At 35.5% G+C, this 72,089-nt stretch overlaps 2 protein-coding genes across 8 annotated transcripts; one reads left to right on the top strand and one right to left on the bottom strand.

The window, feature by feature from the left end:
• Positions 1-21,426: 21,426 nt before the first annotated feature.
• LOC125679357 (centrosome-associated protein CEP250-like) lies at positions 21,427-37,795 on the bottom strand. 6 transcript variants are annotated; one of them, XM_048918521.2, is made up of 10 exons: positions 37,694-37,795; positions 30,629-30,757; positions 28,991-29,122; positions 28,730-28,839; positions 26,401-26,670; positions 26,130-26,192; positions 25,899-26,039; positions 25,125-25,370; positions 23,339-23,551; positions 21,427-22,549 (listed from the first exon to the last, which is right to left on the bottom strand). In XM_048918521.2, exons 1-10 carry the CDS (start codon positions 37,757-37,759, stop codon positions 22,276-22,278), a joined length of 1,644 nt encoding a protein of 547 aa, XP_048774478.1. In that variant the 5' UTR covers positions 37,760-37,795; the 3' UTR covers positions 21,427-22,275. The 6 variants fall into 6 exon arrangements, with proteins under 6 accessions (XP_048774478.1, XP_048774480.1, XP_048774479.1 ...); XM_048918523.2 differs by lacking the exon at positions 37,694-37,795 and adding an exon at positions 35,812-35,913; XM_048918522.2 differs by lacking the exon at positions 37,694-37,795 and adding an exon at positions 32,626-32,902.
• Positions 37,796-46,049: 8,254 nt separating this feature from the next.
• Positions 46,050-69,194, top strand: LOC125679356 (uncharacterized). Of its 2 annotated transcripts, XM_048918519.2 has the most exons (20): positions 46,050-47,279; positions 47,763-47,902; positions 48,115-48,240; positions 52,134-52,360; positions 53,099-53,374; positions 55,325-55,387; positions 56,371-56,436; positions 61,113-61,187; positions 61,566-61,781; positions 62,286-62,495; positions 62,993-63,202; positions 63,377-63,646; positions 63,992-64,174; positions 64,785-65,045; positions 65,146-65,274; positions 65,360-65,593; positions 66,743-66,944; positions 67,331-67,429; positions 67,633-67,734; positions 68,760-69,194. In XM_048918519.2, exons 2-20 carry the CDS (start codon positions 47,774-47,776, stop codon positions 69,039-69,041), a joined length of 3,360 nt encoding a protein of 1,119 aa, XP_048774476.2. In that variant the 5' UTR covers positions 46,050-47,279; positions 47,763-47,773; the 3' UTR covers positions 69,042-69,194. The 2 variants fall into 2 exon arrangements, with proteins under 2 accessions (XP_048774476.2, XP_048774477.2); XM_048918520.2 differs by lacking the exon at positions 62,993-63,202 and having other exon boundaries at positions 46,214-47,279.
• Positions 69,195-72,089: the final 2,895 nt, after the last annotated feature.

Raw genomic sequence — 72,089 nt, 5'->3', positions numbered from 1 at the left:
TATTATACGGACCACAATATTAGTCTTTGTTACACGGGCCACAATATTAGTCTTTGTTACACGGGCCACAATATTAGTCTTTGTTACACGGACCACAATATTAGTCTTTGTTACACGGACCACAATATTAGTCTTTATTATACGGACCACAATATTAGTCTTTGTTACACGGGCCACAATATTAGTCTTTGTTACACGGACCACAATATTAGTCTTTGTTACACGGACCACAATATTAGTCTTTGTTACACGGACCACAATATTAGTCTTTATTATACGGACCGCAATATTAGTCTTTGTTACACGGGCCACATTATTAGTCTTTGTTACACGGACCACAATATTAGTCTTTATTACACGGACCACAATATTAGTCTTTATTATACGGACCACAATATTAGTCTTTATTATACGGACCACAATATTAGTCTTTGTTACACGGGCCACAATATTAGTCTTTGTTACACGGACCACAATATTAGTCTTTGTTACACGGACCACAATATTAGTCTTTGTTACACGGGCCACAATATTAGTCTTTGTTACACGGACCACAATATTAATCTTTATTATACGGACCACAATATTAGTCTTTATTATACGGACCACAATATTAGTCTTTGTTACACGGGCCACAATATTAGTCTTTGTTACACGGACCACAATATTAGTCTTTGTTACACGGACCACAATATTAGTCTTTATTATACGGACCACAATATTAGTCTTTGTTACACGGGCCACAATATTAGTCTTTGTTACACGGGCCACAATATTAGTCTTTGTTACACGGACCACAATATTAGTCTTTGTTACACGGACCACAATATTAGTCTTTGTTACACGGGCCACAATATTAGTCTTTGTTACACGGACCACAATATTAATCTTTGTTACACGGACCACAATATTAGTCTTTGTTACACGGACCACAATATTAGTCTTTGTTACACGGACCACAATATTAGTCTTTGTTACACGGGCCACAATATTAATCTTTGTTACACGGACCACAATATTAATCTTTGTTACACGGACCACAATATTAGTCTTTGTTACACGGGCCACAATATTAGTCTTTGTTACACGGGCCACAATATTAGTCTTTGTTACACGGACCACAATATTAATCTTTGTTACACGGACCACAATATTAGTCTTTGTTACACGGACACCAATATTAGTCTTTGTTACACGGACCACAATATTAGTCTTTGTTACACGGACCACAATATTAGTCTTTGTTGCACGGACCACAATATTAGTCTTTGTTGCACGGACCACAATATTAGTCTTTGTTACACGGACCACAATATTAGTATTTGTTACAAGGACCACGGATCGATAGCGCAGTTGTTAGGCCGTTCACTTCGCAACAGGTATTTCGAAATGTCTGACGTTTTCCTGGCTTTTTTATGATTTTGATATTTACCGTGCCGGGAAAAAAAAATAACCAAACAACCAAAGAAAACCCCAATAAACCAAAACAAAAAACCAACCAACAACAAAAAAATACCCCCCCCCCCAAAAAAAAACCCAGCAAACAAAAAACCAACAGGCAAATAAAACAAATGCAACAAACAAGCGGCCCCTAAATGTTACAAGGTGATCGTCCTCAGTCTTTTTTATTTCCCTGCGTGTTGGACAGAAAGATATGTGCGCAACTTTGGCAATGAAATTGCACGTTTGCGAATGTTTTTACAGGTAAGTACGAATGCGCATATTCAAGATCGTGTAAATAACGTTCACAGAAGACCTGATAGAATTTTAACTGAAACGAAGCTGCATCGCTGTCATTTTAGATTATTTTTAAACAATTTGACTGCTGTCATCTGACGATAAAAATATGTACGCTTTTAACCGAAGTTTCAGAAAACATATAAGCATTTCTTCATCTCGAATTCTTGAGTTAAAATACTGTTTTTTAGAAAACACCTTTAACGATCATGAATGTTTGGTATCAATTAATATAATGCCATAAATTAGAATGCGAGTGGAAAGATAATTGAGATGACCATATCAACAAGTTTGAGGAGATTTTGGGTGACATTTACGAGGGCTGTTCGATATGTAATGTGTATTGTACCACAGCGCGATAACGCTTTGCACGATTTCGTGGATGACGATACTCTTGAATAGCTCTATTTGATACCTTTCCAACAGTATAAACACAAGCCTTCAGCTCCACATAGCTTTAAACTTATAGTAATTTCTTGTAAAAATGGTTGGGAAACGAGTTGATGGTATTGACGAAATTAGAGCTTATATAAAAATTCGCACAAAATTCGGTCATTCGGTAATGCAGATTTTTACTTAATTAATTGGGGGAAGTTTATGGGTCTGATAAGATATCTTATGAGACAGTTCGTAGGTGGATAAAAAAAATTCTGACTGCCACAGAGTCCGTCAAAGATGTAGTAAAATCTGGCCGACCTGTGAATGCAACAGGCAAGGCAAATGTCTTAAAAGTCAGGGAAATAATTGAAAGTGATGGCAGACACACGATTCGTGATATTTGCCAAAGCTATTAGCATATCGCTATCGCGGGTGCATTTCATTTTGAAGCGTAGTTTGAAAGTACGAAATATCTCTGCCAGATGTATACCACATATATTGACAGATGACCAAAAACGAGTACGAGTACAAACCGCTAAGCAATTCAAATGTTTCCCAAATTCAATCAAAGACAATTTGCGAATATTGTTACTGGTGACGAAACATGGGTTCACTATTTTGAATCAGTAAGAAAAATTGGAAATAAAATATGGCTAACTAAACACGGTAGAAGGCCTGTAGTTGCCAAAAGAACCATAAGCACAAAGAAGGTTTTTTTCATTGCATATTCTTCTCATGTATAGCCGTACAAATTCCGGTGCCGAATGGTAAAAGTGTTACAGGTCGGTATTACCGAGATGTTATACTAGCAAATCTCAAGAAATATTATCATAAATAACGCCCTGTGTCAGGATTTAGGCATGTTCGTCTACTTCATGATAATGCTCCATCACATACATCTGTGTTTGTGAAGCAATTTTTTAAGTCGGAGGTTACCGTCTTGCCCCACACACCATACTCTCCAGATCTAGCCCCATGCGACTTTTTCCTTTTTCAAAACTTCAAAAGTTCTTATCTGGTCGTCGTTACAAGTCCCGACAAGTCCTTGTCTCAGCCATCAGTCAGTGCCTCAGAGGTCTACCTAAATCAGCGTACCGTGACGCATTTCAGAAATGATTCAGCGATTGAAATTATGTATTTCAAACCGCGAAGAATACTTTGAAGGCATGTAATGTTCATTTCACTATTTGAGTTGAATGCTTTTGAGATATCGTACAATACACATTACATATCGAACAGCTCGCATAGTGAATCAGCAAGCTGAATTGTACTTGGAAATCATGTGTTACAGGAAAGGACTTCCAGCGGGAACGAAATATGAATTTGTTTGAGACTGTATAAAAACATTCAAGGAATAATTGTCTAGGTTGTATCATTATATGGTTAGATAAACTATGTACATATGTTTGTATAATTTGCAGAGCCTGTAACAGGTACACTGGGATCCAATCCTCCAATATTTTGTATCCTTCATAATGTATATAACCTTGACATCTATTCCCTATATCTTTTTAACTTTGGAGAGATATAATTGGTAATATCAAGTTGAAAGGTCGTTACATAGATAATGAATAAGGTAAATACATGTATAACTAAAATTATGAATGAGAAGCCATTTTCCATTTAGACAGTTGACGTGAAATAGAAAAGTTTTCGCGACACTTGCATGAAGCTTGACCTTGAACTGAGGTAGCAGTGGACAGTTTCGCAATTGTCTTAAAAATGGATATACTCCATATTTGAAGTTATATTGTATGTATGAAAATGCACAAAATATACTTTTATAATACATTTCAAGTGTAGCTGAGTGATTAATAAAAAATATTGATATGCAACATGTACAGGTGTCACCATGATTCCTAGCATATATATATATATATATATATATATATATATATATATATATATACATGTAGGTGCAAATACGAAACTAAGACATGTGTCGGTTGCTAAGGTAATTCAGGTGAAACCCTACATGGTCTATCAAAGGTTATGTAACTGAGAGAGAATTAAGGTGGATGGACCCAGATGAAAGGTAAGTTTTTTTTAAGGGCAGACAGCGTTCTTGATTTCAAGTGCACAGTGTCTAAATTCCCTTACACGGTACCCTGATGGGGTTTGGGTTGTGTGGATTTGGGTCAAATGAGAGAAAACCAAAGCGAGAAAGGGGCACCTGCTCAGAGCATGTTTTATCACCAGCGTGTATGGATTACATGTAATTCAAGGTCATTAACTACACCTCTATGAAATACAAATATTGACATAAAAGGGAAATGTGATTTTTCATTAGTCTGTCATAATCTGACTTTGGTGTTTACCCCTTACCCACACGTTTCAGAACAAAAACAAAATAACTGTCCTCTGCTACCTGACCAGATGACCACACAGAAGTGAATTCAGCACACTCTGTGGAACTGTAACGTCTGTTTTAAAGTGTCAATGTTTGCTAGCAACTTATGGTTTACCAAAATTTATCTTTAAGTCAACATTGACATCACTCAATGCGCGTCACACTCATTTTTTTTAAAAATAGTTGAGATGCTATATTAAGAGTTGGTCGTATCATAGTGTTCTGTCAAGAATCACAGCCGTTATTGTTAAACACCGAACATCTGACAAATGCGTTCGTCTTGTACATGTATGAGTATCTTGCCACGAGCATACATCCATCAATTCATGGCCTTGACAACGAGAAATTTCAGATTTATTTCAGATATTGGAATCGTGACGGGTAATTTTCTTTTGAATCAATACAATGCTTATTGTATAGCAAACCAAAAAAATTAAACATCACATTTGATTAAGAAAAAAACCACACTTGCTCCTACTTACTGCGTTCAAGAAATCTTCCTTAATTTCACAATTTCACATCCTCCTTTTCCTCTTTATTTAATTTGACACATGACTGTATATAACTGCTCCCCAATATTCCACACTAATTACAAAGATTTCTCACCAGTGATAAGCCACGCTGTGTAACTTTGTTCCGCACAATATCAGATTTTTGAGATTTGTTAAATCTATATTATCACTAGATCGCTGTCAGCAGGACATCTCTCGTTAAATTACTAAGATAGGCAAAGGCAGAAAATGACATCTAATTTATAGAATCCTATTTAATATTTTCCATTACGTTTCCATTTCCCCAGGATTGATACACAGGAGTATGGAGGCCGTGGATCCAAACTAAGATTGCCTCGGGTCTTTTAGTATTAATTTTTGGACTGGGGGAGGGGCTATGTTAAATATGTCTTTATGATACATATCACCATTTTAGAAATAACATCACTTATTAAATGAGTGAAATCAATTTAGACATTTAACTGATATCAATTAAACGTTTGAATATCAGTTGAACATTTAAAATTATTCAGACTTAACTGGATTGAATAAATAATATATGGTTTGTTCACGTGATATTATTCAATACCTTAAACAATAAGAACAAGAGACCTTATTGACGCAAGCGTCAAATTCGGCCGCAACTACTTGTTAAATGGAAAGGCAATCCTAGCGACATTTTTGCTTTTATGAATAAAGTATTACTTACTAATATCGTAAATGACAGTCTTGAACAACAAAAATTCTTGCTTGACAATTAAATCAATATTAATCTATCATATATTTTAAATTACCCGCCGCTAAGAGAGTTTAATTTATGACGTCACACCGTCATGAACAGTTAAGTTTGGAGCCGTATAGATTTGAGCCTGTTCTTTCACAAGAAGTTAAGAAAAGAAGACGTTCAGTCGAGTCGCAGACCAGGCAGACGGTACACATTTCTTCATACAAATGTATCGAAACTCATCTTGTCATTACACAAATGATGGATCTACAGTTTACATAGTATTTTCTTTTCAAATGACTTGGTTGGGGCAGGAATTCGCATTACTGTAATTAACTGTTTGACAGGAAGGCATCAACCTATTTACAATGTATTTGTAAAATCTACCACAGGCATATCTTTCATGATCTTAGAATCTCATCAAAACCGGAATAGACGGTGTGACGTCAAAATTATTGATTTTTGTGGTCTTGAATATAAAAGAATTTCACATCATGGTAGCCACTATAGATAGCGGGAAGTTAAATGTTTAACGTTTTCAAATTAGTACTGAAGCTTATCTAGGCCGTATATCAACAGAATAATATGACACATCTTCATCATATAATTAATCCTATCATTTATCATGTAGACATTTTATGGGTTGCCTTTCCCTTTAACAATCAAAACTATGTCAAGTGAAACTTAAAATAACGAACATGATCAATTTCAAAAATACCATAAGGTATACGAAATTAAGAGTAGGGCAAGCACGAACTCCTGGAAATATAAGAGGTGGGATCAGGTTCCTGGGAGTAAGCATACCCTGTTAAATACCAAAACTATGTAAAGCAAAACATTTAGAAACCATCATGTTTTATATTGAAGCTTATTTTCCCATTGTTTTTAAATTAAAAAAAAAGTAAGTATGAATATGGGGGGGAATGAATAGAATATAACACACAGCAAATTAAAGAGAAACTAAATACTACAAACTCTGATTACTTAATATAAAACCAAAAAGCTGAGTTCTCTTGCAGTGCGAAAATAAATAGAACGAGTTATTGTTGTTGTTATTAATCAAAATCGTGATTAAATATATGTTGCTACTATAATATGATTTAAAATAACAAAGAGGGCTTTGTATATATATATATATATATATATATATATATATATATATATATATATATATATATATACATATATATATACTGTATATATATATATATATATATATATATATATATATAATAATTTTATATTGTAGGCCCGCAGTAAATCACTGACATCTTTCTAAAACCATAACATACAATCGCCCGCCTCCTGGTGGCCGATGATAAGTTATATACCGGTAGCCGAAAGGATTTAAGTTTTATTACGTAACCCTTTCACGCCCAGTGACACCAAAGGGATTAAAGTGGTGGTGTTTTGTCAATAATTACATGGGATATAATGAAACAAATGCTTTAATTTCAATTGTAATTTTTTTCATCACTTTTGAAAACTCGAAAATTCCCAGTAGTTAAGCATCCTCTTACGATACCGACAAACGATAAAACCGCGCGCTATTCACTAATTATGTATAGTATGTGACTAAGCATACTGTTGATGACAGAGTAGGAATTGTAGCTTTCAACACGTATATACCAGTTACGTTATTTGTGTAGGAGGTCGTACGTACCAGGTACATTATTATGTAGGAGGTCGTACGTACCAGGTACATTATTATGTAGGAGGTCGTACGTACCGGGTACATTATTATGTAGGAGATCGTACGTACCAGGTACATTATTATGTAGGAGGTCGTACGTACCGGGTACATTATTGTGTAAGAGATCGTACGTACCAGGTACATTATTATGTAGGAGATCGTACGTACCAGGTACATTATTATGTAGGAGGTCGTACGTACCAGGTACATTATTATGTAGGAGGTCGTACGTACCGGGTACATTATTATGTAGGAGGTCGTACGTACCAGGTACATTATTATGTAGGAGGTCGTACGTACCAGGTACATTATTATGTAGGAGATCGTACGTACCAGGTACATTATTATGTAGGAGGTCGTACGTACCAGGTACATTATTATGTAGGAGGTCGTACGTACCAGGTACATTATTATGTAGGAGGTCGTACGTACCAGGTACATTATTATGTAGGAGGTCGTACGTACCGGGTACATTATTATGTAGGAGATCGTACGTACCAGGTACATTATTATGTAGGAGGTCGTACGTACCGGGTACATTATTGTGTAAGAGATCGTACGTACCAGGTACATTATTATGTAGGAGATCGTACGTACCAGGTACATTATTATGTAGGAGGTCGTACGTACCAGGTACATTATTATGTAGGAGGTCGTACGTACCGGGTACATTATTATGTAGGAGGTCGTACGTACCAGGTACATTATTATGTAGGAGGTCGTACGTACCAGGTACATTATTATGTAGGAGATCGTACGTACCAGGTACATTATTATGTAGGAGGTCGTACGTACCAGGTACATTATTATGTAGGAGGTCGTACGTACCAGGTACATTATTATGTAGGAGGTCGTACGTACCAGGTACATTATTATGTAGGAGGTCGTACGTACGAAATAAAAAGTCGTAAGTTTGAGATACTTTTATAAAGCCTTACGTTGTATCTCGTACGTATTAGATAATTAAATATTAAATTGTTATTAATATTATTATCATCATTTTGATATTATTACTATTTTATTATAATTTGGTTTCAATTTAAAGTGTATTTCCGTATGTTGTATAACGAATCAGGGTCACGAAATGTATAAGAATCTTAATACCTATCACATACAAACTAAAATGTATGATCTACATCAGAATCAACTATTTCGCATTTAGTGCATTTCTTCCATATTTCAAACCTCAAATCATTGTTCCGGTTGTCAAATTTCAAATCAAAGTTACAGAATGGTCACGCATTTTATCTTTTAAAACCAAATGTATTTATTCAGTCCAAAATCATAGTAATTTTCCCCCTTTCTTCAGAACCAAACGCATTGTATATACTGACATGAAATCGCAAAGAATGGCAATTTTGCAGGAAGAGAGCATTTATGATAAAATTTCCATCAGCATTAACGAGGTTTTCAACTCCTAAAGAAGTGAAAATGTTCCTGAAGCACTAAATCAATGTAGCAAAAAACACTCTTCATGGTTTCCCTACAAGCAATTAAAGCGTCTTATCGACCCAGCGTCCCTGTCCTTAAAAGCAATGCAAGACTTTCTTCTTTATTAAGAATACTTAGTTAATGTACGGATTTTTCTCTCAGTGATTATGAAATAAATTATTTAAAGTTCTCGCCGCAAACTATTTTCGGGAAGCTTAGAAACGCTATGAAAGAAGAAGGATGCTTTTAAGGGTTGAAGGTATTTTAATGAACCAGTGCGAGAGATATATGGAATGAGAGAACTATTAATCAGATGAGGATTAACATCCGTACGTTCTTAATCTTATTTGTATATCGACCTCAAGAGAAATATGTAAAGGTGAGGTTTACAAAATGTATATCAAAAATGGCAGGGGGTTTTTTCCGCTGACTTTGTTAGAAATGAATATTTTTTCTTAATCATTAATTAGAATTATATCTATTCTTATTCAGTGTGTTTTTGTCTGGGTTAGAATCAAACTTCATAATAAGAGAAGACAATTGTATTAAAGATGAGCATTCTTACAACTCCGTGGGGATCCGGGTTAAAATAGGTACTTGCGGTAGGAGGCGACTAAATGGGGCGGTCCTTCAGATGAGACCGCAAAAACCGAGGTCCCTGTCACAGCAGGAGTACACGATAAAGACCCCTCCCTGCTCAAAGGACGTAAGTGTAGAGCACAGGCCTAAATTTTGCAGCCCTTCACCGGCAATGGTGACGTCTCCATATGAGTGAAATATTCTCGAGAGGGACATTAAACAATATTTAATCAATCAATCAATCAACAATATGATATCATTTTAATTTGCTCGATGAAAAATACATGAGGATCATACCATGTTAAAAAATCTTCTCAAGTTGAAATTTATATAACAATTTCCTGACATAGTGTAAATTCAAGTTTGTCCAAAACCTTAGCCTTCGGGGAGGGGGGGGGGGGGTAGGGGGCCACAATAGGGAATCAAAGTTTACATGGGAATATATATCAATAGAAATGAATCTTATAATTCTTTTTGATGGCGGTATCATAGGGAAAATTGGACGTATGCAAGCATCCTCGGGCAATGTAGATTTGGGGGGGGGGGGGGGGGTAGCGTGGGGCCACAATAAGGGGATCGAAGTCTTATATGGGACTTTATGGCGAAACATCTTAAAAAATCGTCCCAACAACAGCAGGACCACGATTAGACATATCTATATGCAAGCATCTTCAGGTAGTGCAAATTCAAATTTGTTCAATTCAATGGCCAGGGGGTAGAGTGGGGCCAAAATAGATCAAAATTTTATATGGGAATTACAGGAAATTATTTAAAACAAATTCTTTTCAAGAGCAGGGCCACTTTAAATCTTATCAATATGCGAGCATTCCTTAAAAACATTATAACACCCCCCCCCCCCTTGTTTTATGTCCAGTCTGTCTGTCCGAAACTATAACCTTGCTTATAACTTTTGAATGGTGCGTGATAGAGCTGTCATATTTCATGTGTGCATTTCTTGTGACAACACCATTCATTTGGTACCAAATTCTTTAACCTTGTGACCTTGGCGTTGGAGTTTGACCTACTTAAGAAAACCTTACCTAGGTAATATCTTTAAAACTATTCAAGATATAGCTTTCATATTTGTATATCATGGATTCCTTATAGCAAGAAATTTCATTTCATGTCGTGATGTTTGACATTGTGATCTTGAAGTTTGACCCAAATTTAAAAAAACCCGAAAACCTTAACCCTGATCATGATTTTTGAATGGCAAGTGATAATATTTTCATATTTCATGTATGCATTCCTTGTGATAAGACCTTTCTTTTGATACAAAGACGTCTCCATATGAGTGAAAAATTCTCGAGTGGGACGTTAAACAAGATAAAATCAATCAATATTCATGATACCAAAGTTTTTGACTTTTAAGAAAACCTAGCATAGGCAATATCTCCTGAACTGTTTAAGATAGGGCTTTAACATTTTGTACATAGATACCTTACATTTCATACCATGATGTTTTACATTGTGACCTAGTATCATAGTTATGCCGTGACTCTTTGGGACTAGGTTGAGGCCACAATATTGGGGTTAAAATATTTATGGGAATAAAACCAGGTATTTGATAGTTCTTGTTTCATTTCATTCATAGAATATATACCGTATTATTGATATCTTTAATATCAAAATCTAACATAAAGAGTTGACCATATGTACATTTAAAAGAACTACGTTAAAAATATTGGACATCACTCAAACATGGATTCATATTTTTGCTGACACATGAATTAAAAAATCCCAAGTTTGATTTTCTTACAAGCCATATTTTGTAGTGAATGGATTCATCAAAGATAAAGCTAAGTCTCTCAGATGTCTTGATTATCAAATTCTTCGAATAGAGAGTTATTTTTTTCAGCTACAAGAAACATAAAGCAGTAATTTTTTGATCTTGTTTAAATAAGATATTGTTTGAATAATGTTTAACTGCACTTCATGACAGTTGTGGAGAATGCATCCTTGAATAATATGTAATGAAGATATTTTTGTCTGTCGTGCAGAGAGAACTGTAATAGACTGTCAAGAAATCAGTAGTAAGAAGGTCATTATTTTCTTCCTCTTGTGCCATTCCATTGGCTTCAATGATTCTCTTTTTACAGATACGTTTACCAATGTCTTCAGTACACGGGCACTGTACCGCACACGTGACCTTTCAACAGAACATCAAAGCCAGTACTAATGAAAATGCAAATTGATCACAAAACATGAATATAAAGTAAATATTCATTTCTCCATACCACTGTAAGCCATATGTACTACCTCTATAATAGGCTTTCCCGATTATGCACATTACATCATGCTTCCATTATTCCTTCAACCAGTTTATTCGGTTAATGTGTGTGTCAGTAAAAACAAACACCAATGCATTGAAAATCTAAAATGTTTGAATGTATTAAGCGCAAAAAGTTCATTTCGATAGATTCACAAACTCCTCTGTAAAATCAAAATCAAACAATTCGAGGTGGCTTTTTCCACTGCAAGAGTCTGTAGATCACACAAAGAATTTCCATCCGAATGAGAGTGAATGAAATTCGTTGTAGACCATTGTGACATTGCAATCAGGGTAAAAAAAAAAAGCGTCGAGGACTGATGGAGAACTCCTGGCTATGAAACATGGGAGATGGGATCCAGCTGACAAAGCTAGTAACATCATTGTCTTTGTAAGGCTCATTATTACAACTGTATTTTAAATGAACTTGGCATTAATTCCACTTTTGGTAATCGTACTTATACTCCAACTGCTCTTTCGAAAAATAAAATTCTTCAAAACCATGCTTCAGTTTTAGACACATTTAATATCTCAGTCGATGGGTCGAATGAATATGAGTTACCGTACCTATTCTGGATTCCTAAACTACATAAATACATTGCTGGATCCAGTAAGTGCTTTAACAAGCCCCTATCTTTGCTCTTCACGAAAATATTAACAGCTGTGAAAGAGAAACTCCAAACTTACTGTGCGACTACATATGCCTGAAGTGGTGTTAATCAAATGTGAATTCTAAAAAATTCTAAAGAACTTTTGGTAAACTTGAAATCCCAAAACTTTTCCCAAATAGATATCATCAAAACCTATGACTTTTCAACACTATATACGACCATTCCTCACGATAAATTAAAGACTAGTCTTTTTGACATCATAGACAGTTACTTCTTCAACAAAAATTAAAAAAAAATGAAATATTCATATCAAGTGATCAGTCATCCAAAAACTTACTTTGTGAAACACCACTCTGATTCCACGTACAAGTACTCTGAAGTTGAAATAAAAAATATCCTAGAATTCCTCATTGACAATGTCTTCGTGGTCTTTGGTGATCAGGTCTTCCAACCGTCTGTTGGAATTCCCATGGGCACGAATTGTGCTCCATTGTTAGCTGACCTGTATCTATATTCATTTTTTTTTTTTTTAAATTTCTACATGAGAAGAAAAAATATCTTGCTATGGCCTTCAATTCGAGATTTAGATATATCGACGACGTTTTGTCTATGAACAATAATAATAATTGGGAGAGGGCCTACATAGGCTATGCCTGTTGCCCAATCCTGTTGAGTTTCTCAATGAAATATGTTTAAATTAAATTAACAATAATAACTTTCATTCATATGTAGATTCGATATATCCCCGTGAGCTCGAAATAATAGACACCACAGAGTCGTCCACTTCTGCTTCATACTTAGATATTTTATTGAAAGTAAACATTAACGGCAAACTGACAACTCAACTGTATGACAAACGGGATGATTTCAGCTTCTCCATCGTCAACTTCCCATATTTATGTAGCAATATTCCATTATCACATGCATATGGTGTATATATCTCTCAACTGATTCTATACGCAAGAGCTTGTTCTGCGTATAGTCAGTTTTTAAATCAAGGCAACCTTCTGACAAGCAAGTTGATGGTACAGTGTACAGGGGTTTCAACAGTCTCGATTGAAGTCAGTATTTCGCAAATTCTATGGTCGTTATAGCGATCTAGTTCGTCAAGACAACCTATCATTGGGTCAAATGCTGTCTGGCGTGTTTCATACCAATTGTTAGGTCGTTCTTGGCACACTGATTTTGACTACGGATAATTCCGTTTACCTGATCAGGATATAGGTCTCACGGCAGATGTGACCGATCAACAGGGGATGCTTACTCCTTCTAGGCACCTGATCCCACCTCTGGTGTGTCCAGGGGTCCGTGTTTGCCCAACTATCTATTTTGTATTGCTTATAGGAGTTATGAGATTGATCACTGTTTGTTGTCTTCACCTTTCATCCTATTGGCTGAAAAATGTACAAGTTCTATCACAGTCAAAATGAATAGCGGTCGTTGGGAAATAAACAAAATAATAAATTCATTATTTAATTCCGTCTGTTTATATGATGACAATATACCATGATTTTCAATTTTGAAAATAAAAAGTAATTACAAAATGTCTTTCAGTTAATTCAATATCAACAGACCTAGCACTATATATTCATAGTTAACTTCATTGTTATTTCGGATTTCAAACATTTCGGTTGAGCATCACTGAAGAGACATTATTTGTCGAAATGCGCATCTGGTGCATCAAAATTGGTACCGTATAAGTTTTACATTCACCAATGTCTACAGCTTGAAAATGTAGAAGTATAAGCATTCAGATCACTCAATGCCTACAAATAATGCAGATAAAGGACATGTTTATCCATATCAATTCAGCTAACTCATTAAGACATTTTATGAAACGTTATAACAGATACATGACAGTTGTTATGTCAAACCTGTATCCAGAGTACTTTTAACGAATATCAGAAATGTTTCACTGCACATGCCTTTTTCTGGGGGCATACAAAAAAATTTCATTTTAAATCAATGTTTTTAAATCACTCGCATGCGTGTTCAAATGAGGAATGCGTTATTTTTGGTTTAGGCTTAATTTTGTCCATCATAGACGCAAAGAATTCACATGTATTCATTGTCACACATTCAATTTGTGCCAAAACCAGTACTATCAAACCACCAGTTTCCCGCCATTTCTCCTAATGTGGCGTCAAAAATGGAGAAAGATTTGGTTTAGTTTCCTTTTTACCGTAGTCAGCATGCATAATGCAATGCTTTACCAAAACTAAACCAGTGAATTTTTAATTTTGTTCAATAATATTTAACTGCACTTCGCGAAATGTGTGGGGAATGTCTCCTTGAGTGATATATAATGGAGGTCTGTATGCCTGTCGTGCAGAGAGAACTGTAATGGACTGCCAAGAAATCAGTAGTAAAAGGGTCAATACTTTCTTCCTCCTGTGCCATTCCATTGGCTTTAATGATTCTATTTTACATATACGTTTACCAATGCCTTCAGTGCACGTGCACTGTATCGCACACGTGACCTTTCAACAGAACACCAAAGCCAGTACTAATGAAAATGCAAGTTGGATCACAAAATAAGAATATAAAGAGTAAATATTAATTTAACCGTATCACTGAAAGTCATGGGTACTATCTCTATGAAAGACTTTGCCGATTATGCAAATTACATCATGCTTCTATTATTCCTTCACCCCGTTTATTCGTTTAGTGTGTGACAGTAAAAAACAATGCATTGAAAATCTAAAATGTTTGAATGTATTAAGTGCAAAAAGTTCATTTCGATAGATTAAAAAACTCCTATGTAGATTCGAAATCGAACAATGAACAGTGCTATTCAAGGTGGCCTTTTCCACTGCAAGATGTTTTTGGTGAAGTATGTGGATCACACAAAGAATTTCCATCCGAATAAGAGTGAATAAAATTAGTTGTAGACCATTGTGACATTGCAATCAGGGTACAAAAAGCGTCGAGGACTGATGGAGAACTCCTGGTTATGAAACATGGGAGATGGGATCCTATTGGCTGATAAATGTACAGAAGACTGAATTTATCTGATGGCTACACGAACAGGAGAGATATCCTGTTGGCTGATACAGGTACAAGTTCTATCACAGTCAAAATGAATAGCGGTAGTTGGGAAATAAAGAAAATATTGGATTCATTATTTAATTCCGTCTGTTTACATGATGACAGTACATCATGATTTTGAATTTTGAAAACAAAAAGTAATTACAAAATGTTTTTCAGTTAATTCAATATCAACAGACCTAGCACAATATATTTTTCGAGATCTACAGCTTGAATGTGTAGAAGTATAAACATCCCAGATCACTCAATGCCTACAAATAATGCAGATAATGAACATGTTTATTCATATCCATTCAGCTAAATCATTAAGACATTTTATGAAACATGACAGTTGTTATGTCAAACCTGTATCCAGAGTACTTGTAACGAATATCAGAAATGTTTCACTGCACGTGCCTTTATCTGGGGGATACAGAAATTTTCATTTTATCTCAATACTTAATCACTCATATGTGTGTTCAGATGATGTATGTGTTATAAATGGTTTAAGCATTATTTCGTCCATCATAACCGCGAAGAATTCACATGTATTCATTGTCAAACATTCAGTTTGATACTTTGTGCCAAAACCAGTAATATCAAACCACCAGTTTCCTGCCATTTCTCCTAATGTGACGTCAGAAATTAAGAAGAGTTTGATCTACTTTTTAGGTTTACCATAATCAGCATGCATCATGAAATGAAAAGAATACGATTTCTACCAATATTATAGTAAATATGAAAGATACGTTTGTACACATTGTGGTTCTTGCGAAATCATCCACCAAGATTTGCACTCTTTTTATCAAAATATCACAACCTTCAGTAATTCTGAAAATATTACTTTTAGGTTGATACAACTTAGGATACCCTAAAATCTTCTGAACATTACAGATATAAGAAGGTTCACACCCGTCATCAAAATGAAGTAAACATAATTATTATACTTTCATGTAAAATACTCGAATCTGATTGGTCGAGAAGCATTTGGAAAAAACTTAATGTCACCCTCTGGGAACATAAAACACTCGTTCCAGGGTGATAATATCTAGCAACGGGTAACATTAATTGACAACTGGTGATATTATAAAAATTATCACATGCCTCAAATTTATATGCGTACGGTTCGCGGTAGATTGTTAGACAACGTCGTTCGAACGTTTGTAATAAACGCGAATACATGCATTAATACACAAAACATCTCATGACAGTGATTGATCAGATGTCAACAAACGTACGAAGTCTTTCTGCTTTGTTGTTTATATAACATTCAGTATAATAAAACAAATATTGCATATAGTGGAATAGTGGAGAGTACATTGAATATTTTCACCCCTCGAGATTTATTTACAATCTCGGCTACACCTCGGTTGACAATGGTTTCTTCGGGGTGATGATTTTTAATGTTACCATCAACTACATGCAATATTTATATAAAACCATTTTAGGTGGTCAAAGTAGACCTATAAGCAATATATGATAATCCTCTCTCTATTTTATACTGTCAACTATTTTGTATGTACAGGTGTTTGCGTCCACATGGGTGTGATGTTCAGACAGCTGATGTTAAAATGACAAATACGTCACTAAAATTGAGTAAACACTTCGGGATAGTGTTGCTCTGTTGTCAATCAATGTCATCCTTGACTTCTGTATAACATCATCATGTCTTCTTCACTTAACAGTTATATCCACAATGCTTTTCTTTTAAATCTGAATCTAATTTTGAAAGTGTTACTTTCAATTTAATAATCTCAACTCATAGTTGGTTCAATAAAAACCACGTGTCAGTGAATTTTGTTATACACATTAACACCTTCTCGTATGTTTTTTTTTTGGGGGGGGGGTTGTGGTTGTTTTTTGTTGTTGTCTTTTTGGTGACTATCAAATGCTGTTTCCATAAGCAACACTGACTATGAATGTGTAATCAGATGATGATAATTTTGTACTTTGCATTTGCACAACATGTGTAAAGATCGATCAATGAAGTTAAACACAAGAAAATGATTGTTTCACAAGACATGATTGATAGTAAAATTGTAAGAAATGTCGAATATATCTACAAAAACAAGAGGTCCGTGGACAACAAAGCTCATCTGAGTCAACCTGATCTAGGTGTACTTTATCAGAAGATCTTGACTTAACCCAACTTGAATCCACATAACGTAGGAATGTCCTACATGTAGATTCCTCTATAATGTATCATGTAAATGTCTACCCCCGATTTTAGCCGCACTTTAACACCATAGTCCAAATTTTTTTTTTAAAAATTCATGTAACACTTTTAATCCGAATTGTGGCGTAAACCTACCCCATGGGCATTGGTTTGAAAAAATATTGAATTTGCACTACTTGAGGATGCTTGTATATTGGTATAACTAATCTTGGTCCTGCTTCTTTTGAGAATAAGATTGTTTACAGACAAATTCTAACGGAAAGCTTTGATTTTGAGGCACTATCCTTACCTATCCTTCCCCGAGGCCAGGATATGAATAAACTTGACTCTGCACTACCTGAGGATGTTTACATACTAATATCACTAACCATGGTCCTGTTTCTCTTGAGGAGAAGATTGGAAAAGTTTTTTTGCTATATATTCCCATGTAAAACTTCCAATATAAACCCTATTGTGGCCCAACCTTACCCTTGTGGGCATTGAGTGTAAACAAAAATGAATCTGCACTACCCGAGGGTGCCCTATACTAACACACTATTCATGGCTCACTTGTTTATAAGAAAACGATATTAAAAGAGTTTTTTTAAAATCATATATCCCCATGTAAAACTCATCCAACCTCTGTTGACTGCACTTCCCCAGGATGCTTGCTTTTTAACATAACTTATTAAGTCTTGATGTTCTTGACAAGAAAGATTTACAACGATTTTTCCCCAATATATCCCCATGTAAATTTGATCCGCTATTGTGGTCCCACCTACTACTGAGGACCATGGCAGAAAAATATTTTTAATTCACTTTCTTTAAGGAAGCTTTCCCATAAAGTTTGTCTTTTTGGGTTCAGTGGTTCTTCAGAATATTTTAAAAAGATACCACCATATCTTCAGTATTTCTTCATTATCTTCCCTTTAAAACTTCCTTTCAAATATTTTGAATTTCCTTTACCCAAGGATGCTTTATGACAAATTGTTCCAGTGTTTTTTGCAGAAGTATTCAATTGTTAAAAATTAGAGACGGACGGATCGACTGGCAGACGGACGGACAGGCGTGGGAAAACGGGTGATCATAGACGCTCTCTTGAGCATAAGCAGAGCTAAATGAGTAATCATGGGCTTTTTCTGTGAATAGAAAAAAGTTTTTCCTATATACCTGGTATTCCAGTAGAAAATTTTGTTTCCCTACCATGACCATACTCTGCCCCTGCAGCCATGATTTGAGCAAAATTGAATCTACATTACCTGAGGATGCTTGCATATCAGTATGACTGACTAAGGACATACTGTTCTTAAGAAGAGTTTAAAAGAATCTATCTTATATATCTCAATTCAAAACTTTGATCCTCTAATGTAAACCCACCTTATTCCCGGAGGCCATGATTTGAACAATTTTGAATCTTCTTTCTCCAAGGAAGCTTTCCCACAAGTTAAAAAGTTTGGGTTTACAAGATTCCATCATATTTTTACTATTTCCCGATTATTTTCCCTTTGAAAAGGGTGCGAACCTTCCGTTTAAGAATTTGAATCACATTTACCCGAGGATGTTTTATGGCAAGCTTGGTTGAAATTGGTCCAGTGATTCTGGAGAAGAAGTAAAATATGTGTAAAGTTTACGGACAGACGAATGGACAATGTACGACAGGTGATCAGAAATACTCACTTGAACTTATAGATTAGGTGAGCTAAAAATACTGCAATACTTACATTATTTCGTTGAGTTCATTGGAAGGAATGAAGATTGGATTTCGAAAGGTGCTGGCTGATAGAAGAAAAAAATGATTAATTCTCTAACATATCAGCTAAAAGCTGTGATACCACAATGTCTTTAATAAATCGATCTGGTAACAGACTGTGCCTGTAGTTTAGTGTCAGATAAAGTAGAAGTGACGCACTATTTTTGAATTTCCATTTGATTTTAACTTAATAATCTTTTGTATTTTCAAAAGCTGTGCCTTTGCTTCTGAAGGGAAGATGACATTGATTTGATATATTCATCATTTCTAAGACCATGTTGCTTGGTATGCAGCCCAGTGTAATTATGACCACTGTTCCAGCAGTGTCGTCAGTATTGCAGTATTTGGACAGCACTATTTTAGTATATGGTCAGTATATAGTAACATTAGAATGATACTAACACCTGTGTGCGGGTGTGGTACCTGATATAGAATGTGAAATCCAGATGCACTCTGCCACTACTGCCAGTTCGACAGTGGGATGTGCCAGTGTTTGTTTTACATCCCTTTGAGAATATTATCGCTCATATTGAGACTTCACCAGTTGTAAGTTTAGGCATATCCTTAGCGCTCAGGACCGTAGCAGTGAGGGTTCAATACTTCAACGTTTGTCGTAACGCGGGATGTTCGTTTTTAGGGTCATATACAAAAGACCCGTGATTCTCACATCTGAATGCCGAGCGTTTGGCAAAGCAGCATTTATTACCTATATTTACCCCCTCCTTCAAAGACGAGGGCATATTGCTTTGCACCTGTCGGTCCATCGGTAGACGACATGTTGTCCGCTCAATATCTTGAGAACCATTCATTTGATCGTAATGATATTTCATGTGTGGGTTGGTTATGAGTCGAAGAGGACTGATTTTCAGGTTAGATCGTCAAGGGTTACTCCACTCTGGACATAGGAAGATAATGTCCGCTCAATATTTTGATAACCCTTTGCTTGACAGACATCATACATGGTACACTGGTACATCCCTTTGGAGTAGATGACTCCGGTTGATTTATAAGTCACATGGTCAAAGGTCAAGGGTTCAACTGAACATATGAATATACTGTTCCCTCAATATACTGAGGACCCTCTGCTTGACAGATATCAAACTTGGTACATCTAAAGAAGTAGATGACCCCTATCAATTTTGAGGTGACATGGTTGAAGGTCACGGGTAAAACTGGACACCGGACTAAAACTGGACACAGGAATATTTTGCCTGCTCAATATTTTGACAACTCTTTGCTTGACAGATATTAAACTTGGTACACTGGAACATCTTAAAGAGTAGGTGATCCCTATTGATTCAGGGGTCATGTGGTCAAAATTCAAGGGTCAAACTGGATATAGGAAGATAACGTCAGCTTAAAATCTTAAAAGAATCCTTTGCTTGACAGACATCAAACTTGGTACACTGATACATTATAAGGAGTAGATGACCCCTATTGATTTTTAGGTCAAAGGTCAAGGGTCAATCTAATCTGGTCAAATGAGGATATAGTCCGCTAAATATCTTAAGAACCCTTTCCTTGACAGACATCAAACTTGGTACACTGGTACATCCTAAAGAGGTGACCCCTATTGATTTTAAGGTCAATGACCAAGGTCAAACTGGACATAGTAATATATTGTCTCCTATATTTTAAGAATCATTTGCTTGATTTACACCAAACTTGGTACATTGGTACATCCTAAGGAGTAGATGACCCTATTGATGTTTAGATCACATGGTCAAAGACAACGGGTCAATCTACTCTGGACATAAGAAGATATTATCTGCTCAATATCTTGAATTATTTTGGTACTATCAACCAAATGATACATGTGTATAACCCTTCTCAATTTTGCACCACAGGGGCATACATGTTTTACAAACATTTCTTGTTAGGTATTAGGTTTGAGCGGGGCTCGAACTCACAACCTCCCAAGCTCTACCACTGAGCTACCATATAATAACGAGAATGTGAGGGTATGGATCGTAAGATGACACGATAGTACGATGATGTTTCAATAATGAGATGACGAGGATATTTCATCATCGTACAGAACCAACTAATAGGTTTCCTGAAATATCGATGAAAAGGTAAAGATAACGAACAATGATTTATCTCGTAAATAACACAACAAATACAAAACTGAGAAGGGCAAACACGGACCCCTGGAAACACCAGAGGTGGAATCGGGTGCCTAGGAGAAGTTTCTCCTCATTAAAGACAGATTGTGACATAAATGTCTGAAATAGTTTTCATAATTTTTATTGAATTGTCCTCAGCATATTCCAATGCCAAGCGTTAAAAAGAATGACAAATTAACAATATCATTAACAACAAAATAAAGTGCTTTAAGAATATTTACACATTTCTCTTTGAACGTACATTTTGTACATAATGCATCATTTGCAAACATTTACAAGCAGATAATTAGGACTATCCTTGTCAAACACAAGCCAGCTCTGTGACCTTTGTCGGAGAAAACGAATCAGTTTGGTATGTAACCAAATAACAGTGGTAGAGAATCGGATAAAAAAAAATAACAATTTCTTATACACACAGTAAATCAATGAAATGACGCTACGAGTTCATGGGATTTCTATTCACTCTAGTAATGATTGTCAACTTACCAACATTCACTTCCAAGTAATCTGTTTTATATTGCATTAGGTGTTTTGTAATTTACATATGACACTTGATGAATATAATGAGAATAGCTCACCAAAGGTAAATATTAACGGTCGCTAAATCAGCATTACAGTGGTGAAATTAAGGAAGCGTTTCAACACAAACATTCAAAGTACACCAACCTTAGTCTGTGCATGAAATAATGAGAACTAAAGTGCACCAATATGTTTTCATGATTATAAAAAATATTCATAATAATGATAACGAAAGTAAAATACTGACGTTTCAAAATTATCATCGTACTGGAACAAAATGTTTCTATTATACTGTTTATTCCAGATGAACTACGCAGTGATGAAATGGGAGATACGCTCTAACAAATGTCAGAATTATTGCATTGAAAAACTGAGAATAGGTCACTCAACTTTCACATTCCCACAGATTGATCATGTATCACTGGAGTACCAGAATTACATTTCTGAGGGTTCGTTCTGCCGTTTGAGGGCGGTATAAGCCTTTTCCACCCGACTGAGCTTTTGTAAGAGTTGATTAATCTCGTTCGTTCTCTCGCGTTGGGTTTTCGGGGAATCTTCTCGTGATGGTTCGTCTACTTTATCGACGTCCGTTTGGCTACTGCTATCAGTTACGAAGTCTTCGTAAAGTTTGTTTATCTGTTGTTTTAGAGGAATCAAATCATCATTGTTTTTGGGACTAACCGTGCTCCTCTCTTTCTCTTGCAGAATTCTGAAGAAGAAAAAAACGAACCCATCAACGAAAATCACAGACCATATATACATGTATGCGTAATTGCCACAACATTGTGTTTCTCGTTTTTCTAGGCTGTCTAACTCTTGTCCAGAATACTAATAAATCAGTGCATTTGGCTAATATCTTCCGAGATTTCCGCCTCCCAGTCTCATTAGTTTCTATTAGAGATGTAATGACTCATTTAGTGGAAACATTCCATTTTGTAATCAATGTTCCATTATGAGGTACATGCCATTTCCCGTAATTTTCAAGCAATTGTTTTATTGAATTGATATAAAATTGGTATTTTCTTTTTTCCAATAGCAATATCAAAAAACAATATACATCATGGTAAATTAATATCTATATGTTTCATATAGGTTTGCTATGCATCAAAGTTGTAATAATGTATATTAATATTCTTATTGCTAATAGCAGTCGCTCCAGAAAATTTCTTTTCTTTTATAAATCCATTGTCTCATAGAATTACCTATCGGCACCATTTGCCTTTATAAAAAGACATAGACAACAGACAGCTATCCTGATACTCCTAATACCTGCAATACCACTGTAGATCACATTTATTTCGCGAAACCTTGTTTTCGCGTGGATACAATGATGTATTTATTTGCGAGACGAAACTATCGATAATGATTATTTAATAAAATGAGATTTACAGTATTGGCAAACATCTCTGGTGAATACAAATCAACGAACTGGCTTTCAATGATCAAACACAATAACATTGAGCTACATAAACTCTCTTTGTAATCAAACACAACTAACCGTTTATAGTGACGGATGCTTGTATGGACGTGCTGTAGTTGAGTAAGCACTGCCTTTGTTCCATGGGTGTCCGTTACCCCTGATTTTGTGACCACGTCTACCGGAGACTTGTCTATAATGGCGAGGGCTCCGTGCATTTTAGTAACCTCTTCAGAGATTTCCAGCAAAGATTTTCTCAGCTTATCAATCTCAACATCTTTTTCGATTAGAATCCTATAAATAATTTTACACATTGATGATGAAACGCTAAACAGAATATACATTAGTCGCAATTTTTGTTTGCATTGAAAAATTCCAAACGGTTGACAAAACTTAGATTTTTCTGATTTTTGTTTTATTATAGTGGTTTTGCGTGTATTCGTTCAGAGATATTCTTACATACCGTATATACACAGAATTTAAACATTATATACTCAGCAATATGGTCTTTACATGTACCGAATTATCTCTGTTTTACAGTTTAGAATGATTATCTTTGCTCTTCTCTGCCCGTCATTCTCTTTTCTCAGTAGTTTTTATTGATCATACGCGACATGGAAGAGCAACTGGAAGACCAAATTGTTGGACAATGTAATGACCTTTTTGTCTACAGTTTGTCGCCATTCCAATCTCCTTTGCACCGTTTCTATTACACCAATTTTTCATCTAGCATGTTTTCTGTTTTCATTTTAGAATTAGAAATTACTACTTTTTATGAAAAAGTGAAGATAACGAACAGTAACCAATGTCATATATCAAAATAGAACAAAAGCGGACCCCTGTACCCACCAGAGGCGAGATCAGGTGGGTAGGAGGAGTAAGCATTCCTTGTTGACCGATCACACACGTCATGAGCCTTCGGTCTTGATCAAGTAAATGGAGTATCCGTGGTCAAAATTATTATGTAAACAAGATGGTATGAAACACTTCGACCAGCATTCAACCGAATACTACATGTACGTAGTATTCATTATCATAACGACCATAAAATTTGAGAATGCTGGCTTTAAACGAGAATGTTGAAACCTTTGTAACATGACTTATTTTTCAGTACCCAGCCTTTTTTTTAAAAAACTGTTCTAACGAGCAACATGCTCTCGTGTAACGAATCAAGTGATAAACATACGTTTTCTTAGTGAAGAATTTCTGAAGGTTTGTATTTGATACATAGGTCTATATAAATTATATCTTTTTTCTAGATTGTATATGCTTTCACTGTTAAATTTCCTTGAAAAACATTCCCGCACACTGGCAAATATTTATAATCAGATTTAGTAAAATTGAATTCATCAATACTATACTGAAATATACTTTATTTACCACTGGCGACAAAAGTCGACTTGCCCATACACCACCTCGGGCGAGTGAAGTCAAATTGAAGTTTCACTCATTCATAAGAAAGACTGTTATTGGCATGCTTGGCAGTCATTTATCACACATGGTCAAGCAAACTTTAGTCACAATAAAAACCCGTAAATCATGCATAAAACACAACTGGACAACATCTTGGCTTTTGATCGGTAAACATATCGTGTAACACTACCCACTCTATCGACATGGTTTGAAAATTGCGAAAATTTTAATGAGAAAAAATTCAATTCGACTTTAGTCGCCCGTAGCAGTGTATGGGTAATTCGACTTTAGTTACCATTGGCAATGAAAGAGTTTTGAATACAATCTTCATTTGAGACAATCAATATATGTATCTTATAGATTGTGCAGATGAGACAGTCAATATACGTTGTTGAGTTGATTACAATTGTAGCTGTGTGCGATTTCTCCATTCTCTATTAAATAATCAACTCACTTTCCCAGTTTGCTGTTCTTTTCTTCCAGCAGGTCTGCGCTATCCTCAATCTGATGAATCTTGCTGATCAGGATATCTATGTTTCTCTTTTCGTCCGGCACGCCATCTAGCGTCAGCGTGGTCTTGGTCCGCTCACTCTGATGCTTTTCCCCCACAAGTCGAGTATGCAGGGATGCAATAGAAGTCTTCAGTTTGGATACACCATCAACTATCATTTGCTCAAGTTCAGCTTTTTCTCGCAATGTTCTGTAAAATTAAATATTTCCATAATCATATCATATTTTAAAGATGTTTTTCTAAATAGTCCTTTCATTGAAATCGATATGAAATTATTTAAGAGTATATTAACAAAAATGAATAAAATATACTTAAGAAAATGGATTGAATAGCACAGTATGTTACAGTGCAAAAACATACGGAAGCGGCACCCGTAATTGCAGCAAGCCTTGGTTTTTGGGTTTTTTTTTTTTTTTACTAATACCTTACTTTAGTATTAAATTTACTTCATACAATCTAATAATGCACTTTTTATCATGCTTTTAGGTAGAATATAAAAGCACTGAAGAGTTAATGACATCAGAAAGTTTTACGTAGCAAGTTCTATTATCATAAGATAAAATGATTTTAAGATAAAGTGCGATGCTCAGCTAATCAAATAGCGTGTTACAAACGAAATTGGTTTACATCGTTATAATGAGCACTACTCCATGTTTGTTAAGGTATATTGTAAGTTATGAATGTTACAGGGACTATACGGGTAGGGATACAACTCACGTGTTCAGATTTTCCTGTAATTCTGACTCCAGCTCCACAATCTTCCCCTCCATCCCCTTCTTTTGTTTGTTGTATTGTTCTTCTAGCTTCTCCACTTGTTTCTCTTTTGCCGCCTTTGTGATAGGCTGGAGTCCCTTCAATCTATCGGAGAATGATAAATCATAGATTTCATTACCGATTCAATACATCTGTACACATACATCAACATCATCAAGTGGATTAGTCTTTTACTTCTCTTGTTCCCTCCTTAATTCTGTTACAGTGTTCCGTAACCCCCTGTTCTCATCACCCAATCTGTAAAAAATGGTAAAAAAAAAAAAAAAGATTGAACAAAGTCGTAATTCATCATACTTTACAAGACTCGCAAGTGTTTGCCCAACCATCTATTTTGTATTGCTTGTAGGAGTTATGAGATTGATCACTGTTCGTTATCTTTACCTTTCGCAAGTCGTAACATATATTGGTAACAGAATATGGAATTCTCGTAACTTTAATTACTGACCTTTTCAACTCTGTCGTTTGTGAAGCCTTTTGTCTCAGTAGTTCATTCTCCAGACCTCGAACCTTTCGGATGATCTCTTTGAAGTCATCAAAGTCGTCCCCTTTTTTCCCAATCGTCGTAGGGGAGCGTCCATGAGTCACTGGGATCCCGGTACTTTCCCGGGCTATCTCCGATAACTTTTGTATTCTGAGGTGGTCGAAAAGACGTCCAACTGCTTTGTTCAGATTTTTAACTTCATCATTTCCCAGTGTTGTCACTGCCTGTATTCGTCTGTAAAAATTAGATATCACAATCACCTTATACGTAGGTAGAAAACGAGGAGACAACATTAAAGATTTACTGCTTTGAAATCGAGCGCGGTGTAAATCATGAGAGAATTATTTGATATTATGATACACTATAAACAGCGATGTTTCTATGGAATTAGGAACAAAACTTTAGGTGTTTAATAATTGAGAATCATTGTATTTTCAATCTAGTGTTAGTTTTAAAGAAGAAAATAAAATCAACTCAACTAGAAGTAGAGGTTTTGATAAACGTTATACTTGCGTCTTCCTTTGAATGTTAAGTTTTAATTTCAAGACAATTGTTAAACAAATCTAGCTATGAAGCAACAGTATGATTGAAAGAAAACTCGTCTTCTATCTCTACGTAAACAGCAAAAACTCACTCGCTAGAATCTAAACTACTTGTACATAAAACTCACCGTTTAGGGCTGTAAAAGTTTAGAGACAATATAAGGATAGAACCAGAAGTTGACTTTCCAGAACATAGTGGAAGACACATTAACAATGGCATAGTATGAAAGGCAAATACTATAAAAATCAACATATCCTTTCCACAGCCATAGCGTTAAAATGCGTAATGGCCAAAAACAGAGATTGTAACCCCCTGCGCTGGGTCCCAGAGGAGAATATCATAACATATTTGGAATTATTTGTAAGGGGAAGTTACATCCTATCGGTTGGTAAAATTGCAATAATCTGCTTTTATTTTGTTCAATTTTATAGATCCTTAAATATGCTACAAGCATAAGTTTCATGATGCATTTTTTTCCAGATTTCCATACCCTTCAGCATTGGACCGGTATAGGTTTCGCTTAATAGGCACACACGCAGTCTAAGCCTGGTTCCCGAGGCCTTGCACAATCGGAAGGTCTCGGAAACCAGGGTAACGCAGTCTAGGTGTCAAAAGAAAGAAACCTTAATAGAAGGTGACAAAAAGAAAGGGAAGGAGGTAAGGTTATAAAAAAGTATTCCGCGCATACTTCGTGTCGGTTCGGCGTGACCGCCGCGCCGTGGCCTTTGGACACGAGAGGACCGATCCCGATGCGCATTCTGTAGAATATTAACCATATTTCCCCTTGATGCAAAGAGTGTATTGATACAGTGCTTCACATTTTCAGTGATATTTTTTTCTAATCCCCTCCCCCTTTTTCAGTGGAACATTCTTCAAACTCCCCGGGTACCGAAAGGATACATATCAACAGCATTCGAGTACATGTATTGCGTTCTATAAACAGTGACCTAATTTCTGTCACGTGGTATGGTGTTGACGTAACAGTGTAAATTACATTTATCCTTGAAAGGTTTGTTGATCGTGTGGAAGTCACTGAACCTGTTGTGTCTATCAAACTTTTCCTGCCAGTGGTTAAAGCTAAACGAAACACCGTCTTACTTTCGTAAAGAATTAGAAATCTGACACCACAGACACCATCGAAGACAATAGAAAACCGATCTCCATGAATTTTGTCCTTTCCATTTGACTCTTTTATACAATTGCAATTTTTTAACACGATATAACTTTACATTCATATCACTTTAAAGAAAAAAGGACAATGGAAACCCGATCTCTAATGCTTATGTCATTTCTATTTCACTGTTCTACGCAAATGCAATTTTCAAACTCTTTACATTTATATCATTTGAAGAAGAAAATACATTACAGGAAAAATTAATTCTTTGAGAAATTTAAATTCCCCCACAGGGGAAAACAATCCAATGTGATTTTCAACAAAATTCCGCTGGGAAATTTATATCTCTAGTACAAAATAGATTTTTTCTTTATGCCTTTTATTCAAAGGTATTCATCTCGTCTGTCAGATATATGATTAAGGTGATTTGAAGTATATAGGTAATGATCAGTCATATAACACGTTTTTTCTTCAGATGTCATCTGTCGATAGGTGCAAAAATTACAAATTTTGATAAAACTATATCTTGCAGACGGTCCTTAGTGCATCTCGGATGTCGTTGCCATTATATCAAATCTAACTTTTGCTATATGTCTGGTCGATGTGTTTTTCCTATTGACGTGTTTGATTCTATACCTCTTTTCTGTCTCCTTCTTTGGTTCCCCAATCACAGAAGTGGTGGATCTCCGGGGGCGTTCTGACAGGGGATCCGAGGGGGGCTTACTGATTGTCTTGGTGGATGAACTCTGTATATAAAACATTGAATGGTGGCGTATTCACGCTTAATGTATATGTTACTGCTACTTAGACTTGTTGAGAGATGAAAACACACAGAGAACCTGTATTTTACTTCGTTTATGAAAGATTTTGATAACGGGTTTCTGGGTCCCTACTTACAGATAGAAACTCTTTCTTCAGATGAGTGAAGCCCGATTTTACATTTTTGAACAGTCCTTCTTTCTTTAAAGCCTTCTCTAAACCAATAAGAGTTTGTCTGACTTCAGCAGGCGTGGCGTCACCAGTCAGGACCTATGGAACATCAAGAGGAGATAATGCTTATAGTTAAGATTCATCAGAGATCACATACAATCACTAAGTCTTAGCAGGATAATGAAAGACGGTTCATCTAGATAACTTATTCTAAGATTCTAACATATTATAGGTTGCATTAAAGATCAGGTTTCAGTTGCACGAAGTTGAGTTATGTTTAAGTGACAGTTAACGTTTAGTTAAAGTTATGTAAATGTAAGAGTCAATGGGAAGTTATAAATGTTTGTTAAAGTTCACTAACTGTCGTGCAACTGGGTCCAGATCATAAAAAATTGTCCGAAGTTTCTATTCGATGAAAAAACAGCATACGCATGTGCGAGGGTCGACCAATAGCAAATACTAGTAAAAGTATATGTTGCTTACTATTTCGCTAAAAAGTAACGGAAGCTAAATTAAAAGTTATTTGCTATATACAGTTCTTGCCATAGTATAAGTAATTTAATCTCAACATCGATGGTTATGTATCATTTTCATTTCACTGGTTTGTTATCATTTATCAACTTATAGATCATATCACAGAAACGGAACAGATGAGACTTAGCAATGTTCCATTTACCGGTATGCATGTTCTTTGGAAATATTAACAGAAGGGTGTGGTTTTTTCACACAAAGTGCTATCAAGCAGAATCTGCAAAGCCAGATCTACATGTAGTATAAGAAGTATGTGAGATGTATTGCATGAGACATGAACTTTTAATATCAGGACATGACACTATCTACTACCTCCTTTTAAAGAACTTTAAATGGTTTTTCTGACCATCAACAAAAATAATGCCTCGTTTTGAATTATTCAAACATTATTAGTTCACGTTGGTCGCCATTTTGGATTCCCCGATTTAACTGTAACAATTTACGACTGGTAAGTTTGAAAATATGCTGTGCTGTCACCCTATTTTGACATGTACGTTTTTGTAAGTACAATAACAAGATGGGGATTCATACCAAAGAACCGTGTATATTTACAGTTTAATCGTAAATCCAAAATAACCACAACCGAGATTACGAATGCTCTAAAGTTCACTGGGTTAATGATGTTACTGATAGTGAAATCAGACTAATTCCAAGTCCAAAAAATACAAGATCGATATATTGATTATTGGGCTACATGTGTTTGTTTTATCCTTCATCTACGCTACATTGATAAATCTTAAATGAAGACACTAATTATTATGATAAAGGTGAAGATAACAAACAGTAATTTATCTCATAAATCCTGTACATAATACAAAATATAGAGCAGGTCAGAAAACCAGAGGTGGATCGGGTGCCAAGGAGAAGTAAGCATCCCCCTGTTGACCGGTCACACCCGCCATTATCACTGTAATGTTGAACAGGTAAACGGAGTAATCCGTAGTCAAAATAAGGATGTAAAGAACGGCTTTATAATAAGTATGAAACAAGTCAGACCTCATGATATGTTGTCTTTGGAAATATTAGATCATTATAACGACCATAGAATTGTAGTATTTAAAACCAATCACCTACCCTAGATGAAGTTAATTTGAATTTATCAAATTCTTCTGCCACTACCCTTGACAAGAGAGATTTCTTTTGTGTTAGAAGGTCTGTCAGATGCTGTTGAAGTGATGTGACCTTCGATTTGTAATTCGCCATCTGCAAAAATTAACAAAGTACATTATTTGTCAAACTACAAGAAAGTCAGTAAACCTCTTTCCCATCTTCTCTCAGACTTACGAATCTAATGCTTTATCCAATTTCACAAAAGTTAAAACACTTATGTTTTAGTATTCAATTCCTGCATACTAACGGAACAGACAAGGAGAATGATGATCGAATATCGACGACGTTCTCGTTTTGATACATGCAGTAAATGTATAAAACAAAAGGGATCAAAATTTGATATATATAGTAAAAAAAAAAAAAAGTCTAAAGAAAGCTATACTTACAGCTTGCTTATTCATTTTGATAATTAGTCTTAGACTTGGAACATCAGGGGTAACACTGAACACATAGGAGGTGAAAGAACTCTTTTCTAGTTCAATACCTACTCTGAGCAGTTGTTATGTGATCCCATCTATCGGATAACGAAATTGAATAGAACTATTAGAACAAAAACAAGAAAGGGAGATTTAACAATAGGTAGTTGTCGTTGTCTGCCAAATTATAGCGACCAAGGGAGACGACAGACAATACGGAGAACAGGACATTACGGCGAGCATGGTTAGGGTACCACAGAGTAGGACATTACGGCGAGCATGGTTAGGGTACCACGCTTCCTGTTGTTCGTTCCCAGACGATGCACACCCAATAAAGACGTCACAGAAGTGACAGTGGTGTCAAAATACATCTTGACGATTGTGATTGTTTACTAGAACTTGTAGTATTAAGAGTGCAAAGAATAATTAGTCTGTTTGTTCTTTTGTAAAATGTCTCTGTTATGTTGGGGCACAAACATGATTATTTAATTTCAGTACAATTCAATTGATTAAGTATATATGCTTCATCTGAAAAGGTATGATAGCAGTTGTAAATTTCATTATGTTGGTGCACAAACATGATTGTTTAATTTCAGTACAATTCAATTGATTGAGTAATATGCTTCATCTGGAAAGGTATGATTGCAGTTGTAAATTTCATACATTATGCATCTTTTGTAGATATTAAAAGGGTCGCAAATCAATCCGAGTATTGACAGCATAGTTTTCAGAACTACGTGTACATATTACGTATGAATAACTCATAAGAAACATAAGGAAAACACATATGTTTGATGAAGTATAGATGCACTATAGAAAACAAATACTCGAAGAAAGGAAACAAAGTATTAAATGTACAGAATCGTTTAACAATCTCTGTGGTATTATCAGACTTGCTGTAATTCACATTTCAGAAAAATGGTACTTGTATGTCTAATAGAAAATAACAAAATTACGCGTGGAAAGAGATAATGAAAATATCATACTGTTGATTAGAACAGTATATAGTTTTTGTAAGGCAAATTGTGAAATGATAATGTTTGGTGAAATTAATGGCACACATTGTGAAATTACTGTGTGTTGCGAAAGTACCGCGGTAATGAATTATGTCGTGCAAGTAAAAATGTTGTGAAATTACCAATAAAAAGGGGGGAAAGTTGCAGAGGGATCGAATTAAATCCTAACGTTCCCAAATATATAATTGAATCTGGTAGATTTGATTAATGCGTGTATACTTATACCACTTGTTTATTTCGATGTTTTGTAAGTATAGCTATAATGACCGTTGTACCGAATCATGTATACTAACTTGAGCGGAGAAACTGGTGAATTATCAGAACTTATTTCCTTGTCTCTACATACAATAAAATCTGTTCAAACCTAACGTTATATTCCATATTCTGTACCCACAGCTTCCCCTCTCTAATGCACCGAGTACATTTAATCAAAAGTAACGAGTACGACCCCAATAAAAAAAGAAAGAAAAAAACCGACATGCCAGGAAATTTTTCATATCATAGGAAATGAGGATGATCAGAAACTTACCCATAGTTTTAAGACCCTTTCTTCCACGTTATTTTGTGAGACAGCCATTTCTGAAATGTGTCATATAACCTTCAGAAGGACGGAGGAGCTTGTCTACTAATTGATTCCATCTAGAGGGCCCTTTATCTGACATCCATCTCCCTCCACAGGCTTTTAAACACATTGTTCTCGAACTACATTATTTTAATTAATACAGGATATTGTGTTATCAACACCAATTGTGTTAATCGGAACCGCTTTAAAATATGTGTTTACTTCTTTAAAGCTTATTGAATCTGTCAATTAAAGGAAATCCCAAATTAGACTGGGATTGTTAAGATTACCTGTCCAGGTAAACACCTGACACTGGGGAAGGAAACAGAGGCCAGAGATTGGGAGGGATAGTAAAATTATAAACAAATAGGCCACGTAGTCTATAGTTAATTAATACTGTGACTGAAATTCCTTGAACATTTTGATACAAAATGGAGGATATTCCGCTTAGATAAATAGACTTTGTCATGTTTAGTTATTTTGTAAGAAATGTGCAATGAAAATGGAGATGTGGAGAAACTGAGCGCCATAGTAGTTAGTTTGGTCACTCTACTAGTGACATGTATGACAACATAGCCTACTAAAGTATGTTACGTTTCACGGGATAGCTGTTTGTACGTTGTAATAACAATATTGTTAGGCTCTCAATCCCCAAAGAGTGAGAAAATCGCTGCTCTTGGCATAATTTTTTTAACACCCCCCCCCCCCTTTGTAATGATTCCGGATATTTGAGGTACGACCATGTGGAGTTCTCAATTAGTCACTTTACATCACGTGATCTCAATTATGTATAAATACCGAGACTCCGCAGTCGTCAGTGTGATTCTGATAGAAGACCCAGCCAAGTTGAGAGGACGAGATTATGTGTACTAATAAAGTATTCATAGTAAACAATTCCTCGCCTGTTCTTACAGTTAGAGAGTGAATTTGGAAGGCCATCAGAAGTCTGGCCTGCCACGAAGAGGTTGACCTCCAGTAAAGAGGCTAGCCATAGTTCGTTTTTGGTGTCGTCCGCATTGGTTGAACAGACCGTCGTTCAGGCCGCTATACTCATTGTCCGTCCTGAATAAGGCATCCTACAGAGAGTGTAGTGGTTGAAGGGCTACCACATATACTGTCCGTCCTGAATAAGGCGTCCTACAGTATATGGGGTAATCCGAGGGCGACTGGGCTCTACATTTTGTTAAGTTAGCACTACCAGTTACCGTTGCCTGCCTCTGATTGATATAGTGATTCTCTGTTTGATTATAATTTACCTAGATAAGGTTAGGACATATTTGTATATTTTGGCAGTCCACTAAAATCATACCAATTAGTTTAAATTAGTTATTGTTGAATACCCCAAACCCTGGAATTGACCAGGTACGATCCCAGAAGTTAATGTAAATACGTTACACTCTTATTTTGTAGAATTTGTCCATCAATTCTCTTTTTCTTTTCTTTTTTTAAACTATTCAGAGAGAATTTGATTGATATGATATACTTTTTTGTGGGGAATTCTTAATTATTATTGTATACATGGTAATAAAATGGCACTTACAGAACTTTTTGCAAGAGCACAAAGTTAAATGTCGCTGTAGTTTAACACTGAGGAAAGCTCAATTAAAAATGAAGTTCACAAAATAGCGTTTTGGTATGCTTTAAAAAATTGTTGACGTTTTCACAATATTCAAATGAATGTGTTTGTAACAATAGTAAAACCGAGGTTTTATGTAGTAAATTTTCACATACATGTATTGTTGATCATATTTTACGAGATCACTACATCTGAAAAGATTCTGGAAAAGTATTGAAAGGGAATTCACTTCCTATAAGCCTGTACAATGTATTTTGAAATAAATTTCAGTCAAGATGAATGTTTAACAGGACTGTAAGTTAATGTTACTCAATTTTCAATCGTATTCAGGGAAGGTAACTCTTCCTACAAGAACCATCACGTGATTCAGATATCGAGGGTCTCCTATACTACGACTTTACTAAGAACGAAGAAAATTTTGAGACAAATAATTTTCATGTAGCGACGATTTCCCGCTTTTTTCTGTGTGGCTATGTCCCGCAAAAGGGTGACGTTTCTCCGCCTTCTCATTTACTTTTATTCATGTATACATGTATGATGAAATGTTCGTCGATGATTGCGTTCTCAGAATCTGTTTTTCATGAAAGTGCATTTTGAACCTGTAAGCTGTATGGGTCTGGAGAACTGAACACTTTTTGCATTATTTAAGGAATGAATGGCTAAAGGCTATGTCTCACAGCCACTACGTACAATTTGCGCATATTCCACGCATAAAATTTGGTCGTGCATGGATATACATGTACGTGGAAAAATTGAAAAAAGTTGGCGTCTTTATGTGAAATTTTGTCAGATGTGTCACGTTTGAACCACGTTAAAACCATGGAAGAAGTACGAATAAACCACGCAAAGAACACGTAAATCTACGTTTAAGCATACCATACGCGAATCGTGCGTGAACCGTACGCGATTATTGCGCTGTTTATCTGCAATTCATTTTGTGATTCGTGCGTCAATTACGTAATTTAAACGCGATATGTGCGTCATATACGCGATATAAAAGTGATACATCTGTGGTAAATGCATGAAAGGTCCGTTAAACATACGTGGACATACATGGAACGGTCGTGAAAATCCAAAATTTGCGTATGCATCTCGCAAAAATCACGCACAGCTGCGTAAGTTTCACGTAACATTTACGTAAGAATTGCGTATAAACTACGTAAACTACATAAAATACGCATAAACTGCCGAAATCTAAAAAATTGTTGGCAGTTCAAAACCGAAATCACGTAAAGACCAGTCTGCCGAAACCCTCGACGAACATCTGCGCACATCGACAAATGAAAAACGCATGAAACACTTATGAATTACGTATATCGCGCATGTATCACGAATGACCAAAATTTCATACGTGGAATTGTACGTAGTGGATGTGTGATATAGCTAGACGTAAAATTACGTCATCGTCGAAGCCAATCACGAAGGAATTACTTTCGGTCATCATTGTAGGTACAAACACTTTGTCAAATATTCCCTACCAGGGCTTTTATAGAGAAAGAAGACTTAATTGAAACTTGACAAAGACAAAACAATATAAATATACGAAATCAAAGATTATGATTTTAAAAACTCGTTACCTTGGCGGTAGAAGACCTCGTTGTGGCACTGGCCATATTTTTGTAATAATTCAGTATCGGTAAAAAACAACAACTGTATCACGGGTCGTAAATAACCTTGTCACCGTGAAAAAGGAAAATTCTCACTAACAGATAATTAGTTGTAATGTTACACCTATTTAACGTTCCGTTGTTCTAATTGCTTTATCTTCTTTGTTAATCAACCTGATAAGAACAATAGTGGTGTCGATTTAGACACACCTACCATGTGTTGTTGTCTAAAGTCAATAGATTTTCCCTTCACCTGGTCTCAGAAATACAATCTCTCGTGTTAACAAAAATCAAAGTAATAAACTATGAGAGAAAAAAAGCTTTTTGGTTTGTTTCCCCATCTGCTCCCCATATATGTATTTGTACATTATAGTTTACACCTGATAGTTATAAAAATAGATATTGTTCAAACTACACTAAGAAATTAAAAACAATATATAAACCCCTTACAATAAAAAGTAATAATAAAAGTTACTATGAAATTATCGATTATTATTTCATGAAAGATAGTTTTGGTAAGCAAATGGTGTATCTTAACGTATTTTGATTGTTTTGAATTTCAGAAAACAGCTGGATTTATTCACGAGGAACCAGAAAAACATCGAACTATTTTTATTATTTTTGAACACAGTTCCATCGTGTTCGACACAGTGTGGGAATTCACAAAGAAATGTGACGTTTCACTTTTGTTGTAATTAATTTTAAAGTTTACGATGATTTGTGTACAATAGCCCGGCTGACACTTGTCTTTCACAGTACATCAAACATCGTTCTCCTCTGATCTGGGGGCAGTGCGTTCAGAGACCAGGAACCTGAAATCTTGAGACATGGAATATTGATAGATGTATTTCGCATAATTTGTGGCCCATGTTGAAGAGTGCAATTGCTGCTTTGGAGTAGAGCAGAGATCACAGAAACACACTTTGTAACCTTTTATTATTATTTATTTTTTTTATGTCCTCAGGATTCTCTCCGGGATCCGGTCCTGTACTTACAGACGTGTAACCGTGTAAGGAGAGGGCTGAAACAAACTACCTGTGTCCTCCCTGGCCAGTCTAATTCAGTTTTTACATAACTAGGTAATTTTTCTTTTCTTCAGAAAATCTACTTTGAAAATTTGTCACTTTATTCAAAGGTACCAAGTAGAGAACGATGGAGTGATTTTGTCTAAACGATGTAGACGAAAATAGACTGATGATACTCGGGCAACTTTTTAAATAATTGAAGTAATATAACTGAAAAACACGTACGGGGATCCATCTTCGAATTAAATCGATTGAGAATTTTCCGGGATCCGGGTTGGAATACACGTAGTACATGTTCAGTACCCCATGTTTGTTGTAAAAGGCGACTAAAGGGGCGGTTTTTCGGATGAGACCACAAAAGCAGAGGCATCATGTCACATCAGGTACGAGACGATGAAGATCCCTCCCTGCTCAAAGGCCGAAAGCGCCGAGCATAGACCTACCTTTTGCAGCCCTTCACCCAAGGTTTCTGATCCGCTCCGCTTCACGTGGAGCTGAGCGGATCAGAAACCCTTGACTTGGGAAGATAATCTCCCTAATCTAGTTTTATTACTTTATTCAGAATCAGTTTCATGATGATTACTTATTCATGATGCAGATTTATATTCAGAATTTTTTTTCTCAAAACATCATTTAGCAAATTCACAGAAGAAGTTTATATTTCTAATTAACAACGGAAAGGAATTTTTATACAAAGAGGACATGTATTCAAGCTTTCTAAATCCGCCAAGTCCGCCTACCCTGCTTAGATGGAATTTTTCATTGCTCGATCCCGTTTATTTTCTTATGTTTTACTATACATGTATAATTGCTGCACGATTACATACCTTTGACAATTTAGTATATCGCTTTATATCTTCATTCTCTGACAAGTACGTGTAGTCGCTCTCCATTGTGTTAATTAGTACTATAAGGGACTGTATCAGTCAATACTGAGTGTTGTGTACTACTACAATGCTTATAGCCCTGACTGTAAGCGTACTGCGTCACTCTCCTAAATCACCAGTCCGTACTATTCACGTAGGACTGTCTGACTGACGGTGTGTGACTAGTCACATCTCATTCACTTCAGTGAGAGTGTCCCATTGGTATATCGGTTTACTGAAACACAATAGAAGTTTGCATTTGCAATAATTATTTAAATTTCGGAATTTCTCTGGCGCTTTAATACCTCATTAGAGCTAGATTTAATAACGAGCGATGGAGACAATCATGAGATTGAGAGATCGACACGAATATATTGCAAAAGTACATTCATCATAAGAAATGAATGCTTTGAATTTTTAGTCTGAATTGACTAGCGGTTAGATGCAGTGCGCTTTGGGCGGTCTATAGCGGTTAGATGCAGTACGCTTTGGGCGATCTCTTGATTCCATCCCAGATATCCATCGTACAAAAAGGGGGAGAGTGACCTTTTTGTTCACAATGCATATATAACTTTATTTACAGCAATTTTCATTCAATCATATTCAAATTTGATATTGCATGTGAATTTAACGAAAAAATAAAAAAAAATTTAAAAACAATGGAGGGAGGTAGGGCTGATTTTACGTGCCTGAAACCATCATTAGGCTAAGAAAAATATTTGTTACAGTATACATTTTGTCATCCATTGTATGTGTAGTTCATGTTACAATCAAACATACAAATTCTAAAATGGACAATTGATATCGTCAAATTTATGTAACAATCAAACATGCAATTTTTATATTAATATTACATACATGAAGACATTTTTAATGCGTGTTTAAAGTTTGAATTGTTGCGTACATGAATTGAATGAACGATATCTTTAATTCAAATTAATTTAAGAACAATTTTGGAATAATTACGTGCATTAGTAATGTTATATTTATTGATATCATATACAGTAAATAAAACTTGGTTATGAGGAAGTCACTTAGAGTTCCTTATGTAACATAAATGATCTCTCTCCGTATTGAAAATCAGATAATAATTTTACGAGTGCAATTGTATTCCGCCATGCTGAATAGTTGACTCAAGGCAAAATGAACGGTGGTTCATAATTTCAAAATTTGAAACTCGGTATCGCAAATTATGTGTTTACAATGGTAGTTTTAGTCCAGTGCGACAATTTAAGGGCAAAATTATGAATACACGTCGTCTCTTCTCGTCAAACGCAACAATGGAAAACATAATGCACTATATGAATGACAAAAAATCTGCTATATTGACACCATATGCTTTTTGCTTATTTTGGACTTTTGCAACTTTTGCATATTATTCTAACTTTCAGATTCCGTGATACTTTTTCTTATATGGTTTTTTTTTTGTATATATTATGTTAGATACTTACATGTATCTGTTTTACATACAGTAGTTGATGTTTTTACTTGATTCGTCGTTTATTTAATAATAAATGACCATTCATTCCAACCTTGTGTTTTTCTTGGTGTTGGTGTCAAACAGAGCACCGCTTTATCGTGTTCCCATAAAAACTGCTATATTGTAAACAGTGGCCTGATTTCCTAGACATTGCCAGGTAGTGTATAACCTAATTTCGGTGAAATGTTTTAACTTTAAAGTTATTTATAAGGCGCAAACTTCCCAGAACAGTCCCGGATCATTCGATATCTGACATATTGGACATTTTGCTACTTATTTTCAAGATCTGTGTCATCACAAAACATGTTCAAACAGAATAAAAACTGTTTTGTGTTTATTCATGTTTTTGTACATATTAGTAACTGTTAACAAAGTATTACAAAAAGTCGTAACTGTGTAACAGTGACTTCTATAATCACGTGGAAAATTTTAAACAAACATCGGAAATATCAGACAAATATCGTATTCAAAAATTTATCGATGTGTCAATATCATTGGTCTCGGGAGGTGGGTGGTGTCCTTCCTTGAATAAGAAATATATAAGTAATATAATTCTTCATAAAATGGTATAAGTATAACTAACACTGAACACCTACACAGTTTTATGCTATCATGTTGTAAATTAATCGCAACTTTTCGGCTTGCCAGAGTGGCCCGAGAATGTGTGATTGGTTGTAAACCCAAGCATCTATGATGTTGCCTTGTTCTGGGCACATCGTTCTGGAAATTTCCATAAGGCTGATTCAAAACCAATATCATGGATTGAAGAAACGAACAGGCATATTTTATTTATTCAACAACTATCAAAATTTATTTCTTTTGTAAGATCAAAATCAAGCATCGATAAACAACAGATTTGCTTCATATCATATTATCTTTAGTTGTCATTAAAAAAAAAAGAAAACTGACTTAGATCCGCCATTTTTGAAGCGTGTCCGCCACAGTACTTAGGCTGACACCCCCCCCCCCCCCCCCCCCCCCACCACACACACACACACACATATTTCTTTTTATCTTAATTAAACTGATAAATTGCACCTATAAAGTGAAGGACGAAGTTTTACTTTCTTCTTTGCATTTAAAGAATTTTGACAATCGGGAAGCAAAATAACACCTCTTTGAATTTAAGATAATATGGCCAATTCGTCGGGTAAAGCGGGATAACTTGCATTGCTAGACTCTCCCTAAAGAAAGAATTGACAAAATGGCTGGAGTCGGAGTATACCTGCTGGCACTGATGGTCTCTCATGATAATCATTAATTTATTGTTCAATTAGACGTTAAGATTAATATTATTGAAAATGATGCGATATTTGGGGGTTTGTTTGTTTCGTTTTATTTTCTTCAATTAAATTGCACAGCTTATCAGCTTACACAAACAGAAAGTACAAGTAAAACATTTACCTACTGAATATTTCATATAAAGCATACGGAAAAATCACAAATATACCATGGGTATATATATACATTGTCATAATTTAATCTAAATACACCAAATGTATAACACTACAATCACCACACGAGAGTGAGTATAAGTATGTACAACTGTGTACGTACAACTTCCCCTATTTATGTAGCAATATTCCATTATCACCTGTATATGCTGTTTATATCTCTCAACTGATTCGATACACAAGAGCTTGTTTTGTGTATGGTAAGTTTTTAAATCGAGGCAACTACTGACAAACAAGTTGATGGTACAGGGGTTTCAACAGTCTCGACCGAGGTCAGCATTTCGCAAATTCTATGGTCGTTATAACGATCTAGTTCGTCAATACAACCTCGCATTGGGTCAAATGCTGTTTGACGTGTTTCATACCTATAGTTAGGCCGTTCTCGGCACACTGATTTTGACTACGGATAACTCCGTTTACCTGGCTCAAGTCGGGTGTGACCGGTCGACAGGGGATGCTTACTCCTCTTAGACACCTTATCCCACCTCTGGTGTGTCCAGGGGTCCGTGTTTGCCCAACTATCTATTTTGTATTGCTTATAGGAGATTGATCACTGTTCATTATCTTCACCTTTCACATATTTGGGGGGGGGGGGGGGGGTAAAGAAAAAATGTAATACATGTATGTAAATGATAAATATGGATTAAATCATAGGATTACTAATTGATTAACTTAACTTAAAAGCGAAGACATGTTTCTCATTTTACAAGGCAGTTTGAATAATTACACAGTTCTGTTACCTTCTGTATATACTAAATAGTTGAATAAGTTTAAATAAGCTTGGTATTTTGAAAGAGCGACTTTTGATTGATCACTTAGATATGGACATATAAGTACAGAATGAAATTCGTTTTTCTGTACCATTATGATACCACATAACCCTTTATTCTTACAATTCCTCAGCCTTGTTCAATTGTGAGACAATGAGATGACAACCGAAATCTAGAAATGTTTTATAAAGTTAGTATTGCAGTGTAAATTGTCAAGAAAATATCTATACAAATGACCCTTTAATCTTTGCAATATGTAACTTTTTACTAACATTGCTATATGTAACTTTTTACTAACATTGCTATATGTAACTTTTTACTAACATTGCTATATGTAACTTTTTACTAACATTGCTATATGTAACTTTTTACTAACATTGCTATATGTAACTTTTTACTAACATTGCTATATGTAACTTTTTACTAACATTGCTATATGTAACTTTTTACTAACATTGCTATATGTAACTTTTTACTAACATTGCTATGTGAGAAAGGGCGTAGTTATTCAGTTCATCTTTTTATACCACCACCACCACCACCACCACCACCACCCCCCACCACCACCACCCCCCACCCACCACCACCACCCCCCACCACCCACCACCACCACCACCACCACCCACCACCACCACCCACCCCCCACCACCACCCCCACCACCCCCACCACCACCCCCCCCACCCCCCCCCACCACCACCACCACCACCACCCACCACCACCACCACCACCACCACCACCCCCACCACCACCACCACCACCACCCCCCACCCCCCACCCCCCACCCCCTTCAAAGAAGAGGGGCATATTGATTTGTACGTGTCGGTTTGTATGTCAGTCAATAGACCACATTTTGTCCCCTCAATAACTCCAGAACCATTCACTTCATCGTAATGATATTTCATATGCGGGTTGGATACGAGTTAAAGAGGACCCCTATTGATTTTCAGGTCAAAAGATCAAAGGTCAATCTACTCTGGACAAAGGAAGATGCTGTCCGCTCAATATCTTGAGAAACCTTTCCTTGACAGACATTAAACTTGGTACAATGATACATTGTGATGAGTAGATGACCCCTATTGATTTTGAGGTCACATGGTCAAAGGTCAAGGGTCAAACTAGACATAGGAATAGACTGACCGCACAATATTTAGAAAACCCTTTGCTTGACAAACAAGGTACACTGGTACATCTTCAAGAGAAGATGACCTCTATCGAATTTGAGGTCCAAAGGTCATGGGTCAAACTGGACATAGTAAGATACTGTCCGCTCAATATCTTGAGAACTCTTTGCTTGAAAGACATCAAACGTGATACTCTGGTACATCTTAAGTAGATGAACTCTATTGATTTTGAGGTCACATGGTCAAAGGTTATGGATCAAACTGGACATAGTAAAATACTCTCAGCAAAACATTTTGAGAACCCTTTGCTTGACAGACATCAAACTTGGTACTTTGGTACATCTTAAGGAGTAGATTACCCCTATCTTGAGGTTACATGGTCAAAGGTCAAGGGTTAAACTTGACATAAGAATATACTGTCCATTCAATATCTTGAGAATCCTTTGCTTGACAGACATCAAACTTGGTAGATTGGTACATCATAAGGAGTAGATGACCCTTATAAAATTTGGGTTCATATGATCAAAGGTCAAGGGTTAAATGGACATAATAATATACTATCTCCTATATTTTAAGAATCGTTTGTTTGATTGACACCAAACTTGGTACACTGGTACAGCATAAGGAGTTGATGACCTCTCTTGATTTTAGGGCACATGGTCACTTTGCTTTGGACATAGGAAGATATTGTCTGTCGAATATCTTGAATTGGTTTGGCACTACTATCAATTAAATGATGCATGTGTATAACCCTTTTAAATTTTGCACTATGGGGACATATATGTTTTACAAACATTTCTTGTTATATTTACAATCAATATTGGTTGTCGTTGTCCACCATTTCTTTATAACATGCTTTGAGTAAACAATTCAAGGTTGCTTTCCGTTTTAGACAAACCTTGATTATGTTTATTTTTGTTTCTTGTAACTGATAATCGATAATGATTATCTTCTGACTTCAAAATAGACTATACAATTATAAGGTCATTTTAACGCTTTTAAGAAATTTCATATGCAATATTTCTAAATCGGGCGTTTTATGGAATCCCCATATATAAGAACCACAAGAGAGTATACTATTTATATACATATTAAATACAGCACATTTTGTTTCAATATTGAATTTGTATTTGCCAAGGCTTTTATATTTCAAACAACGTTTCGAGACCAAGGAAGTTATCATACAACATACATAAAGAAAGAACTTTATTTCTAGTCTACTATGGCTCAGAAATATACAGTCGGTCGTTTTTCTATATGGCTAATCATTAGGCCACTGTGACGTCATGACAATTTCCGAAACGGTCTACATCGTTTTTGCTGATGAGAACGGTGAGTAGGGGTATTCTAAATATATTTTGAAAAACGATATTCCAAGTATTTAGTTTGATGTTAATGGATTATATCAATTGCTTTAAATACATATTCCAAGAAAAATTTGTCTGTGCATCGTCATGTTTACAGGTGTATCGTTCTCGGAATGCAGACGATTGGTTTATACTGAATGACAAATGTTCATTCTTTTATGAATTTGTTTTACAAAATATATTGATTGATTTTTATGATTATAAAATTGAATTACCAGTCATCGACTTTATTATTGCATTAGCAAAATACGAAGTACAAGGGAGATGAGTATCAATTTTCTCATAATCGGTTATCACGTATGACAGTATATCGCAGAATAACGACCGCGGTATTCCTTTGATCTTTGCAATATTCGTGGTAGAATTTATAAAAGTGAGAGAGGAATTGATATAAGTGCATGCACTTGTTTTCCAATCTCAATGTATGCACCCATGTTGTTTTTTATTGAAATAAATGCAGTTTAAACTAATATTGCAATTACAATGTTTTCAAAGAACCAGGGATTGCAAAAAAAAAAGTCTTCCTTATTTGATCAGCAAAATGTTTTTGTTTGATATTCAAATTGAATTCTGTATGTAGCTCAAAGCTCATGATCAGTTTGGAAAACATGCAATTCATATGTAACACATAGAACCAGTAGACTTCAGAGTTCCCATTCAGAGTTCATTCAGATAGCATTCAGGAAAATCAACACAAAGTGATATAATACAGACATTGCATTGATGGTGATAAAATGGCTGTAGTGTGCAAGTGACAATTAGGGGATGCATTACGATTAAAGCCACGAACTTATCAATAACGTGGCGCAATACGAATATTTTCTAAGGTTGCACAACTTGACATTGTTTGAGTTAACCAATCGAATATAGATGGTTTTCGTGTTATAAAACTTTATATACTTAGACCTATATACGCAGTATAAACGAGGCGTTTAAACACAAATAATAAAAAAAACTTCATAGAGATGAATTGTATGACTTGCATAATCGTTCATTTCTTGTAATGTTTTGTATCTACGTGAAGTAATAGCTTTACAGTGAGATGATCTGTACATGTATTTTGTGACATTCTTGCTAAATTTATGAGGTACACGTTTACACAAGCAGATGAATTATCAACTGCGTACATCCAAAATTATCTCCTTTAAAAATATGAAATTTTGGTTTCTGCCAGAAGACTTCTCGACCACACCTATGCAATGTAGGGTTAATTTTGACGTAACAAATTCACTTGCGTAGAATCATTCCAATTTCCAGTTTATTTCAATTCATATACAAGGTGACAATGGACATGTTGGTTCACAGTTTTGGTCCATCGTGCGGACCTGTGTCTGTTCAGAACATCTCTTAACTATATAGAATACAGGGTTGATATTCAGTGAACCGAACAATCAGTGCCATAAATGTATTCTAGGTCAAAGTGAAAGTCATATATCAAGGTCGGGGCATACTGTTTTACAAATATACCTCAATATCAATGATCAAGAGAGAATGGATTTTGTCTCTCCACCAGCTTTGGTCTGTATGTGTCTGTTTGTCTGCCTGTAGCCCTGGTCATAATATTTGAACTATACAAAGTAGAGTATATTCACACTTGATGAACCAAATGTTAAGGTCGAAATTTACTTTCAGTTCAAGGTCGACTTGTCAACAGAGCACTTAATCAGGGCTGGGTTCATTGTGTTTTACAAATTCATCTTACTTTCATTTAAATTTCATTGTGTTTAAATTTCCGCTTTAATTCCAAAATAAAATGATCGATATTTCAGCGTCATTTGAATTGAAAACTATTAAAGGATTTTTTTTTTTGTTATGATATTTTACTTTCTAATATTTGGTGTGATACCAGATTTTTAACCATTATCGATCCGGTCTTTTATGTCAAATCTCAATGGACCGCGATCTTTTCTATACAAAAATATTACCTTTAAATTGGAAAAATAAATAGGGCAAGAAAGTGATCACATAGAGAGATTAAGATTCGTCTTCAATGAAATTAACATAATGCGAGTTTTTGAATTCCTCCCTCTCGACAAAGAGGGAGAAAAACATTTATAAAATTAACAAGCATTTCATATTAAATACAGTCGAGATGAAACTAAATGAACACAAAAGCAACACATTTAATCCTTCCAGAAATTATTAAATATGTTCAATAATTTCGCGGAAAGGTATATTACGTATATAAAAGACCACCCTATTTCGTATTTTCTTGAGTTCAATACAGCTTCGATTTTCTTCGATCGGACATATATATACCGCGTGCTTGGTGCCTCTATTCAATGCAATATTCATTGGTCCATTAGACAACTTCCATTGGCCGCATTACACAGAATTTCCGTTATCGCAGATTCTCCGCTAGCAGAAAAAGACACGTGTTTTACACCTGTCCCAGCTGGGAGTATGGAATCGTTGAATACCTGAGAGTAAGACAACTTGCCGCTTCTGAGTATAACGTAACAGTCCTACTTCTCCAACACTAACAGATGAAAAGGCGGAATTTTCCAATTCGTTCTGTATTTGCTTTAGAAATTTGTCGAAGATAATGTCTATATAATTAAGTCAGTGCGGGACCTTGGGTGACGGACAAGGTATTTGTTTAAGGACTCGAAATGATAGCGTCCTTTTATAACTTTTAGTATACGACATCAACAAGAAAAATTACCAACACTCCCAAGATATTCGTAATTAGACGGCAGGACGTTTCGGAGGGGGGCAGCCTCTGCTTTTGAGATCTGGTGATTTCAGATTATTTCTTAACTTTGACAGTTGTGTATTATCAATTGAAACGATCATGGTTTTTAATTGAAGTGAATTTAAATTCCAATAACCGCCAGCCTTCTATTATGTGCTGTATATAATTTCCTTTTCACAACACAATGCGCAGTGTGTTTTCCACAGACCAACAGGTAGATCGGGATTAATCCATGCCTCTCTGTGTTGCAATGACTGTGACATCTCAAGGCTGTTGTTGAATGTTTCGGGCACCTGTTGTACAAAGTAAACCTATCTGCATACCGGGTATACGGACATCTACCACTTTCATGACCCAGTTGAAGAATCTGCTTCATTCATTGACGGTGAAGATGTAACAATTTGGAGAGCATTTTCTCGGGACATTTACTCGGAAACGATTACGTGTTTGTTTTACGGTAGTTCATATTTACCGAAGTCGTTTTGAAGTCAGTTTATTACAAATAGGCCTACAATGTTTCAATTTTAAATCGATTCTTCAATCTCCATAAAACGTTTGGACAGGACCCTGGGGTGTCATCAAACGGGGAACAAACGTTTATTGTAAATGACTGGAAATTTGGATTCTGGTGCAATTCCGTGGATGTAAACTTTTGTAAGGTAAGAATGCGCCACACGGGATAAAACTGTAAACTTATAGGTGCCTGTAATTGAATAGTATGAATTCGCATGTAGTATATTTCTCAGATAACCATCTGTAATATCTTTATAGTGGGATAGTAAAATCTCTATCAATGCTCTTTCATTATCATAAGTAAACTCTCCGAGATACCTAGGGGACAATTATAGTAGTGATTGAAATTATCTCCAGTACCTGTGGTGGCAATGCATTTAGTCTTGATTCAACAGTGTGGCTGCCGGCTTTGAATCGCACCTGCTTTTTTTCTGTACATGTATGTGAAAGAATGGATTTCAATGTCGACTTTTTCTATTTTTTCAAACCTACACGATTTTGTTTTCGCTTCACACCTCAAAGCTGCTGCGCAGACAAAAACGCAATATATTTTTTTTATCCAAATCATAAAGTATGACAGTTGTTGACGGAATATTTCAAGAGTTTTTATGAGTTTTTTAATTTTCCAGATCCAAGCCAAATGACGGTGAACTCGCAGAGATTGTCAGACGTTCAGGATAGACTGGAGAAACTTCTAACAGACAAAAAATGTCTCAATTCCAAAGTCACTTCAGACGCATTCTCGGGATTCAGAGCCGCCGTCAGCAAAGTAAAACGACTAACCGTCACTGTGTTGATAACCAGTACAGTATAGCCCCCCCCCCCAAAAAAAAAGAAGAGATGAAATATTTGTATTAATATTTTGAACCATTTAGAGTGTATTGAAGATCTTTAAATAGAGTGAAGATAAATATGTGACCAAAGTATTTGAAAATTGATAGCGGAATATTATGTGAAGTTTCAACTTGTTTCATTTGGCAGGTAAAGGCTGGTCAGACAGTGGATTTAAGTCCCTCCTTAAAGAAATTGGAAATCAGCCTTAAAAATGAGGGGTCCTACAAGAATGTGAAGGTTGGATTTGAATCTGCCAAAACCGAGATTAACGAGGTTTGCACCTAGTTTTTCACTTGCTTTTACCAGTGACGGGCCCGAGAGGGTGGGCGGTTTCTTACTATTTGTTAGTATCTTAACAGTATATCAGATATCTATCACAATGTTGAAAGGAATTCGAAAAGACAAACAAGGTCTTTAAAATGGTTAGAAAATAGCATTTCATGAAATATATAGGAGATGACCTCCTGTTGCAATGTTAATGTGTTTTGATTACTAGAGAGGTCATAAAATGTTATTACCATACAAATTTCGGAAACAAAACAGATATAAAAACCAATCGATGAAGATCTTTAACATTTGACATTTTATGTTGTTGGATTGCTGAAGGTCTAAACCGTGCACATTGTGGTGATTTTAAGGCATTTAAACTGTAAAAGTCCCATACTGTTTTCTAAACAGTTCGCCTTAAATCTCATATAAAACAGGTATTCATTTAAATTTCGGATGATCTTTTGTGAAAAATAGTAGGATGTCTGCATAAGTAAAATCTTCCTGAATGTTTTAAAAGTAAGTTCAGAAAAGTGAAAGAAAAAATATAAAGAGATTGCTGTTTAAATGCGCCCTTTCGTTTCCTCTGTGATTCCCTGTAGCCTGTTTAAGTCATAGACCTATACTTATACCGTTCAGTGTGATAAATTACTTATTTTGAAATAAGAATTTGAATTCCAATTTGAGGTTTTGTCTTTTTATCAACCCATTGGTTGGTACAGTGTAATCGAAGAATGAAATGATTTTTTTAATCATTAAATGCATGCACGTTCATGAATAAAACTAATAGGAGCAGCTACCATCGAGCACAAAATTATTCAAATCTATGATGAGAAAATCACAAAAAGTGGTCTTCCTTGAAAGCAAGTAATTTGAAGCATCTAGCTGACTTTGAAATTATTAACATTTCCATAAAATACATATTCTAAAGTTGTGCCATTGGTTTTTTTTGAAAATTGTCGGGTGTGAAATTTGAAACTAGTCGCAGATACCCGCTATGTTGTATTGACCTCGATGTCATTTGATTTTAATGTAAAGATCGAGGATCTGTTCGATTGGATCCATTTTTTCTAGCTACATAGATATGGTAATCCAGATCGACAGATTTTGTTAGTGAGGCACGTTAAGCTGTTAGAGTTTTATTACACAGTGTTTAGATATCACTCGACATGCATGTTGTTGAGAATTGCCAGGTAAATACAGATATTAAAGAGCTTAGTTGTCACCCTCGCACATTTCCAAACAGATGCACACACTGCTAGCTACTAGACCTTTCAGTACTAAAATCCGTCTCGGAGATTCAAGGACCGTCATTTGATCAAATGTTCCGGATTTTATGGGAAATTCAATATCATGATTACGTAGAGTTCATTTAGGAAAGTATTTGTATGAATCAGTACCTAAAAACATCAAAACGATATTTTGCAGTAGAGAAAAATCTTATGTTGAGGTTCCCCACAACCTATTTCAAAATCCAAAGGATTATATTCAGAATTTAGTTAATTAGTCAATTAGACTATTATGTGTTATTCTCTATAAATGAAATAAGGAATAAGGAGACCCTTTCATAACATTTGCTCTTCCTCATGCCTATAACACTTTATCATAGTATTTACCTTCTAATTTTGAATCTCTGTGTCTCAGAGACCATTGTACAGGTATATTCCAGGATATATTTGACCTTCAAGGTGCCCTGTAGGACAACACCTTTCCTGGTTTTGTTTTTGGACAGTGTTTGTAGTATTTACGTGATGAATGGCCACTGCATGACCATGGTGTTTTTGGCTGAAGCTGTCGATATTGCCTCTCTCGTTCAGATGGAATATTTATGATGATTAGGATAAATATTTGATGACTTTGTGTCAATATTTTACGTGGTCCCGCTGGCTCTTCCAATAGTCATTGATTATTGAGTTTCTGGATATTGTCTAAGTACTCACGATGGTGACTTGGAAACAGTCTGTCAGTTGGTTACTAAATGATCAGAAATTCTAAGTAAGGCTATTTTCTTTCTGCTATTTCTGGTTAAGAGTTTTGAAATACCGTTACGTTTGGTTCCCATTTTCTACATTCAGAAATGCATGTTGATACAGCAATGATAACATGTTATGTGGGCACGTCAATATTTAATTAGAAGAAGTAGCGAGCCGCTACTCCAATGCACGAAAGGGTTTTCTCTTGAATACATCTTACCTCAGAATCTTGGCACCTGCACTGCACGTGCTCTCGCTGTTCCACCCATCTTGCCCATGAGTCCAACTTCACCTGCAGCATTTTTTTCTCTGTTCTAAATCCAAAATGAACGCGTTTTTGATAAGTCATTATCATCATCCATCAAATGATACCCCTCAAGTTAAGACGATTTTAACCACGACCCTGTCCCGAGCTTGGAGATACCCACAGACAATGATATCGAGCTTTGTTAGTTTAATCATCTATCTTGTCACGTGCAGTGGTATAATTCGGGGGATTTGCTTCTACCGTAAAGTTAATCTCATATTAAACAAAAGTCAAATCTCCTGAAAAATATATTTAATCTTTTATTGATATTACTTTTTACATTAAGAAAGAGCACGAAATTATCTTAAAATCCATTAAAACTTTAATACCAATGTTATTAGGATTCTATCCAACAGTCATTACGCAGATAAACAGTTTTTAAAAAGATTCATTTTTGGAGTGGTAAAGATGCTTGTTTAGGCTTCAGCAATAGACTGATATCTTTTAGTTTGATTTCTCATAAGCTCGAATGAAAACAAATGGGAAAAACCGTTATAGGATTAAATATATAAAACTTTTAAGCATCAAAATGATACAGAAGTACTGTAGATTTCATTGGTCACCGTGTAAGATTTCACGGCTGTTTTTTACACGAAGATGGAGTCAGCTGCTCATGTAGCCAGGAAACCTGTGTTAAATTCATATTGCCATATCTTTTCTGTGATTTTGAAACATGTTCTCTGGTTAAAGTCTCCCGTGGCAAACATGTGCCCATAAATCCGTTATTTCTCGGAAAGTTACAGACTTCAAAACCACCCTTTTCACAGGTGAATCTCATCTGACAGGTCCGAAATGTCTCTTTGAAAAAAGTACTAAATTTAATTTCTGAAAGCAATCAATGGGAATTTCATAAATCATATAGACATTTTTCAAATCTCCCACAGAAAAATTTATTCCATGGGGAAAGTAAATTTCCTGGTAGGGAAATAGAACATCTTCGCTAGCCGAATGTCTGATTCGCTTACTCACATCTCCCGGGAGATGAGAAGGAAGAAGAGTAAGCGAATCGGACACTCGGCTAGCGAAGATGGAAATAGAATCGCCAAAGGATTTTGATAAAATCTTACGTGAGTTTATATAAATATACATACACAATTTTTCCAACATAGTTTTTAAATTTTTCGAAAAAGGATTTTTTTCTTTAGAAATTTGAACATCAAAACTCTTATGTAATCTAAAATTAACAACAACAAAAATTTTAATAAAATACCATAAGAAATCAATTAGATTTTTTTACCTGTAAGTTTAGAGGCAAATTGTGACAAAGGTGGTATTTAACGTTGGTCTCCATTGCCAGTTTGATTTTCCTTTTCTGAGAAGTAAGGAATGGTGGGCACCGCGTTGCCTCTAGGAATATTTATTAGGAAACGTGTTATTTCTAAAAATCCATGAAAGTGTATATAGAGAACTTAGTTAAATTTCTTATATTTATAGGATAAGATGTTTAAGTCCTTTAAAATGTACTTCAAAGTTATGAGAATTGTACCATAAAGCGATGAACTTTAAATGATAAGTATGTAGATCGGTGATTGGGTATCTTACTGCTGATGAGCTCTTGCGTATATTTCAAGTATATGTCATGATATTCACCTTTAATTACAAAGACCATCACGTTATAGCTTTTAGGAACTGTCGAATCGTCCCCAAAAGCTCGACCATCCCCCAAGGTTTCACTACAGCCAGGGAAATTGGACTCGAAACACTCAAACCCACGGGCTGTCACGGTAACACTTTCCAACAGTTACGCCCGTCAAAAACTCCGTGCCAACGGTCCCGGATACCAGAGGCCCACCATAGAACCGGACGCTCCGCCAGCTATACGCACCAGGAAACCGCCCGTGGAGATGTGAGTACAAAGTTATACTGTAATTAAAGTTTGACACTGGTGGTACGATTAAGACTAGATCCAAATTTTCTAAATTTATCCTTGTTTTTCAGTATTTTTGTCCTATTCTGTATATCTTTGCTTGTTGAGATAATTAGAAAGCATGTTGATAAAACCTAATATTGATATTTATTCATAAATATATTCTTAACTAAAAACCAACTTTAACCTTATCCCCTATCCCTCAATCTTACTCTCCCGATCTGCAACCCTTATCTTAGCCCTAACCCTATCCCTAAATCTACAAACTGTAACCCTAACCATAACTTTAACCCTACCCCTAATTCTACTAACTGTAACCCTAACCATAACATTATCCCAACCCCTAAGTAGTCTTAACCGTACTCTTAAATCTACTAACGGTGACCCAAAACCTAAGCCTACCCCAAACTCTACTGACCCTGACGCAAAACCTACCCCTACCCCCAAACTCTACTGACCATGACCCCAAACCTAACCCTACCACAAACTCTACTGACCGTGACCCAAAACCTAACCCTACCCCAAACTCTACTGACCGTGACCCAAAACCTAACCCTACCCCCAAACTCTACTGACCGTGACCCAAAACCTAACCCTACCCCCAAACTCTACTGACCGTGACCCAAGTCCAAACTTCATACCTACTTATGGTAGAGAAGCATGGCAACAAGTGTACACAGTTCATTTAACTCTGCTTTATTTTATTCCCCATTTCAGAAAAGGATCACAGCCCAAGAATACAGGACCGGAAGAACTATCATCTTTGAATAAGACAATTTCCCGACTGTTTAATCATCTAGAAATCAATAAACTAGCCAAAGAAGCTGACGCCAAACACACGACTACCAGACCTCGTCACGCTCGGCGGTCACCTAGTCCCCATCGGCGTCACAAACGTGAGGAACATGACGTCAGGGAACTTCTGGAGAAGTTGCAGACGTTTGAGGACGAACTTCAGAGGAGAAGAGAAAAACAAAACGAGGAAATACTCAGGTAATGTACAGGAATATCAGAAACTTAAATAGGAAATACCCAGGTAATGTACAGGAATATCAGAAACTTAAATAGGAAATACCCAGGTAATGTACAGGAATATCAGAAACTTAAATAGGAAATACCAGGTAATGTACAGGAATATCAGAAACTTAAATAGAAAATACCAAGGTAATGTACAGGAATATCAGAAACTTAAATAGGAAATACCCAGACAATGTATAGGAATATCAGAAACTTAAATAGGAAATACCCTGGTAATGTACAGGAATATCAGAAACTTAAATAGGAAATACCCAGGTAATGTACAGGTAATATCAGAAACTTAAATAGGAAATACCCAGGTAATGTACAGGAATATCAGAAACTTAAATAGGAAATACCCAGGTAATGTACAGGAATACCAGAAACTTAAATAGGAAATACCCAGGTAATGTACAGGAATATCAGAAACTTAAATAGGAAATACCAGGTAATGTACAGGAATATCAGAAACTTAAAAACTTGCACCATATACATTCGAACCGGCAAACAAAGGGTTCCCATTTTTGATCTGCTTCAAACATTTCATATTTGTCGCTATCAGAAACTAGTGCAAGAATACTTAACCGACAATCAGCGGGTTAACGTACTGAATATTCGCTTATTTTCGTGGTTAATGTTCGTGGGATCTTAATTCTATGGTCTTAATTTGTCATTATTGATTATATTTCTCTTTCCAATGCACGGGGAGAAATTGTGTGAACGTGAGTATATCAATATGACCAGGACATCAGCGAAAATTATAGACTCGACAAAGATAAATGATATTCTTTAAAACAATATCAACGCGAATTACATTTGTAGCGATTTACATTGTACATGTAGATTACATTCTGAGTGTTGAAACATTTATTGAATTTTATTCATATACAAAAGCTAATCGGATTGGAATGAACTTTACTAATCAACCAAAGAGAGAAGAAAAAAATCCAAACGGGACACGTGTCCAACAAAGGGGTTACCTAACTCTGTATATCTGCTTCGTCCGTCTCTAACTCTGTATATCTGCCTCGTCCGTCTCTAACTCTGTATATCTGCCTCGTCCGTCTCTTTTTTCAAAATGCCTATTCTACTTACGTATTTTCTGTGACTTCTGAAAATCAGAATCATTTTCGTATATTTATTTTCTTAGTGTGATTCTTCTAAATCAACCCTATGATAAACGAGTACCACATATATTCACAGGGAGGTTATTTTCGTTTATTTAATGGCACAGACATACCAGTGAATTCAATTTCCCACGAACAAAAAAAGACGATTAAAAAAAAACCGCTAGCTCAAATCCCACAAACTTGGAATTATCTCTCATAGAACGAGAATGTGCTCATAAACAAGGAAGTGAAATATGGAATTGTGGGATAGAATACTTTTGCTATAATACGAGACTTATAGGACTGAAAAGTGCACAGTCAATTAATATCCCGCTTTGATACCTGCATTTTACGTGTATGACGTCATGTATCATAATTCAACGATTTCCCATACTTTCATATCTAGAACTAGAAACCTTTTTGTAATTAGATAAAGGGACAATTCAATAGGCATTCTTTTTTTCCAATCTGATTTCATAAATTCACTACACAGTAAATAAAAATAATATTGATTTTATAGATTATTTTTTTTAAATTAACAATTTCAATGGCAATGGACTTAAATGTTAAATGGTTCGATGTTAATTTCTTTATATTTCTATAGCTGAACGTAAAAGTTTTAAAAAGTTATTCCAAAGCGGAAAATCGATGACATTTCATGACTTTATGTACTCCTATTAATGTACTTCTATTATGCAACAACAGATTACTGTTGGCCTCTGTATATAGTCTGCGTTATAATTACAGTGCATTATCCTATATCCTACTTGCAAAGACCTTCAGACAAAAGATCACTTATCAGTTTCATTATTTTCAGTTTACAAGCTCAGATTCAGAAGTACAAAATTCAGGCATCGGACCAATCAAAAGAACTGGAGAGGCAAGTATTTATAATGAGAGAGAGAGATAGAGAGAGAGATAGAGAGAGAGAGAGAGAGAGAGAGAGAGAGAGAGTAGAAGTTATGTGATGTACCAGGGATACTCGATGTTTTGTGCATGTTTTTCCAACGTATCAGAAATAAAGTGACCCAACAACTAACAAACAAACCTTAATAAAAAAAAAATCTTAAAAGTAATTAATGTACATGATGCATGTGTACGAAGACAAACCCACGTTAAATACAGCCTTCTTGTTTGTTGATGTTTTATAAAACATAGGTTGATAGACAGATTAGATACTATGAATTCTGCTCCGTCCTCGTCATTAGCTAAAGTAACTTTGGTAAAAGTGTGTAAAACTCGTTGACTTTAATTTACGCACTGCGCTTATTGCCAATCCAAGGCGATTTCAGAGGACGTGACGTGTTTGAAATCGCATGTTTTATCGCTGAAGGATTCCTAATCACTCAATTTACAAACGGTAGACATAAATTACAGCACTAAATCTATCAAAAACACAAGGATTGTGTAAATATCAGAAACACCAGTTGTTCTAGACCAAATGATTTCGTCATCTACTCAACATGATATATTTACGACCTAGAACTACCAGAATGGAGGTTCATTTTCTCCTCTTAATTTTTTGTTTAACTTTTGGTCTTTTAATAAAATACCTTCCATATGATCAAAAATAATATTGTATTTTTTATGAATATATGATTGTAACAAAGGTTTACAAGACAACTTAAAGGGGACCTGATATATCATTCTCATGAAACTTACTTTAAATCCAATTTTGCTCGCGAAGATTTTATTTTTCGCGTACTTTTGCAAATGGACAACGTCGCGAATATAGTTTCTATATGCTATAAAAGTAACCGATCCCGACAGTTTCTTCTCGCGTATAAATTGACAATACTAGACTTGCGAAAATGAAATATCGTGAAAATGTCTTAACCTGCCGTATTATATTTTCATTTGTAGATTACGGGGGGTCCACTCTATCACCAATAAAGCAAAAGGCCGCCACGTGGGACTGATAGAAGAAAGGTGAGCATCAAATCAAGGAAATCTCATTTTCAGATGTTTAAGGAGAAGCAATACAGAATTTCATTCTCGGTACATTAATTACTCAATAATAAATACTCAGAGTTTGTAAACAAAAAAGCAAAAAAAAAAAAAAAACCAAAAACAAAACCAACGAAATATCCCGTATCGCTTGCTATCCACGGACAAACAGGTTTGACTAGTTTCTGCACCTTGCGCATTTTGAGTATTAAATGCATGAGATGATTCAAAACAGTTTTATGTGTAAATCAATACAAACCATGCGTATATACCCGACTATTGAACTTAATGGTTTATTGATTCATTGTCATCATAAGAAAGCCTTCGTTTTATCTTACTTTGCAGAACTCTGTTGATAATATCTTTCCACGTCTTTTGTGATCCAGTACATTTTCACAAACCTTTGACATATCACGTTTCATAAAGGTGGTTGCCAATTTCACCATCGAGCAAGAAACATGTTTCTGACCTGAGATGAATCTGACCTGTTAGCTAATCAGAGTTCAAAGTTTTAAATTATTGAAATATATCAAATTATTCAAATCCACCTTTCATTGTTCACACGTTCATGACATACGTGTGCATATATGAGCGTAAATGCACATATACATACTTGCGCACGCACGTATGGACAGACACTTTTATACATACACACAGGCAAACACACACACGCATACACATACATACATACACACACAGACAGACAGACAGACAGATATACATACGGACAGACAGACAAACATACATACATACGTGTGAATCTATTTACAGAACTGCAAATTTTAGGTGTTAAATGACTACATGGTCATGATTTGAAGAAAACCATTTACATGCTAGTTCATGTGATTTAAGTTTACAAATCATAAGGTTACATTTGTAGCTGTCTTAAAGATCTCAATCGAGGTTGATGCAGACCAAAAGATGGATGCATGTGTCGATTATATTTTTGGTTTAGTTTGGTTGTAATAAGTATAGATATAAAATTCCTTTAAAAATGGACTTGTAAAATTTCCATGATGTTCAAATGTGGAAATATATTACCCCTCTCTATAAAGCTATATAAATGCCCCCCCCCCCCCTCACCTCCTGATTTGGACTAAGTTGAGAAATCGGAAATTAATTACAGTCCTTACGGCAAGGTGTATTCATTTTACTTATAAATTACTTATAAAAATCATAAATTTAGTTTTCATTTTCATCATTTTTGGGGGAAAAAAACCCACCAAACTTTAGTAGTGGCGAGTGTCGTTAACATAATGGTTAAGGGATCGTGATTTATTTTATAAATGCAAACACGAGGAGTTTCTTACTGTGTTTCGAATGAAGTTGAACCCAACAAGTGTAATTATAGAGTCATGATTTTAATGCATTTTGTTTCCTGAGTAGGAAACTCATATGAGTAGAATTTATAAATGTCATAATAATTCAAATAATTCAAGGAATTCGAACATCTATTTCTTGGGTTTCTATTAATGGTGTGCTGAAGATGTTCTATTCATTTTCCAAATATTTGATGTGGGTTAATCATGCCCATCAAAACTGATCTCAGGGCAGAGCACCTCTGTGACGTCGTTACATCAAAGAACTAGTTTTAAATGAATAACTTATTTTTTCAATGCTTTTGTATCGGAATAGATTGGCATATAAATTATTTCTATGGAGAATATTGAATTAAATGGCTTGCTTTCATAGATGTATAATGCTTATCTTCAGTCATTCTGTGATTTAATGTTGGTCATTAAAATTAAGATGGATCACGCTAGAATGGTCGTGCTAAGTGATCAGAAACATCTTTAATATCTTTCCAAATAGGTATATATATATAAATGATTACCTTTTGTATAGCTTAGATTAGTTTAAGGAAGACATAAATTACATGCGCTAATATAGACATAAACGCAACTTCTTGAAATTATCGATTTCATGGATGCTTAATTAAAGTTATTAACTTTCAGTGAAATTTATATGATTCGATTCAGAATGAAGCCAATATTAGATTTTTGAAAGAATTTTATTTTTAATTTTGAAACATACCAGAAGTTATAAGCTGATTTTTATTTATTTATTTGAACTTCTACAAATACGAAATGTAGAATACTAATATAGTGAAACCTGTCTAATCCGACATGCACTAGGAGACAATCTTTTGCTGGAATATACATTGTGTCAGAATAAACAGTGTAAAACCAAAAAATTGAAATTGAGAGTGAAAATAAGGGTGGGAATACCCAGTGAAGAGGATTATATAGGTGTCAGAGTAGACTTTTTCTTTGTATTTTTCAAATTTTCCTCATGTTTATGTAGCAATATCCCATTATCTTCTGCATATGGTGTTTATGTTTCTCAACTGATTTGATACGCAAGAGCTTGTTCTGCGTATGATCAGTTTTTAAATCGAGGCAGGCTACTGACAGTAAGTTGATGTTACAGGGATTTCAACAGTCTAGTTTAAAGTCAGCATTTGGCAAAATTTATGATCGTTATAACGACCTAATTTATCACTGCAACTTGTCATTGGATAAAATGTCTGACATGTTTCATACCTATTGAAACCGTGGGGATCCGATTTAGAATAGGTCCTCAGTACCCCTTCCTTATCGTAAGAGGCGACTAAATGGGCGGTCCTTCGGATGAGACTGCAAAAACCGAACCCTCGTGTCACAGCAGGTGTCGCACGATAAAGATCCCTCCTTGCTCAAATGCCGTAAGCACCAAGCATAGGCCTAAGTTTTGCAGCCCTTCAACGATAATGGTGACGTCTACATACGAGTGAAAAATTCTTGAGAGGGACGTAAAACAATATACAATCAATCAAGCATACCAATTGAGACCATTCTTTACATACCGGTACTGATTTTGAATATACGGGCTACTCCGTTCACCCGATCGAGATATACTACTCACGGCGGGTGTGACCGGTGGACGGGAATGCTTACTCCTCCTAGGCACCTGATCCCACCTCTGGTGTGTCCAGGAGTCCGTGTTTGCCCAAGCCTCCTCTATATAGGAGTATGATATTGATCACTGTTCGTTATCATCACCTATTCTTGACTCTACTGTCAATGATTTTCAGGATAAATTATTGTACTGTTTGAACAAATCTGGTGATTTTGAGTGTCATTAAAATCGTATTATAGCCATACTGCAATAAATAAACGTTAGTTGAATGTGTAAGTCTACCAAGTGCATGTTTAAGAAATAAGATCGCGTTTTCGTGTATGTTTCTAGATAACCTCCGAGGTCGAGAAATGCTGTTTTGAAATATAAAAGCCGAGGCGTTAGGCAAGGCTTATACATTTCAAACAACATTTCGAGACGAAAACAAGAATTCTACTACGGCTCAGAAATATACAGCTGATCGTTTACCTGTACAGCAACGGATTAGGTCACTGTGACGTCATATCAGTTTCCGAAAAGGACTAGGCGTACATTTCTTGGGGAGGGGGGTGCTGACCATAAAAGTGAGATGGTAGAGATTTTTTAGACTTATTTTGAAAAATATTTCAAGTATAGTTTGATGTCGGTTTTGAATACACAGTCCAAGAAAACTACACAGGTGGAAGAGGGCTAACTTGTCTGTGCATCGACATGTTTACATGTGCATCGATCTCGGAATGCAGTCGGTTGATTTATATTATATAATGTTCTTCAGTCATTTTTTTTGTTGCAACATATATTGATTAATTGTTGTGATTTTGAAACTGAATTATCAGTTATTAACTTTATTGTTGTTTTAGCAAAACACAAAGTGCAAATGAAATGTGTATCAATTGTTTTGTACATGTGAAGGAAAATCGCAGAATAATGTCCGCGGAATTCCTTAGGTCTTTGCAATAACCGTGGTAGAATACGTACTATAGTATATTTGGACACTGTACAAGGTAATGATGGGTAGTTTCAACTGAACCACAAGTGGGGAAAATTGAGTCATAAAGATTCTTGTGAAACATGTGGAAGTTAAGGGTGCCACACTCTAGTCTTAATTGTGTATGTAGTATTGGTTATCATATAAGTTCTTTTTAGGATACATTACATCTCTTCTATGGTGCAGAATTCCTAGAATGTTACTTAGTGATAGAGAAAAGTAAATATTGTAATGTTGGTGTCCTTGATAAATTAATCGGCCACAATGTAACTAAACCTTTGTGGATAAAGCCAAGGGGGTATTGAAAATTGTTTGTCATTTGATCTTCTGCTGGTGTCCAATATTTTTTTTGTATAATTGTGCAAGAGGTGTTCTTAGTATAATCTATGAAACTGCACTCCATTCTACCTTAACAAGAATACCTGCTGACTTTTCTAATACTTATTACACCTGTGTAAAGTGTCATCTTGTTACGTAACAAAGGCGTGACAACGTCCTGATTTTTGTTCATGACACTTTTAAATTCTCTTCAAGACCAGGCGTTTCCCTTTGTGATTCCATTTCTCCGATATTAAACTGCCATACATAAACAAATAACGAATACTAAAAAAATATCAAAGTGAAATTCCGGCGATAAAATACTAGTAGCCAGCGTATGAATGCTTGTTTGTTTCAGTGTTTTATTACGTCTCATGGAGAATTTTTCACTCATACTGAGACGTCAAGGTATGAATGATTTTTTAAATTTTAATCATTATAATTGAGATATGAATTTTTAATTTAATTTTTTCAGATATCAAGAAGAGAAGAAAGATTTTGAAACGAAATTAAAAGAACTTGAACATCATCTGAAGAAAAAATATGAAAGGTATTCGTAATGTTTACTTGGAATCTTTTCTGATTCAATTGTATTTTTAATACAGACCCTTGAAAATAGCGTCTCATGCAGTACAAAGAATTATCGATAGCACCAATTCCATAATTCCAGTTTCCCCACTTGCAGTACAATACCAGACATTATTTGGAATCTAAATCATTTCGTGATTACAATTCATCACAGCCCAATTCAAGGGAATATTAATGGTTTCTAGTATTTGCCATGGTTACAATTTCCCACTTACAGTATAATACGTGGGAATATCAATGTTTTCTAATACATTCCATGATGATAAACCATTTACAGTACAATAAAAATACATTGGACGGCTCCAAATACATTACATGATTACAATTTCTTACTTAACAGTACAATACATGAGAAGGAGAATGCAGAGAGCACACTGCGGACAGATCTAAATAAGCTGAAGCAAGAAATACAGCGGCTGGGGGGTTTAACTTCCGGTGTTAAGATATCAAAGAGGCCCCGATACAGGACAGAAACCGAGCTTTACAACATTGAAGAACTGCTGTCAACACTGGACGTCGCAGCAAAGGATTTACAGAGCCACCAAGATAAAAATAAGTACGGGGTTATATTTAGCAAAAGTAAGATGAAATCGGAAGTTAAAAGGGGGAGAATGATACTAGGGTTTGGACTTTAATGGTGCCACAAGTCTCACGTGACTATAAAGTAATTTGGTCTTTCTGTCGGATCTCATTCCAATATTATAGGACTTTAAGGACTTGTAGTTCATCTTACAAAATTTTCATATTTTTCTGAATTTTACTAAGAACAGAGTGTGTTATAACATGTAGTGAATTAGCTAATCAGTGGAGCAATTTCATTGTCTCTTTGGAACTATACACTGTCAAGTTTGCTTTTTGGGAGGAGTTCCATATCATATATTTGCGTTACTATGGGGTGTCAATAGTGTTAATTAAAAAAAACCTGACATGATCTTAAAACATATCCGTCCATTGTTCGAATATTTGGGAGTTGATGAGAATCTTTTAAACTGGTTTCTTGTTCAGTTACGTAGTAGATTCGTAATTACACATGCATTTCCGGCGCTATGAATACTTTCAGAGGAATGGAAGATGGTGCATCTGTCTGGATAAGTAATTATATAGAACTGGAGAAGGAGATCACCAGATTCTGTCACGATCTTTCGACATCTTCACAAAATAAACAGAAGGTGACGAATAACCCCGGTTCTATAGCGGACTTAAAGGCCATGCTAGAGGAAACCAAAGCGCATGTCCTTGCCCGATTCCAACAAATAGAGGTCAAGGACAGGTGAGAGCTTAAGTTGGACACTTTGTTAACTATCTTCAATCATAGTCTCCTTTTGGTGAAGGAACGTTTTTTTAAACTTTAAGCTTACTAGTAGATTTCTTCATGACTTCAGATCGATGTTTTTATTCATTATTTGTCCGATGTGGGTGGTATTTGTATATTAATCTCTTTTGAAATAAGTGAGAGTGGACCATACCATCGAGGTTTAAATATATCTATAAATGCTTTCAGATCTTGATATATTCACGAGTGTTATTGTAGGAGAGCAAATATCTTAAATATAAATCGTACTTCTCGACCTTTTGATGTTTTGTAAACTGCACAATTAATATAGAATCCTATATAGGTATACAGGTATTGTAGTCTTTAATTTGTTCTTAATGTTTAAATTTCCTTTCATCGCATTGCAAGTAATAACCATTCTCTGTGGATAATGGGAGCCTTCTTTTGTTTGTTTTTGGGTTTTTTCTTCTTCTGATATTTCTTACGGTTCTTAGGACTATACACGACCAAGACCAACAACTCGTAAGACTAAGGCAGTCCGGTAGTTTGCTGACTGAACTGGTTTCTGAAATCGAGGCCTCCTTCAAAGAACTACAGTCGTACACACAACGTAGTCAAAGCACTCTGTCCGCACGAAGCAACTCTAATCTTAGATCTATAGACATGCTCAAGCACTTACGCCTTTATATTAATGAATCTTCTAGGTAAATCTTTTAACATTTTCATATTCTTTTTATCTTTCAAATTTCTCATCTCTTCATGCAAGTATTTTTTCTTCTGTTCTTCAAGCTAACCTTTGATTTTGACACCTGTACTAAGACTGCAAGTTTGAGTATTGGGCTATTTTGAAACAAAATATCAACGTGTATAACTTTTAGTGCATCAAGAGGAAAAGACAAGTCTCTGAAGGACTTAGAGAACGATCTAGTGGCTCTGGAAAGTCGCATTAAGAACTTAGATGCGGATGTCACGCCTAACTACACAGACGACAATATACACGGCGACACGCCCACTCCCACGCGACAGCTGTCAATTGTTAGTCAAAGTTACGAGGGCGTGTCTGAGTCCTGTGGCACGCTGCTTAAGAAGCTCGATGTTGTGCAGATAGGATTTGTACAGATTCAGAGACAGAATAAACAAATGGTCAGGTTAGTGTGAAAATATCGGTTATACCATCTTTTGTCTCACGTACAGAATGTCTGGGGAAACTATAATGTTTCATATGATGTTTGGAAAATACTAGATATAATCATCATATACATAGATGTAAGGAAAACACTAGATGTATGTAAAATCTTACTGCAAATCTTTTATGAATTAAGTGTTTCCCTCTTTAACTTGATACTGCTAGCCACCATTTAGAATTAGTAATTTACACACAGAGAGATATGTACATATGAAAATGTTATTTTGAGACTGATCTTTAATATTCTTAAGTTTCTTTATAAAGTCACGATTTTCATGCATTTGTCTTTTATATATTTTTAATACAGTGAAATAAACTCTCTAAAGAAAGTATCGGAGTCATTTACCAAGACCAAGCAAGATCTGGAGGGAATTTGTAAAGTTTTGGGCGTGTCACTTCGTGACGTAGATACTTCTAATGTATCTCACGTGGTCCGAGTATGTAGATCCGGGGCGGAGGGTAAGACGAAGGAAGTGGATATCAAGGAAGGGTAAGTCACAGCTGATTTGATGTTTTCATGGTTTGTAAGATTTGTATCTTCCTGCTTTTTCACGTTTTCTTTTCGCGAAGGATTTGAATTTGTGGAGAGGTTCTTGCAGTAACGACAAAAAAAAAACCCCAACACAATGAAATAAACCCTCACCATATTGACGAGAACAACGAAAACAACACCCCGTGAATATCAGAAAACAACTAAATGAATATTAGTAATTAGTAATAAGACCATTCAACATCAGCCCAACAATGAATTTCCAAGATCGTGGTTATACTACATGTACTTACATACGTCAATTTCAATATAGTATAGACTGTTTGCCGTTCGCAGAGTGCATTCTTAACATAATTATATAAAGGCCTGTTTAGTGATTTCATCAATGTAGGCAAATTCAATCGTTCTTGATTCTTGGGTGTCTGACCGAGATATAAAAGTATAATAAAATTATTTGAGGTGCATCTGAAAAAAATGGTCTAATAATACTGATTCTAGACATTGATTTTCAAAGCGCACAGTGATCTGACGGTATAATTTTCTGTCAGTTACGTCTGCATTATAACTTAGCCGAGTTATTTCTCTTTGTATTGTGCTGTGGGATTACTAGGATTATCCAGAAAACAAGATCAGACTTGGATAAACTCCGGGAGGATATTCACATCTTATGGGAGTATGTCACTGTCAGTGACGACAGCGCCACCTCCAAATCATCAAGCGGAGATAAAGCTGACAGCGCTACTCCTGATACCAAGACTGTAGATCCTAAACAGTCTAGCTCTGGCAAGACACAGTCCAACACTAAGGAGGACATGGATCAGATCCTTAGACAGTTCAACAAACTCAAGGGAGAAAACTCTACATTATACGCGTAAGCTTATGCATGATAATTGATGGTGTATTATTTCGTATCATTGTTTAAACGTTGGCTCAAATATAAACTACATTTACATTGAGTGTGTTGCATTTAGGACACTAAAGGAAAAAGATGGGACTGTGATTGACGCTGAGAGCAAACTGAAAGTAGAGAGAACGCACCTGGTTCAGCAGGTCAAGGACAGAGATGAGAAGCTGGCACAGACCCTTATAGAATGTGAAAAGTATGTCTTATTTCACATCTAAATTAGATTATCTTAATTAGAAAAATAGTGCATGGAATATCTAATTATCCTCATTATTTTTAAGATTGAAAACAGAGGTAGCTAAAGCTTTAACCGACAAAAAATCAGCTGAAGACAATGCAAACAAAGAAAAGTCGAGCTTAAGCCAACTCAAAGCGCAATTGGTAGAATTAGAGGAGGAATTCACCAAGGTCAAGGACACATATGAAGCTCGAGTTGATGACCTACAGAAGAAACTTAAAGAATCTGTAGAGGAAACAAATAAACTGTCCAAGGACAACCAGAATCTATTGACCAGGTAGCTGTGAGATGGATATGTGATGTTAACCGCCTATCCTCCAAAAATGTTAGGGGTATTTAGAATGACCATGACCGTGTGTTTATCCGTCACGTCTCTCCACCGTTCATCCCACCTCGTGTTATGACCTTTATTTTGTAGTGTAAAGGCAATAGAAGTTAAAAGATGACACAAAGGTTCCTTATCTATCGCAGGGAGTATCATGACCCAGAGAAATTGTGGCGGTATTGTTAGAGCCAGATACCATATGATAAATTGTTCATTAAAAAGGACCCAATATTGTATAGCATTTTTAAGTCTACATTTTCCAGATAAGCACAAAAAAGCACTGAAGTGATTTTCCTATGACTTTATTGCGGTTAATGTGAGATTTCCCATAACTCTACTGTGGTTAATGTGAGATTTTCCATCACTTTATTGTAATTAAAGTGAGATTTCCCATTATTTTATTGTAATTAAAGTGAGATTTCCCATCATTTTATTGTAATTAAAGTGAGATTTCCCATTACTTTATTATGGTTAATGTAAAATTTCCCATAACTTTATTGCGGTCAATGTGAGATTTTCCATCACTTCGTTGTAACTCATGTGAGATTCCCTATCATATCATTGTTGATGATGGGCGGTCTCCCATCACTTACATTATGGTTAATATGAAAGTCCCCATCACTTACATTGTGCTTGATGTGATATTTTCTGTCTCTTCGTTGTGGTGAGTCATGTAATCTATGTGTATTTTGTCTGAGTCCTTCACCATGAAAATCTAACAAAACGTCTCCGAGATTGAATACATGTATATTCATTTTACCAAGTGAATATTAACATCGGTTACTGATATTTTAAATAAATTTTGCACGGTGCTTGGAATGACAAACTCTTTCAGGATAAGTAGTATACATTAATTGTACTGAACTCTTGGTTCTGTTATAAAACTGCTGCGTCATTAGATACTTAACAGTGACTGATCTATAGATGTGTACATTTTTCTAATCATCTGTACTTATTATTTTGCGAGGCTAACACTTCTTTGTAAGCCCCTCCATCAGAATCACATAATTGGGTACTGACAGATCTCTGACTAGATACGAACATACATATAAGTCTTATTACAGCTGATGATGATATTAATTAGTATATATTTATCTCCAGATTGAGCTCGGTAGCCAGCGCTCAGCTGACCGATGCCAATCCGTCCGTGGCTGACTTGAGTGACGTCAACCGGCCTACGAAGATTGCCGAGAAGTTCTCGGAACTTTACGACAACGAGTGGACCGACGCGTTTGAAGCTCTAACTACACAGTACCATATGAGTGATAAAGAGGCTGTAGACACCCTGCTTAGGATTCTCAAGGTTTCTGTGCATACAAACAACGAATTACACTTTCAGTTTCTTTATGATTTATGATTCCGTGATATAAATATAGCACTGCTTTGGGAAATTCCATAACATTTTCTCAGTCGATATGAATTATGTTCATTTTATGGTTAAAGATAACATTTATCGAATGACGACACAATATATTATTTAAGGTGTGTTTTTACCAGCAACATTAATTGGTACTCTAGTGAATACAATCATTCAGTAGCTCTATCAAAAATCCAGTAAATCCGATGTGATTAACAAGTTCGCAACTATATTATGTATTTCCTGAAATATAACTAGATGTAGTTAAATGTTTATAAACCATACGTCATAAACAAATATACGCTGTAAGTATCTCTTCAATTTTTGTGTAGGACTGTTTTAACTTCGGTAAAGTGGCCGCCAGCAGCCAGTTGTCAGAACTTCAAAAGGTTCTCCTCATGCTTCACACGACAGGCAGGACAAGGCAGACGGTGGGTACAGAGGTGTCAGATGGCCTGGTTCCCGAGGCCTTCCGATGTGCTTGCTCGGGAACCAGGCTAAGGTGTCAAGACTGTACAATAGCGCTCAAGACCGTTAGAATGAAATTAGTGACATTCGCACGTATACATGTTCTGACAAATTGTCTTTATCATACGTATGGTTATATCAAATGCTAGATATCTGTCATTTTCAGGTGGTGTTGTCCAGTGTTAAGAAGCTATCCAAAGAGGACACAAAATCAATTAAAGACGTCAGGAAGGCGTGCGCTGTCCATGCCACCGGAGCTGTCCGTAAGGTATGTACAGGAATAAATCGTTCAAGTCCTCCGAAACGAGCGAGTTGTGTGGGTTTTCCTGTTTCATGGGAATATCTCATGATTTGCACTCTTTTGTTAAACGACTGTGCATGTAGTAACCAATTAAGATAAAACCAGATGAGAGCTAGAACTTTAATTCCTCGATTTTTTTTATGTGATTTAACAATGACTTGTACATGTAACTATGCATTACATAATTATTGATTTAATTTAACAAGTACTTTTGACAATGAATTACACAATTATTGATGCGATTTAATGAATACTTGTAACCATGGATTACTTTATTATCAATATGATTTGATAAGTACTTAATAATTACTATGATTTAACACCACTTATTGGATAGTATTTTTCCATAAATTTCTACATTAAATATAAATCTTCACGGCCATTTGTTAAACATCTATACTTAAATATGATAAATCTTTACAACACATTATCCAATTGGTCTAGACAGACACGTGCAACGGAGAATAAAACTTCCGAATCTATGTCAAGGATGTAGCTTCCAGCATTAATGATGACTGTAAACCTATTCTATATGCAGATGATAGTGCTATCTTATTCTCTCACAAATCCCCAAATAAACACCAAAAAAAAAATACTTGGGAATGTTTTGAAGCAACATTCAAATTGACTCAGTTATCTTTATATTTGGGAATTATTGAATGCATTTTGTTTGGATTCAGAAAAACAGAAAAATTATCGGATGTTCCTAATTTTCGAATTGAATGTTATGGTCACACTATAAATCCTACAAAAATGAAATATGCAGAAGTTTTTATTGATAAATTTTTGAGTGGAGAATTTATTGTTGAGTCCATTTTACAAAAGGTAAATAACAATGAAAATATGTAACTAAGCAATATCCATTTACTCCTGAAATTGAAGAAACTAGTCGAGTAATGTACTGAATCGGCTTTGTGATCATCTTATTATAGATAGATAGATCCAATTGGCTCATTGCATTATTGTAATACCTGTAAGTAATTTCATTACAGCTGTTTAACGACACGCCTGACGGCCGGACGGCACTCAGCGATTCTCAGCAATCGTCTTGCGCTAACTTCATTGCCAAGGCTGTAGAGCTATGCTGGTTCATGAACATTCAAGATCCTCCCCTCGCAGTCACGTGGAATGTCAAACCCGGCGAAATTTGTGACAACACACGTTATAAACAGTTCACACAGTCCGGGCAGTTTGTAGAGTTCCTGGTTTGGCCCCCATTATACTTGTTCAAGGACGGGCACCTGCTGAGCAAAGGCGTGGTGCAATGTATATGATTGTGTGTTTTGATAAATCTGTATTAGGACGTATCCTTCATAATATCATTTGCCAAAATTATGCAATAGTTGCTGTTATGTATACAATGTTTTGTTATTTTCTTTACTTTGACATTTTGTTATGGCATGAAATAAACCAATATTTCTTTTTAATTCCCTTGCCTCTTTCGTCTTCTCCCGTTTTGGTGATCAAGAATTGATAATACAATGTATGATATTTTCTTTATTTTGGGGGTTCTCTTTTGCAACCCAGGTATTTCCTATTGAGATGCAAAAAACTGAGAATGCTAGAAATTTCGCTTCACACTGATTTTCATTAATGTAGATATCGTGCTGGGCACTCTCGTTCAAATGGTAAATATATTAAATTTATACTCATTCTTTCCCTCCATAAGTAAATATAGAGAATTTGAGTGTACTTTACATGTGTTTAAAATACTACAAATGTATGTTATAAGATTGAACCGAAATCTTTGACATTATTTTTCCACTCCCTATTATAAACACCTTTGTTTCTGTTCATCCTGTAGAGAAAAATCTTCTTAAATTTCGTTTCAGACTGGGCTGTCTATTTTATCAATAGATAACAATGCTGAACTCTTGACATTAATTTTTCTTTTATTACACAATGCGGACTTTTAAAACCCGAGCTACAGACAAGTGCTGTAACCATCAGATCAATTGCACTGCCGTGAAGAACCTTTGAAATATAAGAAAACTAATTTCAGTCATATTCCTTCGTTTTATCATAAAATGAAACGTAAAATGCTTTATATGTATTAGTACCCAATTCTCTTACAAACTATTTGGAATAAAGATAACTCTGTATTTATGGATAATGATAGTAGGCCTGTCGATATAGTAATCGATATTTATACTCCCCCGCAAACGAAGTTTGGGGGGGGGGTATACTGGAATCACTTTGTCCGTCCGTTTGTCCGTAGACGCAATTTGTCCGAAGTTTATTTCTAATACCGCTGGACACATTTCATTCAAATTTTATGCACATCATCTATATATTATGTAGTTGTGCATCTCCTATTTTCATTGAAATATTTTAACAGTTATAGAAGTTACGCACATTTTCTTTTCCTTTCGGGGGTTGCGCACTTTGTCCAGAGTTTAATTCTAATACCGTTGAACAGATTTGATTCAAACTTTATTCTCATCTTATATATATAATGTAGTTGTGCATCTTCTATTTTCATTGAAATATTTTAACAGTTATGGAAGTTACGTACATTTTCTGGTTTGGTTGTACTTGTAGTAATAGACACAATTTGTCCAGAGTTTATTTCTAATACCGTTTTACGCTCATAAGTCAATCAGGAATTGAAGAAGTGGAAAGAAATTCAAATTGATTGCCCTGTAGATAATGTGAAAATATCCAATGTGCTTGCATTAAATATTTCCCATCATCTTATATGCGCCGCGGGGATTATTAATCCCATTAGGACAGTTCTAGTTGTATTTAGATGGTTTAGACGTGTTATCATTAAAAATAAAAGTTCTTCCTATTTATTTTCAGATAATCCAAAGATTATTGTTTTGATCATAACATAATTAGCAATATACGTGTATCTGCAAAATAACTGACCAAATTGAAAATAGAACATACATGCGTCCTGCATGTATCGAACAAACAAGTAAATATGATATTTATGGAATGCATTACTAATCGTTCTCGGCTTGTCAACCACAAAGGTATCGAACCTTATTTTCACTTTTTGAGTCACCATCCAGAATTTGGCTACCTTTTGTATTAATGCTTACTGCTCAGAACCATTGATAAACATTCATGGAAATGTTGAATAAGGAGCTCTTACAAGAAATATCTTTTAATACATCTGTTTGATAAATCCAATGTCTTGTTTTATTTCATTGTTATCAGGTCATAACTTCCTTTACCTGTAGACACAAATTTGTATGATGGAACTAATTGAGTCCATCGTCGTCCACTCTCCTTTGTGAAGGGCGAAGATGAGGAACAGTAATCAATGTCATAACTCCTAAAAGCAATCACCAATTCTATATTTTATCAACTTTTATTGAAAGGAAACCTGCGTCCTTCTTTGATGATATTTACATGCTATGTTGAGTATTAAACAAAGCAATTTGCACAAGTGTCGAAGTACAGCCACGAAACTCCTCCGTCATTAGATTGTTTACAGTGACGGACCTGTTGTCATTAGATTGTTTACAGTGACAGACCTGTTGTCATTAGATTGTTTACAGTGACGGACCTGTTGTCATTAGATTGTTAACAGTGACAGAACTGTTGTCATTAGATTGTTTACAGTGACATAACTGTTGGTGTATATACAGCTATAGAACTGTTGTCATTAGATTGTTTACAGTGACGGACCTGTTGTCATTAGATTGTTTACAGTGACAGAACTGTTGTCATTAGATTGTTTACAGTGACAGAACTGTTGTCGTTAGATTGTTTACAGTGACAGAACTGTTGTCATTAGATTGTTTACAGTGACAGAACTGTTGGTGTATTTACAGTTATAGAACTGTTGTCATTAGATTGTTTACAGTGACAGAACTGTTGTCATTAGATTGTTTATAGTGACGGACCTGTTGTCATTAGATTGTTTACAGAGACAGAACTGTTGGTGTATATACAGCTATAGAACTGTTGTCATTAGATTGTTTACAGTGAGAGAACTGTTGTCATTAGATTGTTTACAGTGACAGAACTGTTGTCGTTAGATTGTTTACAGTGATAGAACTGTTGTCATTAGATTGTTTACAGTGACAGAACTGTTGGTGTATATACATCTATAGAACTGTTGTCATTAGATTGTTTACAGTGACAGAACTGTTGTCATTAGATTGTTTACAGTGACAGAACTGTTGGTGTATATACAGCTATAGCACTGTTGTCATTAGATTGTTTACAGTGACAGAACTGTTGGTGTATATACAGCTATAGAACTGTTGTCGTTAGATTGTTTACAGTGACAGAACTGTTGGTGTATATACAGCTATAGAACTGTTGTCATTAGATTGGTTACAGTGACAGAACTGTTGTCATTAGAT

Source organism: Ostrea edulis, chromosome 2, assembly GCF_947568905.1.
Source record: "Ostrea edulis chromosome 2, xbOstEdul1.1, whole genome shotgun sequence".
NCBI lineage: Eukaryota > Metazoa > Mollusca > Bivalvia > Ostreida > Ostreidae > Ostrea > Ostrea edulis.
The sequence above is the reverse complement of the archived record's forward strand: the minus strand, read 5'-3'. Positions and strand labels throughout refer to the sequence as shown.

Coding starts and splice junctions, on each gene's coding strand:
- LOC125679357 (XM_048918521.2), bottom strand. CDS start 37,759: ATGGAGAGCGACTACACGTACTTGTCAGAGAATGAAGATATAAAGCGA. Junction 29,123..30,628: donor TCAAATTAACTTCATCTAGG/GTAGGTGATTGG, acceptor GATGTTCCATAG/GTCCTGACTGGTGACGCCAC. Junction 28,840..28,990: donor TGAAGAAAGAGTTTCTATCT/GTAAGTAGGGAC, acceptor TTTTATATACAG/AGTTCATCCACCAAGACAAT.
- LOC125679356 (XM_048918519.2), top strand. CDS start 47,774: ATGACGGTGAACTCGCAGAGATTGTCAGACGTTCAGGATAGACTGGAG. Junction 53,375..55,324: donor CAAAACGAGGAAATACTCAG/GTAATGTACAGG, acceptor CATTATTTTCAG/TTTACAAGCTCAGATTCAGA. Junction 64,175..64,784: donor GAAGTGGATATCAAGGAAGG/GTAAGTCACAGC, acceptor TGGGATTACTAG/GATTATCCAGAAAACAAGAT.